At 38.1% G+C, this 72,089-nt stretch overlaps 1 protein-coding gene and 1 pseudogene across 1 annotated transcript; one reads left to right on the forward strand and one right to left on the reverse strand.

The window, feature by feature from the left end:
* Positions 1-35,500: 35,500 nt before the first annotated feature.
* LOC149206932 (uncharacterized) lies at positions 35,501-37,589 on the reverse strand (annotated as a pseudogene).
* Positions 37,590-37,616: 27 nt separating this feature from the next.
* LOC149206933 (vacuolar protein sorting-associated protein 28 homolog 1-like) lies at positions 37,617-38,791 on the forward strand. Its single transcript, XM_089395626.1, has one exon. It carries the CDS (start codon positions 37,980-37,982, stop codon positions 38,616-38,618), a length of 639 nt encoding a protein of 212 aa, XP_089251752.1. The 5' UTR covers positions 37,617-37,979; the 3' UTR covers positions 38,619-38,791.
* Positions 38,792-72,089: the final 33,298 nt, after the last annotated feature.

Raw genomic sequence — 72,089 nt, forward strand, 5'->3', positions numbered from 1 at the left:
TGGTGCCATTGTATGCAGGTAAGAGAGGAACCCTAATATTGTCAAACTTCCAACTTAAACTATATTCAAAACAAACCATCACGTTTCCAAAAAATAACATAACACATCATCCATAATAAGTAGGATAAGCAAATACAACAAAGAAAAGATGAATGAACATGTGTGCTAATGTAATACAAGAATTATTGATGAAAAAAATAACAAATGTATACCTAGTGGAAAGGGGACAATTTCATGCCTATGCTAAGTAATGACATAATACAATATTGTTTAGGAAAACATGAGACAAGCCTGGAATGATTAGATCCAATTTATAATAGCTAAGGAAACTTCAAATAGTCAATGGCCTTAGAAGCCATTGACTTACAACAAAACCAATATAAGCAAAACTATGAGTACACAGAGAAACAACGTGGATGAGGAAAAATGCCTAGATTATATTTAAAAGACACAATCTATTGATTACATGGGCACCATAACTATGGGAAGTGCTTCAAATTGACAACATATTGACATTTAGTGAGGATAGAATAACTAATACCCAAGCTAGGCACTAAGAAATAAAACTAAAAATGTGTTGGGCACATATGATATCCAACTATGGAGTTAGGGTAAGCAAGTCGAGCTAGGGCCATAACTTAGGTAAAATTTAGATAGTCACTAGGAGAAGAAAAAACAACCCTAGAATTTGTTAACTAATGGAAAATAATGATTAGAGAAAAAGGCCAAATAAAAGATTGTGCCTACTGTGTCTAAATGTAAGTGATCACATTGATAAAGATAACTAAGCTCAAAGTGTAGCCACAATTCAAATAGTGAACCCAATCCATAATTAATGCACTATCAACTAAGCCTACCTCTTAATGCTTCTAGTTTAGTTACAATGATTGGAGATGTAATGACCAAGGACTGGCTTAATGAATCATGCATAGTTAAGAAAAAACCAAATGCAAGAATGAGATTCGATGGAGGAGGTGGTTATGGCATTAATACGTCCACAATGACTATTTTATCTCAAGGAAGGGCCAAGACCAAACAAAAATACTAAGCACAATCCCATGGAATGTTAAATGTTGCTCATGATGGTTGGTATTACAATGGATAAACAATCCTTTCCAAAACAAAATAACCCCATGGCCAAATCTTGAGGATGGCAGGGCTTATCATTACTAATAATAAAATTGCAAAATCCATTTTCCATGGTTCGTAACAACTTTAAATATCCTCCATGAGGTTAATGAGGTCAATATTTTGTTAGGCAAGTTAAAACAACATCATGATTAGCTCATAGACGAAATCATAATCCTATCAACCTTTGAACCATTGCCATTTGCTAATCAAATTTCCAATAGATGTGGTACTATGAATTGAGGAGCCAACTAAATAACCAACATTATAGAACCAAGTCATGATGGAATAATACAACACATGCAAATACCAGATGCACATGCTAATGATAAGTGCCAAAGGTCCATGTAGCTACAAAAATCAAAATCAAGGCTAAAATCACTTTGTTATTAATTAGCACATGATAGCAAAAATAAGCTAATAATTAATACATGATGCGCATAACCAATAAAGCAGATAAAACATATACAATACATAGAATGATAAAACCAAAACCTCATTACCATCCTCTTCGTATGCAAATATATGTATGAAATTAATATTGTTTACATTGTGAAAGTAATCGCAAGATGTTATCAAAGTACCATGAGCCCACCTTGATAATCAAAACTACAAATATCTTAACAAGCTAACATAGTTCCTTCCCATGCCATGAATCAACATTCTCAAAATGTTGCCATCATACGATCATGGATACATAATGAAAATAATGTAAGCCATAATTATCATTATACAACGACACATCAATATAAAAGATGCATCTATGAAACACCACATTGATATTGCAAAATATGGAACATAATGAAATTGCATGGGATATGGCATCACTCCCTTTACGATTACACGATCTTACACCTCTCCACAAAAAGTGAAGTGGGACTAAGTCAAAACAAAAAGTGAAGAGGGATTTCAATGATAAGGAATACACAATATTGGTTTCAAACAACAAAGGATAAATCACAAGGATAAATCTCAAAATTTAGCAATATTTTGGCTCAAATCCACAATGCTTCTTATGATACTAACTAGGAAATTTGTCAATAATACGTTTCTTCATCCACACCAAAAATGCTATTTTTATTGAGGTCTTTCCACAAGCAATCATGCACTTACAATGGAGTTTGTAGGTAAAAGTTATGGCCTTGACAAGATAATGACCCAAATATAACATAATTTGAATATGGGGAATTAGTACTGTGTGAGAATTCATTAGGGACTTCTATAAACATCATGGAATTTCTAAAAAGGTTTTAAAACCCTAAACCTAAACCTAAATTTAACCATTAAAATACCTAATAGGAAGCAAAAGGGTTCACTTTTTTACTCACTACTAGTTGTTCCACCACATGAGTAAGAGCATGGAGGAAAAACATATTGTAAAGCACTATAGAAGAGTATATGTTCTCAAAGCTCCATAATAAGCTTAGTCAACTTTGCATGTTGTATTGATATCTACAATGCAAGAACACAAAAGGCATAATGCTTCATTAAATGTTGTTTTCCCGCATAGGCTTTCAAGGTAAATATTTGTGTTTCATTATATAGCTTTATATTGTAGTCTATTTTATATGTCATTTATTGTTAATTAATCTTAATGACATATTTTTTTGTTTTTTTGTTTTTTATTTTTTATTAAAACTTTGAAAATACAAAAAGATAGTCATGATATTACTTATTCAGTTTTGTTTTTCACTGCCTAATAGTTTGTCTTTGACCAAAAATTTATGCCACTTATCCATAGTTTAACCTTGGGAATTCATTTTTTTTTATTTTTTATCATTATTTAAATTGATTTATTTGTACCAAAAGTTTATGCCACTTATCCATAGTTTAACCTTGGGAATTCATTTTTTGTTATTTTTTTATCATTATTTAAATTGATTTATTTGTAAGGTGATTGGTTGCGGTCTTATTATGAACTATTTAGTAATTTCCATTTCTATTAGTTACTAATTTTTTGTTTTAGTTTTATTTCCTTTTTATTTAACCTTTTGATTGTTATTTTTTTTCCTATTTTTTATTATTCCCATTTTCATGAATTATAATTTTTTCTCCATATTTTCAATTTAAGATGACAAATTTTAAAGAGGAATTTTTTTTTTTTTTTTTATATTACTGTTTTTATCTTTTTGTATGATTTTTTTAAGATAACAAATTTTAAAGAAGAAAAAATTAAAAAAAATAATAATAATCTTTTTCCAATATATATTTTTTAAAGTTTTATTACTTTTTAATTTGACTTATACTTTTTTTTTGTCTTTTTCTATTTTCAATTCCAATTACATTAAGCATAATTTTTTTTTTCTATTTACACATAGCTTTTATAATTAATAACTATTAAGTAGTTATTAGTTTCTAGAATCTTGTGAGCATTTTTTTCCTAATTTTATTAAAAATGTTTTATTGATGTATAGGTGAGCATGTTTTCCAAAGGTTGTTGAATTTGTTTTATTTACGCATTGCTTTTATAATTTATGCCTCAAGTATATCAATAATTCAAGAAATTGATCTTATAACAAGAAATTGAATTCAAGAAATTAAGAAATTGATCTTCTTGAATTCAAGAATTGATGAACTCTTATATATATATATATATATATATATATATATCATTTCTTGTCTTGTGATTAATACTTCTTGTGCTGGGAGGTCAAAGGATGACTAAGATCCTACTTTGAACTTGCATATTCTACTTCAAGTCGGTAGAGATTGCTCGACATTTATTGAGAGATTAGCCTCAATTTCTCATATGTTTCAATTAGTTTGTTAAAGTTGTTTTATCATCTTTCCTGGAACTAAACATAGAAGATTGGTCTTAGTTACCATGCAAAAAGTTAATGTGTGAATTTTGTTAAAGTTGTTTAATCTGCTGCAACTTTATTCTTGATTTTATTGAAAGTGACAGTGTCAAATTCATCCATTTTAATACTAAATCACAAATCATACACAAAAATATAATATTTATAAAATATTTGAAAAGGGCTAATGATATATTTTATTTATTTTAAAATTTATTTATTTTTAATATTTTTTATTTTATTTTATTTTCACCATACTAAATATTTCATAACTAAATATTTTGATTAGAAACTAAGTGTTTTGATATCCATCTATAGTTACTGGTGATTTAATTTACATAACTTTACTAGTCATAATTTAGTTGTTAAATTAATAGTAGAACAATTGTTATTATGAATTATTCACAAATATTAATTAACTTGTCTCTACAATTTAATTTAAAAAATAATTTAATACTAAATCACAAATTATAGATCATCCCAACTCCAATTTGTCGTGCAAAATAAAGAACCCATGTTTAAAACAAGACACCATTTGAGAGAAAACATTAAAAGTTTTGTTCCATATTCTCATGCCTTTACTGTTACAAACACAACACAATTGCGTTCAACTCTATATCAATCATGTACAATTCCCATGAACTTTGTAGGAGACAACTGGTTGTGTAAAACAAGCTTTTTGGAATTGACATCTCATTGACTTGAAACTAAGTTTCTCCATATCAATTTGAACCAAACATTGCAAAAAAAAATAAAGTTATAAAGCTTCAGTACAACCAATAAAGTAAGGCGTTCACCAAAAATCAATTATTTAGCACAACATTTTCACTTTCATTTCTATTTTTTTATAAAAACTTTAATTGGTCTGTCAACATTTCATATACCAATTAGCTATATTTAAACTAAGCAACAAATACTAATTACTACATAGCAATGGTTATAATCATTTTAATATATATATATGAGAAAATCAACAATTAAAATATCTATAATAATTTACAACTCATATATTTATAATATTGTAGCACTTGTTATATTCATTTTTATTATATCCAAGAAAATCAACAATTAAAATATCTATAATAATTTCCTATTCATATATTTATAATATTATAATATGTAAAAATTAAAAAAAAAACACACACACACATTTTTGTTTTATTCATTAAATCACATTTATATTATATTCAAATTAATAAATTATTAATTTTAAATAATATTTTATTAATATTAATTTTATATCTATATATATATGCGTTTTAATAACAATAATAATTAAATTAAATGAAAAATGAAATTGCCATTAACATTGAACAACCTCAACTTTTGTAGCATGAAGGAATCTCCCATCCCCAAAAAGTGAGATAGAGTTGGGACTTTCCTTTTACCCAACTTCTTGTACTCTCTTAGTGGTGATAAAAATATAATAAAAAATTGAGCTTCTTGTTAGGTCGTAAGGCATTTTCCTTTGAAATGAACTCTCCTCTGATCCTCACTGTCATTGTTATACACCATCGGATTAAGTGTTAGATGATTAAAATGTTGCCATCCGTTGATCTCATAACCGACTCCTCCATACCCAACTCCTTACCCTCTGTTGATCTCGTAACCGACTCCTTTTCAGTTGCATCGTAACTACCCTCGCTTCATTATTATTGCTCATTCTCCCTTCATTTCTGTGTGTTCGAATCGAATTTGAATTCGTTGCAGCTGCTGCATAATTACCTTGCACACGCCAATCACATACTCCATTGCTACGGCCCATGACAACAACAGCGACGTCTCGATTGTGTCAATTTCCAACCGTGGAGACTCTTGAAGCGAGTCAAAGAATGGGAGGTAGAATTTGATTACATTTCAAGGCCTTGAAAATGAATTTTCAATGTTTGTTACTGCTCACCAGATTATCAACAAAGATCCAACTCAGGCTCTCAGCGCAGAACCTCTCTCTGAAGATTAGTGTGGTGATTGAAACTATTGTTGGTAATGTTCAAATCCACCTTTATGTTTTGTTTTTGCCATTACAATGTTCTATAGTTCATGACTTGTTGCAGGTTTTTCCATTAAATATACAACACAAATGTAGCTTGCAGTATGCCTTTCCATTCAAGGCTTTTGCTCATAGGAGTAACTACATCTGCATCTGCATCCTACCTGTCTTGAATGTTTTGATTGACCCAATTTCCAAATTCATTATCTCTTGCATTCATCTCTTTCATTTTTAGTTTTATGAGCCCCATTTGGCCTCTAAAGGGCTAATTGAATGAAGATTTTGATCTTGGTCTTGCTTTGTACAAACTGAACCCAAGTGACAAAAACCTTGTGAACCCTTAGGAGATTCTGTATCTTCATTTTGCAATGACACTTGTTACACTTGGGTTGTTGTTTTGCCCACTGTAAGCTGAGTTGTTTAAGAAAATCTTTTGCAGCTATGTTGTAGTGATTGGAATTTAATGCAACTTTGAACTCTTGGTTGTTTTTGTTTGTTCACATTCTTGTTTTTTAATATATGTATGTACTGATTATTCAGGAGGAGCTCAAAAGTTGAGTATTTTGGGTTTGGAATTGCAGGTACCACAAGTACTTCTAACCTTGCCTTACTCATTCTCTCAGTTGGGAATGGTGTCATGAGTCTTGTTTCAAGTTTTCTATGGGTTGATGGGAAGTTGGATTGTTTACCTTATCAACGTTCTCTATATTGAATACCGCACACGAAAATAGAAGGAGAACGTGAGCTTCAAGAATCATGTTAGTCAGGTGGATAGATACAGATGTTTATCTGAAATTTATTAAATGTATAAAAAATATTCATTAAAAATGCTCAATTTTTACAATTCTTGAGGTTTCTAAACAAAATATCGTATCCTACAGTGGCTTAATTATTCTGTCGGCAGTTACAGAAATCTATCCATTTTAGATTCAGGGGCCTAATTAGAATGTCAGCAATTACAGAACTCTGGGCACAAAGATTTCCTTGTATAATGTATTGTTCTTTTGTTTTGTTTGCAACGGTTTGAAGTGCTGGAAATTCTTTGAATTTAAGAGGGGAACAAATGAGATTATATAGAATATGTTTTGAACCTAGGGTTTATTCTCTGACATAGAAAGCAATGACTAGAAATGGAGGATGGAGTTGTCAAGCCTAAGGGAGGCTCACAAAATTCATACTCTGCACATCTACCATACCTGAAACTACTTGAAAGCTGACATGCGTACAATTATTTACAGGCAGCAAACGAGTTTATTAAGGGAATTGCATTGTAATTGTAATTTATACCTCTATGTGTCTGTCTTAGAGTTATTTTTGTCTATTGTACTGTACTTGGTTGTGGCTTTGGATTCAAAGGAATGGAAACAACAACAATAGTACTCAATTTATCTTGTCGTTAATGGAGACTAACAAACTACTTAAGTTTACTGCCACTGTTATGTAGCGCCTGTTATTCTTATTCACCCTCTGTTGTTCTCCCCAATTATTTTGTATCACCATCATGTACATTGTTTCCAACTTATGATTTTCTGGTTATATGAATGATTGATGGAAAAGAGTGTTCAGCCACCAAAATTGTTTACAATGGTTTCTCTTAAAATTTAAATGGTCGATGCTGCCTGTTGTGCAACTGGATTTATTAAGTCCACTCATTGCACTAACAAGTTTGGTGCCACTACTATGCAGAGCTACTTATTCTTTCTATCCTGTTCTCCTTGACAAACTGAACCCAAGTGACTAAAACCTTGTGAGCCTTTAGGAGATTATGTATCTTCATTTTGCAATGACAGTTGTTACACTTGGGTTGTTGTTTTGCCCACTGTAAGCTGAGTTGTTTAAGCAAATCTTTTGCAGCTATGTTGTAGTGACTGGAATTTGATGCAACTTTGAACTCTTGGTTGTTCTTGTTTGTTCACATTTTTGTTTTTTTAATATATGTATGTACTGATTATTCAGGAGGAGCTCAAAAGTTGAGTGTTTTGGGTTTGGAATTGTTGTATCCTACAGTGGCCTAATTAGTCTGTCGGAAGTTGCAAAAATCTATCCATTTTAGATTCAGGGGCCTAATTAGAATGTCAGCAATTACAGAACTCTGGGCACAAAGATTTCCTTGTATAATGTATTGCTCTTTTGTTTTGTTTGCAGTGGTTTGAAGTGCTGGAAATTCTCTGAATTTAAGAGGGGAACAATATGAGATTATATAGAATATGTTTTGAACCTAGGGTTTATTCTCTGACATAGAAAGCAATGACTAGCAATGGAGGATGGAGTTGTCAAGCCTAAGGGAGGCTCACAAAATTCATACTTTGCACATATACCATACCTGAAACTGCTTGAAAGGTGACATGCGTACAATTATTTACAGGCAACAAACGAGTTTATTAAGGGAATTGCATTGTAATTGTAATTTATACCTCTATGTGTCTGTCTTAGAGTTATTTTTGTCAACTATATTGTACTTGGTTGTGGGTTTGGATTCAAAGGAATGGAAACAACAACAATAGTACTCCATTTATCTTGTTGTTAATGGAGACTGACAAACTACTTAAGTTTACTGCCACTATTATGCAGTGCTTGTTATTCTTATTCACCCTCTGTTGTTCTCCCCAATTATTTTGTATCACCATCATGTACGTTGTTTCCAACTTATGATTTTCTGGTTATATGAATGCTTGATGGAAAAGAGTGTTCAGCCACCAAAATTGTTTACAATGGTTTCTCTTAAAATTTAAATGGTCGATGCTGCCTGTTGTGCAACTGGATTTATTAAGTCCACTCATTGCACTAACAAGTTTGGTGCCATTGCTATGCAAAGCTGCTTATTGTTTCCAGCCTGTTCTCCTTGACAAACTGAACCCAAGTGACAAAAACCTTGTGAGCCTTTAGGAGATTCTGTATCTTCATTTTGCAATGACACTTGTTACACTTGGGTTGTTGTTTTGCCCACTGTAAGCTGAGTTGTTTAAGCAAATCTTTTGCAGCTATGTTGTAGTGACTGGAATTTGATGCAACTTTGAACTCTTGGTTGTTCTTGTTTGTTCACATTTTTGTTTTTTTAATACATGTATGTACTGATTATTCAGGAAGAGCTCAAAAGTTGAGTGTTTTGGGTTTGGAATTGTCGTATCCTACAATGGCCTAATTAGTCTGTCGGCAGTTGCAAAAATCTATCCATTTTAGATTCAGGGGCCTAATTAGAATGTCAGCAATTACATAACTCTGGGCACAAAGATTTCCTTGTATAATGTATTGTTCTTTTGTTTTGTTTGCAATGGTTTGAAGTGCTGGAAATTCTCTGAATTTAAGAGGGGAACAATATGAGATTATATAGAATATGTTTTGAACCTAGGGTTTATTCTCTGACATAGAAAGCAATGACTAGCAATGGAGGATGGAGTTGTCAAGCCTGAGGGAGGCTCACAAAATTCATACTCTTCATACTTTGCACATATACCATACCTGAAACTGCGTGAAAGGTGACATGCGTACAATTATTTACAGGCAACAAACGAGTTTATTAAGGGAATTTCATTGTAATTGTAATTTATACCTCTATGGGTCTATCTTAGGGTTATTTTTGTCTATTGTACTGTACTTGGTTGTGGCTTTGGATTCAAAGGAATGGAAACAACAACAATAGTATTCCATTTATCTTGTTGTTAATGGAGACTAACAAACTACTTAAGTTTACTACCACTGCTATGCAGCACTTATTATTCTTATTCACCCTATGTTGTTCTCCCCAATTATTTTGTATCACCATCATGTACGTTGTTTCCAACTTATGATTTTCTAGTTAGATGAATGATTGATGGAAGAGAGTGTTCAACTACCAAACTTGTTTACAATGGTTTCTCTTAAAATTTAAATGGTCGATGCTACATGTTGTGCAACTGGATTTATTAAGTCCACTCATTGCACTAACAAGTTTGGTGCCACTGCTATGCAGAGCTGCTTATTCTTTCCAACCTGTTCTCCTCAATTATTTTTTAGCACAATCATGTACGTCGGTGCCTAAAGTTATGGTTATCTGGTTATGTCATGATTGAAGGAAAAAGTGTCAGTTAACTTTTTCGCCTCTTTAAAATAAATTTTCTCACAATGAGTGGTCTGTATTAAATTTAAATGGCTGTGAAAATTATCTTTTGATCATTGGAAATGTTTGGAAAAATATTTAATTGACCAAACTTTATATCTTAGATCTGGATTTATTAAGTGCACTCTGACTTATATTTTGAATTTGGATCTTTAAGTTTGAATATGATAAGTAGCATGCATCTTAGCTTGAAGTGCTAAGCGGATTTATTGATTGGGTTGCATTCGTCCTTGGAAGGATACCTATGTGTATAGTCATTAAAATGCCTGCTCAATATAACCTTTATGAACATGTTAGATCAGCATAATAATTTCACATGTACAAAAAAAATATACACCTTGTAAACATGTGATGCAACTTTACATTTGATGGTGTAACTTTACATTTCATTCTAGGTGGCAGTTTGATTAAAAATCAACTATTTTTATGGAAAGTTCACCTAGAGATTATGGTGGTAGTGGTAGGAATTGATGTTAGGTCCCTATAATACTAGTGATGCCCCCATTACTATTGTAGTTGTATCTCTTATTAATATTGTTGTGCCCTTATTGTCCCCATATTGTTATTACTGTGCCCCATAGAATCCCTCTATTGTTATTTTTGTGCCTTTATATTATTATTGTTATGTCGGCTTGGTTATATTGTGACCCCTTAGACTCCTATATATAGAAAGAAGGTTTTGTCATTTGTATCATCCAAGAATTGTTCATTTGTGTAATGTAAAGGAGGTTGCCCCCTCGAAGAGGCTGAATTCTAAGGTGTTCAACTATCTTTTCTATCTTTTTGTGAGCTGGTTTCATAACATTTGGTATCAGAGCTTTGGATTCTAGGGTTTCACTGCTCCAAATAGGTCATCGTGGAATTTTCACTATAACTTTTTTCTGCAATGTTTCTGAAGCAAAACAAAAAACACATTTGAGACAAAATCATGTTGAACGTCGAGTTCGAATTTCAAAGCTTTTTGCACTATATTTGTGGAGATATTATCTGAGGAAGTTGGCCTTTTTGTAGACTCTTGAATTACATTCCAAATAGGTGACCTTGGGAAAATCGTCATAACTTTTGTTTCAAGCATCAGATTGAAATTTCGTAAGAAGTTACAGAAAGAGGACGGACTGTAGTTTCTTGTATATATTTTTCAGATACTAAGGTCAAAACAGTGACACGTGGCACTTCATACAAGTTCGCTCTTCTGGAAAGGTCTATAATCAGGTCATCTTGGGAGATTGTGCATAACTCTGCCTTGGAGAATCTAAATTCGATCAGACTGGTGGCATTGGAAAGAGGACACAGAGGGCTACTACAGGTCGTAATTTCAGAACTGGATGATCTGAAATTACAGAGATACATCAGATTCAATATTGAGCTCCTACAAAGTGAAAAAAGGTGTGTAGTTTTTTTTTTAATTTTTGCATAAGCTTGGTTTGAAAAATTAGTTTGAAGGAATTCAAAGGGCATAGTAAAGCATTATTATCGGTAATTGATGCCCCGAGGAAAGAAAATGCAAACACCTAGTAAGCAACCTGAAAGTTCTAGCATGAATCATGAAGAAGAGGAAGAAATGCAACATGATATATCAAAATTACGAGACCAAGTGCAACAAATGTCACTTGCACAAAAAGTAACAGAATCTAAGATGGATGGTTTAAAGAAAGATGTAGAAGCTAAGATGGATGGTTTAAAGAAATGCGTAGAAGCTAAGATGGATTGTTTAAAGAAAGGCGTAGAAGCTAAGATGGATGGCATGGAAGCTAAGATGAATGGCATGGACGCTAAAATGGATGGCATGGATGATAAGATGGAAGAATTGAAGATAAATTTGAATAAGTTGCTACAAGAAATGGTCACTAATGGTGAAAGGGTAGTAAAAGAAACTCATGATGAGAATAAAAGAAATGTTAATCATGATTTCATAGACTCTAATGTTGGATCGAAGACCCACCATATTCCAAAAATCGATATGAGGAAGTTTGATGGCAAGGATCCCGCAACATGGATACTACAGATGGAGCAATTTTTTGATCTCAATAATGTGCAAAACACACAAAAGGTACGTATTGCAACTTTATATTTGGAACCAAAGCAGTTTGTATGGTATCAATGGCTTTGCTCTCGTAAAAAAATTATCACTTGGGGGCAATTTTATGGAAGAAATGACAACACATTATGAGGATACAAAAAGCAACATTTTTTTTAGCCAATTGATAAGTCTCAAACAAAAGGGTTCAATGATGGAGCACATTGAGGAGTTCCAAAAATTGAACATAAGGGTAAAAAATATTCCAGAGGAGCATAGGATTGATGTGTTCATAGGGACTTTAAAGATAATATCCAACATGATGTTCGCCTTTGGGAACCTGATTCATTAGAGAATGCATTTAGGTTAGCAAGAAAAATGGAAAGCAAAATTATGGCAACCAGGAAGCCTACCACTCACAACTATAAAGATGGAAGTGTTGTTGCCCCTAGCCTTCCACAACTTATAAGGTTGAAACCACAACAATTGGAAGAAAAAAGAGCAAAAGGGCTTTGTTACAGTTGTGATAGCAAATACACTAAAGGTCATAAGTGTGCTGAGAAAAAATTATTCTACATAGATTGTGAAGAGGAAGAAGAAAAGGAACATGAAAGGTCAAAAGAAGAGGATATACTCCAGGAACAAAGCCTAGATAAAGAAGAAATGAATCCGACCATATCTTGTAATGCATTGGCTGGAATTACCACTCCTCAAACCATCAAGATAAAAGGACATATCAAGAAGAAAAAGGTAATAGTGTTGATTGATTCAGGAAGTACCCACAATTTTATTCATTGTAAGATAGCAAAAGAATTGAATTGCTTCCTATATCCAGCACCAGAGTGTCAAGTGATGGTTGCAAATGGAGGAACGATAAATTGCTCTGGAAAGTGTCATAATATCAAGCTATCCATGGGAGAATATGTATTGAATAGCCCAATGCTTTCCATTCCAATGGGAGGCATTGATGTTGTACTAGAAGTCCAATGGCTACAATCCTTAGGTACAATAGCTTTTAACTTTCAAGAACTTTTCATGAAATTTTATGTCGATGGAAAGGAAGTTGAATTTAAGGGGTGTTGCAGGGAAACTTGGAAAGATAATAAGATCTAATGGTATGAAAAAGCTTCTAAAAAAGGAACAACGAGGTGTAATTGCACAATTATGTTCGGTAGATGTTTCCACATCGAAATCATCTATTTCTCTAGATCTCCAAAAAGTCTTGGACAATCATTCCAAGGTATTTGAGACTCCCAAAGGTCTCCCACCTATTCGTGATCATGATCATGCTATTCATTTGATTCCAGGAAGTGTTCCTCCAAACATCAGGCCGTACAGATATCCCTATGCCCAAAAGAGTGAAATTGAACGTATGGTTGCAGAAATGCTTGAGGCTGGTATAATTCAACCTAGCCAAAGTTCTTTCTCTGCTCCAATAGTATTGGTGCACAAGAAGGATGGATCATGGCGCATGTGTTCGGATTATAGGGAGCTCAACAAGCTCACTATTAAAGATAAGTTTCCCATTCTCGTCATTGATGAATTATTGGATGAATTGCATGGATCAATTTACTTCACCAAGTTAGATCTTCGTTCAGGATATCATCAAATCGGAATGAAGACTCAAGACATTCCGAAAACAACGTTTATAACTCATGAGGGTCACTATGAGTTTTTGGTCATGCCTTTTGGCCTTACCAATGCACCTTCTACATTTCAAGGTTTGATGAATTCCATTTTCAAACCCTTCCTTTGAAAATTTGTGTTAGTATTTTTTGATGATATACTAATCTACAGCAAGTCTTGGAAGGATCATGTTGAACACACTAACAGGGTGCTACAACTATTGGAGGAGAAACAATTATATGCAAAAAGATCCAAATGTTTCTTTGGAGTACAAGAGGTGGAATATCTGGGTCATATTGTATCTCATGAAGGAGTTAAGGTAGACCCTAGCAAAATTAAAGCCATTAAGGAATGGGAAATCCCCACATCCATAAAGCATTTGCGAGGATTTCTCAGGTTGACAGGGTATTATCGCAAGTTTGTTAAGAATTATGGGAAAATAGCAGCACCTCTAACAACATCGTTGCAGAAAGATGCATTTTCATGGACTCCAGAAGCAACAAAGGCCTTCGAACATCTTAAAGAGGCAATGTGCCAAGCACCGGTCTTAACTACACCAGACTTCACAAAAGCCTTTATTGTGGAAAGTGATGCTTCCGGAAATGGAATTGGTGTTGTTTTAATGCAAGATGAAAGACCCATTCCTTTCGAAAGTCATCCAATCAAGGGAAAGTATTTACACAAAGCTATTTATGAGAAGGAAATGTTGGCAATACTACATGCACTTAAGAAATGGCGACCCTACCTAATGGGAAGACACTTCAAGGTAAAAACGGATCATGATAGCCTTAAATACTTTTTAGAACAAAGATTATCCTTTGAAGAACAAAAAAAATGGGTTACAAAGATGTTGGGTTATGACTTTGAAATCATATACAAAAAAGGGAAGCAAAATGTTGTGGCAGATGCACTCTCAAGAAAGAATGAGGATGTGGAAACATTGTTGTGCGCCATTTCTATTATCCAACGAGATTGGATAAACGAAGCAAGGGAGGAATGGAAGAATGACGAAGAAGTGTGAGAACTTATTCGAAATTTACAACAAGATTCCACTACATCTGATACATTTAGCTGGAAAAATGATTCGTTATGCTACAAAGATTGCTTATACCTCTGTAAGAATTCCCAACTCAAACAAAAGATTCTTCTGGAATTGCACGCTTCTCCCTTAGGAGGGCACTCAGGATTTTTAAAAACTTACCACAGGGTTAAGAAGGAATTTTTTTGGGATGGTCTTAAATTGGATATTCAAAAGTTTGTAGCGGAATGTTTGGTATGCCAACAAAATAAAGTTGAAACTGTTAAGACACCAAGTCTATTACAACCTTTATCCATTCCAAGCCAACATTGGGAGGAGGTTTCAATGGATTTTATCAGAGGTTTACCCAAGTCTGAGGGAAAGAGTGTCATCATGGTGGTAGTTGACAGACTTACCAAGTATGCACACTTTTGTGCATTATCACATCTATTTAAAGCCAGTACAGTTTCTACGGCATTTATGGAAACAATTCAAAAGCTACATGGAAACCCAAAGATTATTGTAAGTGACAGAGATCCCATTTTTACTGGAAATTTTTGGACAGAATTATTTTCTTGTCTTGGTACTTAGTTAGCTCATAGCTCATCTTATCATCCTCAATCTGATGGGAAAACTGAGATAGTAAACAAATGTTTGGAAGGATATCTTCGTTGTTTTGTATCTGATAAACAGACACAATGGGTCAAATGGTTGCCTCTGGCTGAATGGTGGTATAACACTTCCTTTCATACTGCAACAAAAATGACCCCATTTATGGCACTTTATGGATATCAGCCACCATCCATCACATCATATTTAAGAGAAAATTCTAAGGTTCAAGCAGTGGAACATCACATCTAGCATCAACAACAAGTTCTCCAACTCTTAAAGGATAACCTCGTGTTGGCGCAAAATAGAATGAAATAACAGGGAGATCAACATCACAGCGAAAGAAGTTTTGATGTAGGTGACTAGGTATTCCTACAGCTACAACCATATAAACAAATGTCCCTCAAGCAAGCTAAGAAGGATAATAAATTGTCACCAAAGTATTATGATCCGTACAAGGTGTTGCAAAAGATTGGTACTATGGCATACAAATTGGAGCTTCCTGCAGCTTCTCAAGTGCACCCAGTTTTCCATGTTTCCTGTTTAAAGAAGGTTATAGGCGACAAGCTCCCAGTTCAAACAATATTGCCAGAACTTGACGAGGAAGGAAAAAGTATATTGGAACCGGAAGTAGTCATATAAACAAGAATTCGACAGCTACGAAATCGATCCATTTCAGAGTATCTCATCAAGTGGAAGAACTTATCTGCTAAAGATTCCACATGGGAGGATGATAATTTTTATACAAAAGCATCCAGAACTACTCAAGCGTTGACAACAACACTTTTTTGAAGGAGAGGGGCATGTTAGGTCCCTATAATACTAGTGATGCCCCCATTACTATTGTAGTTGTATCCCTTATTAATATTGTTGTGCCCCTATTGTCCTCATATTGTTATTATTGTGCCCCATAGAATCCCTCTATTGTTATTTTTGTGCCTTTATATTATTATTGTTAGGTCGGCTTGGTTATATTGTGACCCCTTAGACTCCTATATATAGAAAGGAGGTTTTGTCATTTGTATCATCCAAGAATTGTTCATTTGTGTAATGTAAAGGAGGTTTCCCCCTTGAAGAGGCTGAATTTTAAGGCGTTCAACTATCTTTTCTATCTTTTTGTGAGTTGGTTTCATAACAATTGACTTGACCCTGGGTCAGGCTAATAAAAGCCTGGTCTAGTTGCATCTTCACTTTTATAAGGAGAATCATATTTATCTTGAGATTTTTGAGCTGAGAGGCTCATTCTACAGCCCAGTATGAGGGGCTAATCAACTATTTTTATGGAAAGTTCACCTAGAGATTATGGTGGTAGCGGTAGGAATTGACTTGACCTTGGGTCAAGCTAATAAAAGCCTAGTCTAGTTGCATCTTCACGTTTATAAGGAGAATCATATTTATCCTGAGCTTTTTGAGCTGAGAGGCTCATTCTACAGCCCAGTATGAGGGGATGTATAAGTTTGTCAGTCCATCGAGTTGACACATGCCTCTTTAAAATAAAAACAAATTATGCTCTAAATAGAAAATTAATGTCCACTGTAATAAATGAATTATGTATATATCATGAAAGAAAAAAATTATTGTTAAAATGTTTATTTGGTCTTATATATACTCTTTTTTTTGTGTAAGTCAGCTTTTGATATTAACAAAATGAAAATATAGTACAAAACTTCTGCTTCAGCAGACTACGGGCCGCTAAACAGCAGGCCTTACCACAGGAGACCAGAAGAGAACAGAGTAACTGAAAACTAGAGAAGACAGAGTAACAGAAAACTGAAAGCCAGCACACCACGCAGGGCGGCAGAGGACTAGAACTAACAAAAAGACATAAACAGAGGAAACCTGGACAGTGAACATATCAACCCGCTGAGAAGAGGGAAGCGAGGATAGCAAGCCGCGAAACAAAAGAGAAGTCCACCGAGGACGAGGAGTCTGAGAGACTTCAGAGTCAGATACGTTTAAACATCTCCAGGACCGGTGCAGACCTTGACATGTTGACCTGTCCTGGCTTGGGAGGATTGCCCTGCTGATCTCCAGTCGGATCTCCCTTCTGCATGTCTGAAGGCTTGCTGTCTTGACCGATGACTTGTCGTAAAAGTTTAATCAGGACCGTGAGTTTCTTGTCAATTGTGTCGACCTGTTGGTGCAACGCACTCAGCTTGAATTCACTACTCTCCACGACCGCCATATGATCATGCGTCATGGCTTCTGTGAACTGCTGAAGCTTTCGCAGCTGCTCCGCGTGTTCACCCTGAATATCCATTGCTTTCGCAAGAAGGGTCTTCATACGCCAACTCTCAGCTTGAGTTCTGACAAATTGAGTGGTGCGAGTGCTGAGTGTTCCAGGGTCCTGGATCCAATCTACTTCTTTCCCAATTTGTTGGTCTGAAAGCTTGATTTCCTCTTCCTGGACTATGGCTTCTAAGTCGATAATCTTACGCTTGTTCCTTTGCGAGGTTCGCGTCTCATACATCTCTCTCGCTTGTTGAAGGTCATTGTTGGCAGAATTATTGCAACTGCCCTCCCCTGCCATTGTATTTCTAACTCTCCTAGCATTATCGTGAGCTCTATCTGTAGAGTGAGGAGGTTCTGTCTTGCTACACGCTGAAACAATGTTTTTCCTTTGGCCTTTGATAGTGGTTAAATAACGAATTCCGGGGAGAATACCGGTGTGTGATTGCTTATCTCTGTGCAACTTGCACGTCAGATCACCATAATTGCTGCGTGATGGAATTTTGGTTGGGTTATGGAATAATTGTATCCCCTTACAGTCACCGCTCCCTGCTTGCTCCATATTTTGCCAAGTGTCCCTCTTCCTTATTATGTTTCGGCGGCTCATATCACCACAGATCATGAAACTGCAAAAATCTTTGTCACCTGCTTCTGTCATAGTTGCCCTCATCCCGCTTGTCCTTCGAGGTCTGCTGGAAATTAATGGAGCGTGTCTAGTCAGCCTGTCTAATCAATTATGGTGCTGAGTTATTCGACCCTCCGGTCGGACTCCTTTGCCATCACCATATCTAACCCGGAGAGTTGCATGCACTTTTCTCTTAACTGTGGGTTGTCAATATGCTGCCAACAGCTGTCCCACATTGTGTTGGGGTGTTCAATCCCATGATTTGCCAGGTGGTCAGCAACCGAATTGGCATTTCGCCTTACCGCCTGAAAGATGAGGCCTTTCATTTCTCCTAACAGTTTGGCAATATTGTCTGTGACCTTGGACAGTCGCCAATGTTTTGTGACCCTGCTGGCTGGCGTTCCCCCGTAGATTTTCCTGGCCGCTGTTATGGCTACCTCTGAATCTCCTTCAACCACTGCGTTGCTTGTTTGGTTCATTCTGAGAATCCTTAGTCCTTTTTCCATGGCTGCAAATTCCATTTCATTATTGGTGCCTTCCCCTAGAGCTTTACTGTAAATGTGAAGAATTTCCCCTTCATGATTCCGGATGATTCCTCCAATGCCTGCCGGGCCAGGATTGCCTCTCGAGGCACCGTCAAAATTTAGCTTTAGAAACCCTTCCGGCGGACGACTCCAGCCCTTTGGCACAGTGTTTAGTTTTTGCTGGCGCTCAGTGGATCCCATGTTTTGTTCGTTGATCAGGTTGAAGGCGTTCATAATTCTCTGGTCCTCGGCCGAAGCTTGGTTGTCAGGATCGGCTCTGCATTTTACCAAGATTAATTGACGAATATTTTGGGTTAAGGTAATTTGCGAGTGCTCTATATTTCTGTGCTCATTTTGAAAAATTCTTCTATTTCTTTCTTTCCATATGGTCCAAGTTATGAAGCCGGGCAGGACTTTCCATATACTGTTGATTCTTAAGTTGTTAGAGTACTCGCTTGGCCAATTCATAATAGTATTTTGAATGGATTCCCTATCTCTGTTAGTTTGTTGCATTATAGTTTCCATCCCTCGCCAAAGGTGATCAGCCCATTCACAGGTGTTGAATAAATGGTTCATAGTTTCTTCAGCTTGATTGCACAGAGGGCATTTGGAAGGGCCCTCGAAACCTTTTTTGCGCAGGTTCTCCCAGGTGAGAGTTTTTCGCCGCATTAGGAGCCAGAGAAAGGTTTTTATTTTAGGCCAAAACATGGGATCCCAGACCTTGTTACTCCATTGCATAACCTCCACCTGCTCTGAATGTTCTAGCTGCTCTCTGGCCTCTTTGAGAGTGAAATTACCACTCCCTTTCATACCCCATCTCAGCATGTCGCTTTCTGTGGTCTTTCTGATTTTTCTTTTGTTTAGATGGTTTAGTAGATCCCTTGTATTATTGTTTTCCTCAATTGGGTTTTCAGTGTCATGGAGTGTCCATTCTCTCCATTCCTGGTCGCTGCTGCTATGACTCCAGTAGTGGTGGACGGTGAACTTTCCCCTGTTCTGGCATTCTCTTTTAAAATCTTCGAGCTCTGGTTTTTCCAGCTTTGGGAGTTGCTGCCAAGCATCTTCCCAGAAGAGGGCGGTTTCCCCATTGCGGATTTCCCAGAAACTATGGTCCTGAACTAAGTTGCGATTCCTTCTAGCTAAATTCCATATTGGAGAACCCTCAGGCACTTCCTGTAACCTTATTAAGTCCTGTTCGTTGCAGTCGGGAGTGTATTTCTCCTTCCAGTGTCTGGCCCAGGGCAGATTGGTTTCCTTCAGCCAACGCCACCACAGCTTGGCTCCGCATGTCATATTGATGGTGTAGGGATCTACTAAATTTAAGCCCCCTGCTGCTTTCGATTTGCATAATTTGTTCCAGGCCACCAGTGCCCATTTCTTTTTCTCAGCATTGCCACTCCACAGAAAGGATCTTTGAATAGCTCTAATTTTCTGTAGGATTCCACTAGGAGCCGGCATGATGGAAAGCAGATACTGCGGAATGGCTTGCAGTATTGCTTTAGTGAGGACCAATCTTCCAGCAAAATTAAGAGCCCTATGAGTCCAATGCTTACATCTTTTCTCCATTTTCGCTAAGATTTTTTCCCAATGAATTTTTTGCCAAGGTTTAGTCGTGAGCGGGGCTCCCAGATACTTAGAGGGTAGATTGCCTTTTCGAAAGCCGAGAATGTTGGATAGATGGTTCTGAATGGCTAGATGAGTATTAAAGAAGAAAATAGTAGATTTAGCATGGTTAATCTCCATACCTGAAGCTTTGCTGAAGAGGTTTAGAATGTTCTTGAAAGCCCTGGCTTCTTTCACAGTTGGAGTGCCATGCAGCATTGTGTCATCTACAAACTGCTGGTGCGTTGTTGCAGGTATGGAGGGGAGAGGATGTAAGCCTTTGATTTTTCCTTCCTCTCTTGCTTTGTGAATGAGCCTACTAAGCCCTTCCATAAGGATCACAAAAAGGAATGGGGAGAGAGGGTCTCCTTGCCTGATGCCTCGGGAGGGGGAGAAAGGTTCAGAGGGGGAGCCATTGACCAATATGGAAAAATTGGTGGATTTAATCAGAGCAAGGATCCATTTGGTCCATTGTTTGTCAAAGCCAAAAGCATTCAGAATGGCCTCCAGATAATTCCAGTTGACTTTGTCGAAAGCTTTGGAGAGATCTAGCTGCATCAGCATGCCTGGTAATTTCCTTGTCTGAAGGGTATGAACCATCTCCTGAGCTAAAAGGATGTTGTCTAAAATTTGTCTGCCCTCCACGTAGCCTGACTGCTCTTCCGAGATTAAGTCAGGAAGAATAGGCTTAAGTCTGTTGGCTATAACTTTAGATATGATTTTATATATCACATTACATAAAGCTATAGGTCTAAATTTTTCCGGGGAGTTGGCTTCTTCTTCCTTAGGAATTAGAGCTAGGAAGGTGGAGTTCAGGGATTTGAGAATGGAACCGGAGCGTCTGGAATCTTCGACAACTTCCCATACCTCTGTTTTAATAGTAGGCCAGCATGCTTTGTAGAAATTTATTGTAAAACCATCAGGCCCAGGTGCCTTATCATTCGGCATACTCTTGACAGCGTCTTCCACCTCCTCCATCGAAACCTCTCTTAGCAGAGCTGAGTTTTGCTCAGAAGTTATGATGTGGGGTATAGCTTGGGTTAGTTCCTCTATGGCCTCTGATCTTTTTTCTTGTGTTTCCTAAGCTATATGCTTGAAGTGCCTGGTGAGCAAAGTTGATATTTCCTTGTGATTTTGAAGAGTTTCCCCTGCTTCATTGTTTAGCCGAAGAATTTTGTTTTCCCCCCTGTAGTCCAGCATGGATCTATGGAAAAACTTGGTATTTTGTTCTCCCTCCTTTAGCCATTGGATCCTTGATTTTTGTTTCCAAAGTGTCTCTTCCTGCTGACAACGGAGTTGCCATTGTTGCATCAATGCCTTCTCCTGTTCCCTTGAGTCTTCACTGCAGTTCCCCAAAGCCCATTCTTTATGAATTTGATTTAACTTGCCTTCTATGATGGTTTTTTCCTGGAAGATGTTCCCAAATTCAGCTGCATTCCAATCTTTAATTCTGTTTTTGATGTGTTTTAATTTGCTTTGGAGCTTGAACATTCTGGTTCCTCTGATATCCAATGGTTCACACCACCATTTCTTCAGCAAATGTGCAAAGTTGGGGTGAGTTAACCAGAACTTTTCGAATCTGAAGGGCTTGTTTCTAGGGGTCCCTAGGAAGGCTGCCTCCAAAGAGATTGGCCAGTGATCTGATCCTCCACTGGGAAGAATGTCAGAATCCACTGTTATTCCTTCGAGTAAAATGCTTTCCGAGATCAGAAATCTATCCAGACGAGAGGCAATCAGCTTCTCTCCTCCTCTCCTGTTGTTCCAAGTGAAGGAACCATTTTTGGGAAGGATGTCTACTAGTTTGGCAGATTCAATGAATTTAGCAAAGAGTTCTGTATCTTTATTGAGCCTTTTGATTCCTCCTTTCTTCTCCAGGAGAGAGGTTATCATGTTAAAATCCCCTCCCATGATTATCTTTGAGGTGGGGTGTCTAAGCTTTAAAGTCATGAGAGAATTAAGAAAAGAAAATTTATCTTCTAATCTTTGCGGTCCATAAACATTTATGCATAGGTAAGTTTCAGAATTACCTATCATTTGAACTTCTGTGGCGACGAACGATCATGTAGCTTCCATTGAGAGGATGCCTACTACTCTGGTGTCCCAAAGAGTAACTATGCCTCCTTCCCATCCTTGACTGGCTACGTCTATAAATTCTATAGGTTTACCCAGCCTTTTGCTGATGTTCTCCATTTGATTAATGGCACATTTGGTTTCCTGTATGAACATAATATCTGGCTTTTCTTTTTGGAACTTTCTCTTAAGAAGTCTTTGTTTGGCTTGGCTATTGAGCCCTCTTGCATTCCATGAAATGATTTTCATTTATAACTAGATATATTATTGGTAAGACGGGAAGGCATTTAGGGCCTTCATTTTGCCTGAGTTTATCATTAGAATCCCCAAGTCGTGCAATACCTCCCCATTTGTTCTTCGGCCTCTTCTCTTTCTTTGCTTCCGACCTGTTGGATTAAGAGAGATGCTCTTTGAATGATTTCCTGTGCCTTTTGCTATTCCTAATCTCCTGTTTTGCCTGTCTAGTTCCGCCTTTTGTCTTGCGATGAAGAGATCACTGATCTTCCTTATTTCTTCTTCCGGAATATTTTCCAGTCCTTGAGTTCTCCAATTTTTTTCCATATCTGGGAGGTTCACCCCTTCCTTTTCTAGAACTTCATTGAGCTCCATCTCCTCACTACCCCCATCGCTGGTTAGCATATCAGTATCTTCATCACGCTCGTCTTCTAACTCTTGCATTTGGACTTCTGTTCTGATTATATTTTCCTCCCCGTCCTTTGTTTTGTGTCCTTGCTTGTCTTTTGGTTCTTCATTAAGTTTCGTTTCCCTGTTTGTTCCTTCTGAATCTGTATCAGTTTCCAGAATGCTGAAGGTGTTGTTGGTGATGCCTAGGACTACCTCTGCTCTGTACATTCTTTTCCTATTAGCTCTTTGTCTTGTTTTTGGCTTTGTGAAGGCTTCTTTGCTCTTTGCTGCTTGCTCTGGTTTGTGCTCTTCCCCTGTTCTGTTTAAAGGGCATTCTCTGACAAGGTGTCCGTGTTCATGACACCTTCTGCATCGGAAGGGGATTTGCTCATAATCGATGGCTTGATAATAGTCCTCATCTCTGAATTCCAGCCATAGGCCTTCATGCAGGGCTCCTGAGACATCCATCTCCACACAGATTCTTGCACAGGAAGTGTATCTTCGTTGCATCGTTGCTTCTGAAGCTTTGATGAAGGTTCCGAGATGGTCTCCTATTTGCTTAAGCGTCGCTAGTCCCCAATAGTCTATTGGAAGGGAGAATAGGCGGATCCACACAGGAACCTGTGTGAAGGTTTCTTTTTCGGGCACAAAGTTTGCTTTCCAGGGTCTCATATAGAGTCCTGCTGAGGCAAAGAAGTATGGACCTCCATCGAAGACTCTATCCTTGTCCTCTAAGTTCGTAAAAACAACAGTAAAAAAACCTTTTGCCCCAAGGTGTAGTTTAACATCACCTTTAGGTTTCCAATGTTGCTTGATCCATTGACAGAGCGCTCGTTCCGTTGGCCACAGTCCCATGAACTTGCATATTATTGCATGTTCCGTCATGTGGTCTCTATAAGCTTGAATGTCTGGATCTGAGAAGACCACTCGGAGGGTTTCGATTTTTTTCGGTTTGCATGCTCCTTGCGTTGCTTTGTTGGAGCTGGGGTTTGAGGCCTTTGCTTTCTCCTCTTCCTCTCGAGGGTGCTTCTCTGCCCCATGTTCCTCTTCGCCCTCTGTTTGGATAATTATTGGTACTGTGTCTCTTTGGCTTGCATCTGCTCTTTTGTCGTTATTCTCCTGTCCATTGTTTACTTTTTCTTTCATTTTTGGGTTGTTTCTTGTTTCTTTTTGCAACTGTTGTGTCCTTTCTTTGCTGGTTCCGTTGTTTTCCTTACGCTCTCCATAACCAGTGATTTTAAATCCTTCCTGCGCTTTCTGTTTCTGCATTACGACTTGCTTGAAGGATGGGGTCCCAGTGGACCCCCCGTTTACCATTTGTCGGGTCAGTCCTCGACCTCTGTAAAGTAGATCCACTAATCTGTCTCTATGTGCTTCCAGAACTGTTGCTGAGCCTGCAAGATTGCAGCACTAAACCCTAGACCTCGAAGCTCGCTCGCGTTGTTGGGTAACCTTTTCACAGTACTCCCATTAGATCGATCTAGTTCCCTAGTTCTGAGACTTCATCATCAGTATTCTTATATATACTCTATTTAGCATTCAAAAATACAATTTTAACAATGAAAAATTACACATTGTATTTGGACTTTAAAGAAGTTTTCATCAACTTTAAAGAAGTTTTGATCTCCTCTCCGCTCATGTTAGATGAAGTTTTGATCGACTTTAAAGAAGTTTTGATCTCCTCTCCGCTCATGTTAGATCAAGCGACTATTGAAATTAGTGGGAAACATTTGACTATTGGTCATTCAAATTGTATTTTTGAATGTAAAAAATTGATTCAGTCCTCTAAAAAATTCTTATCACATTTAGATTATAGAAACCCAATACAATTCCAAAGAAATTTAAATAAAATTGATTAGAAAATTAACCAAGAAAATTAAATATTTATTTATTAATCCATTATTGAAATTGGTAGAGTTTAAATATTTAACTATTGGTCTTTATGGCCATTCAAATTGTAAAATTAAATTTAGCCTTCTGAAAATTTATTCAAACATACATATTTACGTCATAAGGCTTTTCCATTTGAAATGAAGTCAATGAACTCTCCTCTGATCCTCGCTTTCCCTTTGAAATCCTTGCTTTCCATTTGAAATGAACTCAATGAAATCTCCTTTGATCCTCGCTGTCGTTGTTAGATCATTAAAATGTTGCCATCCGTTGATCTCATAACTGACTCCTTACCTGACTCCATAACCTTCGTTGATCTCATAACCGACTCCTTACCCTTCGTTGATCTCATAACCGACTCCTTACCCTCCATTGATCTCATAACCGACTCCTTTTCAATTGCGTCCTAACTACCCTCGCTTCATTATTATTGCTCATTCGCCCTTCATTTTTATGTGTTCGAATCGAATTTGAATTGGTTGCAGTTGATGCATAATTGCCTTGCACATGCCAATCACATACTCCATCGCTACAGCCCATCACAACGACAACGATGTCTCGACTGTGTCAATTTCCAGCCAGGGAGACTCTTGAAGCAAGTCAAAGAATGGAAGGTAGAATTTGATTACATCTTTCAAGGCCTTGAAAATGAATTTTCAATGTTTGTTACTGCTCACCAGATTATCAACAGAGATCCAACTCTGGCTCTCAGCGCAGAACCGCTCTCTGAAGATGAGGAGAGGATGGTGTTTGAAAGAAGACAAGGGTGCTCCTGTGGATATAGAGGGGTGTGCCAGGAATATTTCAGAGGAGTGTAAGGGTTTCCCTTTGGCAATAAGGTTAGTGGCCGCAGCAATGAGGGGCAAAAGCATAGTAGATGAATGGAACATTTCTTTGTCTTCCATCAAAAATGAAAGGCAACCTTCTTCATCTTATCCACATCCTATTGAGATGGTGTTATGATGCAAATAATTTAGCTAGAGGGTGTTACGATGTAAATAATTTAGCTTTATCTTCCAACTTTGCATGTGATTTTCTTTATTAATTCTTATTTTAAATTATCATTTACATGTCAAGATTGTTCCTCAATTTATGCCTTACGGCGTTTCCTTTGCAACATTTGGTGCAAATGCTAGTTATACTAGAGGTTGACAGTGGTTGGACGCACAATTTTATTGGTAATAATGGCCATATAAGTAAATAATTTGAATGGTTAAAGAATCCATAATATTTCCAAAATGGTGGACACACAAATCCATTGATGCATATGGAACTCAACTAAATGGTTTGATTCTGGTTTACATCATTTTTAAAGTTCAATTTTTATAAGCAAACAAGTCTGTAGGTGCACTCAAACATATTTGTGGACTTGTTCAATATGTTTGCAATCTTATAATTTCAATATGAATCATTAGGATGGTTGTCACTTTGATAACATATTTTTTTTAGTTGGATTCTCAAATTTTAGAACTTTTTATTGAAAACACTTTTTATTTAATAATAATAATAATAATTTAATTTAATTTTAACTAAAAATAATTATAAATAATAATTTAATTTTAATTAAAAAATAATTATAATTTAACAATAACTATTAATTTTTTATTTATAAGATAATAAACCTTTTTTTTAACCAATAATATACTTATATAAATTTATATAAATATATATCCTTTAATATTTTTAATTTAAATTTATATATGTAAAATTATTAAATTTATATATGTAAAATTAAATTGTTTTTGGGAAGCTTATTCATATATGTAATTTCAGTTATAAAAATATATTTACAAAGTTTACCAAAAAAAAATTGTTTTTAATTAATATACTTTATTTAAACATATATAAAACTAAATTAATTTTAATTAATTAATTTGTTGTAAATCACTCATGACTTTTCTATGTCTATTTTATATTTTATAGTTGAGTATGAGAGTGATGTGTAATTTTATTCGTTATCAATTCGGAGTTGATATGTGTACCTCTTAATATAATAATAAAATATTTTTTAAATATAAAAGCAATATGAGCTATAATAAAAAAACAAAATTGAATATGCATGTTTAATTAGTTTTAGTTAAAAGCATTATTATTATTATTATCTATTTTTAAGATAAGCTAGACACCAAATTGGTGTATGAGACCCCCTTGTTTGTGGGAAAGGGATCCACCTAGTCTAAGAAGGCATACACACTCTACCCACCTCTAGTTTTGACCAAATTGGTGTATGAGACCCCCTTGTTTGTGGGACAAGGGACCCACCTAGTCTACGAAGGCATACATACTCTACCCCCTCTAGTTTTGAACCTGTGATCTCTTAGGAGGAAACACATGCTTTTAACCATTAAGCCCACTCAAATTGTATCTCATCAATAAGCACAACCTCACTATAGTCACTCAATTTGTTGCTATATCACAACCCAAAATATTAATAATCACAACCTTTATATGGTCACTCAATTTGAGTGTGTAAAAATATTTTTCACTCACTCTTAGTGGTATGATTTCATATCAACTTTAAAAAAAAGTAATTAAAAGTAAAAAAAACGATTTGTTTTTAATAAATGTAGTAAAAATATTTCACTCACTTTCAATAATATAATTTTATATAAACTTAAAAAAAACGAAGCTGAACTATACACTTTTCAAAAATATAAATACATATTACATTAAAAAAAAATTACACATTGTATGTGGATTACACATAGTGCATGGATATATATATATATATATATATATATATATATATATATAGATATAGATATAGATATATATATAAAATCACTACCTATTAATTTGTATCTATCAAGTTTCAAATTTTACCTTGTAAAAGAGATTTGCAGTGTGAGCAGTGTGGTCAACAGTGAGAGCAACGAGCAGTGAACAGTGAGCAGTGTGAGAGCAGGGAGCTTTTATGTAGCAGAAGTATTGAGCAACGAGTAAGGAGCAGCAAATGCATTCAAACATGACAAATGAACAAGAAATTTCAGAACATGTGGAGACAAATGATTTAGGACAAGTGAAAATTGCCTCATCTGCCAAAGTTGGGAAGTGGGTTTGGGTCAATGCCAAACAATATCGAGGCATTTCAAAACAAAGAATAGCCCGTTTAAAATGGGAGAAAACAAGGAAGAAACGGTTTAAAAATAAAAGTACTCGGGCCCTTCACAAAAAACACTCAAACAAGTATCCTCTACAAGCATGTGGCAACAAGAAGTCGAGATGAAAAATCATTGATGATTCTACCTTTTATAGTCCCACATCCACACCTCTCACTTGGTCATCTGTTCTTTATGTGAGAGAATTATTAAATGAAAAACAAAGGTTGGAGGTTTTAGAAGCTAAAGGGTGGGAAAGAGATCATAAAATTCATATAATAACAACTGAGAACAAGGCTTTAGCAGAAAGTAATAAAGTTTTAAAAGAACAAGTGACACTGCTACAGGAAGCTCTCCTGATAGGGAAGACAGAATGGCAAAGCATGAAGGCAGATGTGCAAAACATAAAGAAATGCGTAGTGGAAAGTACAGAGGTGGTGAATGTGAAATCATCTCAGGATAAAGGGAAAATGATTGCCCAAATAAACAACCATGAAGAGAATGCAAGAGAAGAAACGAAAGGAGATTCCACCAAAGTTTCCAAAACTTGGGCTCAAGTTATTAGCAATTCCGCTAATAAGGCAGGAGAAACAAATATTCATGTTGATAACATGCAAGATAGTGAAGGTAAGGAAAGACAAAATAGGGCAGCAAACATAATTATTAAAGGGGTGAGAGACTATGGGAAAAATGAATGTACTCTTGACCTTGCAAGAGACTTCTTGAAAGACAAGTTGTTATGGCAAGGACAAATATGCCAAGCATGGAGGGTGGGTAAGTTTAACGGGGAGAGAGCCAGACCCATAAAAGTCATTATGCGGGGCCTGCATGATAAATATATCATTCTAAGCAAGAAACATCTCTTGAGGGGTTCTCGTTTTTCCTAGAAGAAGATTTAACTGTAAAACAACAGGAGGAAAGAAGGGAGGAAATTTTAAAGGTTAGGATATAAAGAGATGAAGGCAAGAGAGCATGGATTTATAAAGGCAAAGTTGTGATAGCGTGATTTGGACCTCCTTCCAAATAGAGCAGCAAGATGGTAATAAAGAAGAGAAAACAAACTCTTCAACAGGAAATCAGAAAGCTAGGTGAGTATGGGAAAGCAGGGACAAAGACTCAAATGTGAGTCTTGCATGCCAAAATAAATATCAATCAAGTCATACCCAGGTTTCCTTAAGATTAGTTTGTTGGAACTGCATAGGTTACCCATGGAGACGAGGACCTAGGTTAGGGCCTATTACAGAAGATAAAGACATAATTTGCCTCATAGAAACACATGAGCATGAAGGGTGCAAGACACCTCGGTTTGAAGGATACTGGAAGATGACAGTGTGGAACAAGGCAGCAGGGAATGGCAAAGGGCACGAGGGTATCATGGTTTTAGTAAGGGAGAAAGAAGGTCGTCTCATTCAGTTAGAAAAAGAAGACTCAAATAAGCAATTCATTTGGTTTAAAATATCAGAAAATGGAAACCACATCAGAATTGCAGCATGCTATTTTGCACTGCAAGTTTCAAAAATCTACAAAGGTAGAGGGCTTGACCACAAAGATCCATTTGCAGCCTTAAAAGTGGATATTGCAACATATTTGCAGCTAGGTGAAGTCCTTATAGTGGGTGATTTCAATGCTAGGACTGCAAGTGAGCAAGCTAGCATTCTTTGTTGTAAAGATGATTGTGACCCTATTTGGCTTACAGAAGAAAGTAATCATCAGTGGGAAAGAATTTCAAAGGACAAGGGCTACAATCTCTTTGGTGAACAATTGCTTACTCTATGTGGGGCCTTTGATTTAGTCATTTGTAATGGCTTGACTAGATGGGCAAAGTCCGATAATTTCACTTGCAATACTTACAATGGAGCAAGTGTGGTAGATTATGTAATTTTCTCGCATGGTTTGTGTGAGAACATGGAGGAAGTTTTGATTGGAGATCAGCTGTGGGACTTGAAATCAGATCACAAGCGAATTTATTTATGTTTCTCTTGGATTGAAAATAAACAATTAGAGTAAAAAATTCAGCGTGTCCAACAAAATCTCCCACAGGGCAAAATTCTTTTGACCCCAGAAAATTGTAATACCTTCAAAATGACGCTAGAGAGGCTCTTCGAGAAGGAGAAAATTACAATTCGCAACCTTCATAGTCATGAATTAACACATTAAATTCAATGCGCACTTGCAAAGTGCAAAAGAGCAAAAATTAAAAAGTCTGAAACAAATTACTTTATGGTTAATGTTTGGTTTGACGAGGAATGCAAAAAGGCAAGGAGAATGTGGAAAGAGTCAAACAAGGATAACATAAAGCTCAAAGCTTACAAGCAGTTATTAAGCAAGAAAAAGGTCGATTTCATGGTTTCAAGGAGGAAAGAACTAATATTCCTTGGGAAAAATAACCCCAAATTATTTTGGAAGGAGCTCCAACCGAAAAAAGATACAAATTGGAAATAATATTACAGCTTCTAAATGGTTTGACTATGCAAGACAACTCTATGCGTAGGTTCCCAAGGTTGACCCCCCCCCCCCCCCCCCTGGTCAACATTGATACTAAACTCTTCATGGTACAAGAGGTAGAGATGGGTATCAAGAAGTTGGGTGTTGGAAAAGCAAAAGACTTAGCTAAACTCCAAGCAAAATATCTAAAGTGGGGCTCAAAGATTCTTGCATCACACATTACAAAAATCTTCAACATCATACAACAAGGGCTCCCCACAGATTGGACAACTAATTTGGCAATACCTCTTTTCAAGAGCGGTGACGTCAATAATCCCTCCAATTATAGGACCATCATGATAAACCCTTTGTTTGCAAAGCTATTTGGAAGCATGCTAGAAAACAAAATTATCAAGTGGGCAGAAGAAAGAGATAAGCATGCTAAAGGGCAAGCAGGTTTTAGACCTAAACATTCCACATTTGATCATTGTATAACTTTAAGGCACATCTTTGAAAAGTTTGGGAGAAAAAGGAAGAAGTCTTTTGTTGCTTTGTTGATTTCAGAAAAGTGTTTGACTCAGTTCCTAGGGATAAGCTTTGGCATAGAATGGAGAAACTCGAGGTTCCTAAACATTTGAGAGTAGCTATGCATAGGTTGTATGAAGAGGTGAAAGTCAAGATTAGAACTATAACACGTATTTCTGAAAGTTTTAGAAGCAATATCAGGGTCAAGCAAGGTTGCCCACTGTCTCCTACCCTTTTTGGTTTATATATCGACAAGCTTGAGGAGTGGTTAAATTCGCAAGGGGGTGATGGTATCTATTTGGGCGAGTTTGTTACAAGGCTTCTTTTGTATGTAGATGACCTTATTCTGATTGCTAAATTGGCTCTTAGTTTGCAAGAGCACTTACTATCCCTTGAGCATTTTTGTAGAAGTGTGGGGATGCAAGTCAATATCAGCAAAACAAAAGTAGTGGTCTTCTCTGAGAAAAGAAAACATAAGCAACATAAGTTCTACTTTGAAGGCAACATTCTGGAAGAAGTTGCGGGTTACAAATACCTCAGAATTGACTTCAACAAAAATCTAAGCTGGAATGGTTGTAGAAAGAAAAGAACTTTGGAGGGTTGGAAAGCATTTTATGCTTTTCAAAATAGGTGTAGAGAGGCAGAGTTATAGGATTGGAAAACCACTCAAACTCTTTTTGGGCTTCTAGTGATTCCGATGATTCTCTATGGTTGTGAACTATGGGCCAACAGTACATTCGACATGTAGTGGAGACAAATTGAGAAAATTCAGAAGCGTTTGATTACAAACAAATTTAAGATTAAAAGTGCAGTTCCTTATGATATCTTGTTAAGTGAAACATGGACTGCTCCTATTGAAGCAATTACTATGGTGCGAGTCATAAGGTATTTAAAAAAACTAAGTAAATGGAAGAGGGTAGATGGCCTAAGGTTGTCTTTGATGATAGACTGTGCAAGAGCAAAAAAATTTGGATGCAACAAAAGAGCAAAAAAATTTGGATGCAACAAAATAACAAATGGTTTAGTAAATGGGGTATTGGCTTGAATGCGTGTCCCATAAACAATAAAGAGATAGAAGCTTTTGTTATGGAAAAGTTCCACAAACATACTTGGGATCAGGAGCTAGGAAGAAAGAAAAATTACTATATTGAAGTATTTAATCCCATTCATAGTCATCAACCAAAAGCATACATAGAGGTTGTTGGGTGAAACTATGTTCGTTTAATTCCGTTGTAGTACTTACCCAACTATTTAATTTGTCAATCCGAGGTCCGTAGACTTACGAGACACATGCACTATATATGCAGGACTGAAGTGGAACTAATCTAATCTAATCTAATCTAAATTACTGAAATCAAATTAATCTAAGAAGGCATTGAAACATTAACTATGAAAGCAAGAAGTTGCATAAAAGAAAAGCAATACAACATGTGAAAAAGTGAACGGCAAACAACAGATGTGAGCTCACAACAATAAAACTATGTTAAATTATATTACAATAACTAAATTACAAATCATGAAAGAATCAAAGTTAATCTCCATTCTCTATTATTCATTATTCATCATTCCAATGAAGAGAGAGCACTCTCTTATATACATGAGGAAGATAACCTTTCCATAATTACATATCCAATATTCTCTCAAGCACTCTCAACTAGTTTCCCGTTATTACAAGATATCATCGCACAAATCTCTCAAACATGATCCCACAAATCTCTCACATATCTTGGATAAGATATGTCTCCATGATTTTCTCCTTAGGATAAGATATGCCTCCATGATTTTCTCCTTAGAAAAAGATATGCCTCCATGATTTTCTCCTTAGGATAAGATATGCCTCCATGATTTTCTCCTTAGAAAAAGATATGCATAATTATCTCCTTGATATGGTGGAGGAGATATTAATTCTTCACATATTTCCTACATCACAAAACTCACATATTCTTGAGATATATATAAAAATATGTACATTTTCTAATAATTAATCATAAATTCACTTATAATACAAAAATGAATAAAATGGAAAATAAGAAGGTGAAACCCAAGTGTATGTAGGAAAGTGATATGATAACAGGTTAATGGGATGATGAAATGTAAGGAAAAAGGTGGATGAAAATATGACATTTCTGAGTCCCAACATCCTCCCCAACTGAACTTGTTGCATGTCCTCATGCAACCATGCATGGGTATCTTTTAAGAACATTTGGCATATTGAACTTTGGCTTTACATGATGATGTCTTAAATGTTTCCAGGATATGTGAGAGACATTAGTAACAATTTACATTTTCTTATGGTTGGTTCTTGTGTGACAACCATGAATATGGTTGGTTCTTGTGTGACAACCATGAATACAAAGAATGTTGGTTCTTGTGTTAACAACATTCATTTCATTTTCTGTTCTCTTTTCTTCAATAATGTAAATACTCACTGGAAATCATAATGTGCATAAGAAAGCCCTTTTGTAATATTAATGAAGCATGCCAATATTGCGTATGAAACAAAGTGCAACAAAGTATCATTGGAAAATAAATGTTGGTGAATGGTAAATGGAGTGATAGTGGTGAAGAAATGGAATCATGGAAGTGAATATGTAGTGAATGTAGCTCTCCCCCCCTCAACTGAATTGGTTGCATGTCCGCATGCAACTTAACATGGCGCATGAAAGGAAATGTAGCATGGTGAGGGAATTTTCCAAAATATTCAAGTTAGCATATAAGGAATTGCATGATTAAAGATTAGAAAACAACATACCTCTACTTACCCAAGAATGATGAAGTATGAAATAGGAATGTAGCTGCTGCTGCTGCTGGATCGGGAAAATGTGACTGATGTAACTGGATCCTGGAGAATGAAGGAATCTGAACTGCTGATGCTGAATCATGGAAAAGATAAAAGCTGAAAGTGGTACTGTGGTACTCTCATATATCAGAATGCATACTGCTATAACTGTTGAGGAAAAAAAAGTGTATAGTCTTCACCCGCTACAAACCTGATGGTACAATTCTAAACATGCGAATGAATGTGTCGATGTCGAGCATGAATAGAAATCATTGGATTACCGGCCATTGATGTATGCCGTTAACCAATGCGAGGCAACTCACCATTGATGTCAATGAGTGCCAAGGTACTGGAGTACATCTTGCGAAGTGCGAATGAATGTGTCGAGGTCGAGCCACTTGCAAGATTTGAAGATCAAGGGACATTGATGTATTCCCAAGATCGCCAGCGAGAGAGCTTGCCATTAAGGCATGCAAGCCTCTAGGTACTCAAAATGAACTCTAGTCTATTCCCAGATAAGGTGCTGATGTCGATGGGGCAAGACTTGTTGAAAGGTGGGCCTTAAGGAATCCCACATCAGTCAACGCGAGTTTGTACAAAAAGATTTAGTAGGACTATAAATGGAAAGAACCCACGGACAAGCAGTGTGGATCAACATGGATAGGAAATCAAGGCAATGTAATCATGGAAAGGGAATGAGTTTTATTCAGAAGACAAACTAGAAGGCAAAAAGGATAAAGGGATGTATGCGATTCAGAAAAATAGGCGTGCATGAAGTCGTGAAAGATAAGGAAATGGAAGATGGGCTGCAACACAAGGATGGTCTAGGTATGTGGAAGGAAAAAGGGAAGTAATCATGACGCGAAAGGTGTGTAGTGGAAAATGTCATGATATGTGCAGTGAAGAATTTGTTCCTTCAAGCGTCCAATGATGCATGTTTCATTGTGATTTCGAAGAATCACTTTGCATACTCTGAAAAACTTAGCACCATTCCTGCATAAAAATTGTCATCTTCGTGTGCCATCTCCATCGATCATTCCTGTATGAAGTGACTCAAAAACAAATTAGCGCATTTTCAAGAATTTACAAAATGTCCATTTTTTTAATTATTTTCTGAAATAACTCTAATTGTGGATGAAAAAGGTGTCGCATCGTAATGTTGAGCTTTCTGCATAAGCTTCTCATTGTCCTACACATAACACCAATCTCATTTCACTTGTTAGTGTATGCATTCTAACTTTTGCCCACAAATTCACAAAAAAAATTCAACATACTTTGATTCCCCCCCAACTAGAAATATTGCATGTCCCCATGCAATGTATTCATTGATTGTGCAATACTTTTTCAAAATGTTTTTATTGGTTTGCAGGAAAATTGATTTAAAACATTTGAAAAAGCTTTTGTATCTTTTTGGGGAAGTAGTTGGTGTTATGAAGTTTGATGTAAATGAATGAGGGCAATTTTTTTTTTTATTGGAAATATGTCAAGTTTATGAGGAAAAATACTGTACAAAATTTACAACCGTAGCATGCACAGATTGCAACTGGCTCCATAGTATATAATATCAGAAAATGTGCATATCCAATAACATCGCAGATGACAGAACCTTCTATCTTCCAAATTTGAATGCATGTTATAACAACATTTTGGCTGGAAACAACAACAAAAAATTAAATCAAAAGAGACCTTCCTCCGAGATAATTATAAGAATGCACTACTTTGAAAGATGCCTTGCATAGTTCATCTGTAACCAGCATATCGATAATGTTAGAAGTGGCAGTCACTAGTAAATGCCAAAAAGGATTAGCACTCCAAAACAATATAGAGATCACCAATTCGTTCGAGAAGCACTTTTAAATTGCCTAGAAGAAAAGAGAAAACATATTTTAGCGAGAAACATTGGATGGCAAAATGCAGTGGCAACCATTCTACCCTCTTTGTTAAGAAAATTGAAAGTCGATGCTGCATACCATGAATCAACAGTTTCCAAGTTGATGCCATTGGATCGAAGGAAATTTCTAATGCTTGGATCCACTAGCTCAGTTCACTTTCGACATCCAAGCACCAGTATCTCTGCAACAGGCCGTATAAGCTGGAAGATTGACAAACTGTCAGGAGTTACCTTACCAAATTGTTTAGGACGCCATGAAAGAATCAAATTGCTTACACAAATCAATGAGCCTTCGTACTCAACTCCATTGGCAATAAATCCTGTGACAGTGCACCTCTCGATGCGAATCTGGTCTTCTGGTACACCAGTTTAAAACATTGATCTGATCATAAAGAGAAAATGCCCGTCTGAGAGAAGGCAGAGGTTGTTTAAAATGGCCCGATGCTCTGATGCGGAAGGCTTGCATGAGTAAGGGGAGGGCTGTTGTTTTTCGCCATGTGTCCTAAAACTTGCGCGGCAACGGCGCCAAAATGTTGGGTGAAACTATGTTCGTTTAATTCCGTTGTAGTACTTACCCAACTATTTAATTTATCAATCCGAGGTCCGTAGACTTACGAGACACATGCACTATATATGCAGGACTGAAGTGGAACTAATCTAATCTAATCTAATCTAATCTAATCTAATCTAAATTACTGAAATCAAATTAATATACGAAGGCATTGAAACATTAACTATGAAAGCAAGAAGTTGCATAAAAGAAAAGCAATACAACATGTGAAGAAGGGAATGGCAAACAACAGATGTGAGCTCACAACAATAAAACTATGTTAAATTATATTACAATAACTAAATTACAAATCATGAAAGAATCAAAGTTAATCTCCATTCTCTATTATTCATTATTCATCATTCCAATGAAGAAAGAGCACTCTCTTATATACATGAGGAAGATAACCTTTCCATAATTACATATCCAATATTCTCTCAAGCACTCTCAATTAGTTTCCCCTTATTACAAGATATCATCGCACAAATCTCTCAAACATGATCCCACAAATCTCTCACATATCTTGGATAAGATATGTCTCCATGATTTTCTCCTTAGGATAAGATATGCCTCCATGATTTTCTCCTTAGAAAAAGATATGCATAATTATCTCCTTGATATGGTGGAGGAGATATTAATTCTTCACATATTTCCTACATCACAAAACTCACATATTCTTGAGATATATATAAAAATATGTACATTTTCTAATAATTAATCATAAATTCACTTATAATACAAAAATGAATAAAATGGAAAATAAGAAGGTGAAACCCAAGTGTATGTAGGAAAGTGATATGATAACAGGTTAATGGGATGATGATTAATGTAAGGAAAAAGGTGGATGAAAATATGACATTTCTGAGTCCCAACAGAGGCCAATATCTCTTGGAGAGCCAAAATTCTTATTGCTCAGTTAAGGACTAATTCTCATCAACTCCGTTGTGAAACAGGGTGCTGGAAAATGCCAAAGGAAGCGTGGGAGGAAAGAGTATGCATTTTTTGTTCTTCCAGAAAAGTGGACACAAAAAAACATTTCATTTTAGAATGTGAGGCCTTCAAAGGCAATGGGGAAAGTTATGCAGATATGGTGGCAGCTAGCTCTTGGGAGCATTTATTTTGAAACTTCACAGAGAAATGACCGAATATCAAATAGATGAGAAAGCAATCTGTCCCATAAACTATCTTTAATCTCATAGACGTTAAAAATAATTTCTTTCTTTATTTCTTTTCCCTCCGAGCGTGAATTACAAATCGACTCTCTGAATATATATAAAATCACTACATAAAATCACTACCTATTAATTTGATAGAAGTATCTATCAAGTTTCAAATTTTACCTTGTAAAAGAGATTTGCATCTATTCATCCCTCCAGGCCCATTAGTGCTTAGGATCAATGTTATGAAGTTTCAAATTTTACCTTAGGATCAATGTTATGAAGTTTCAAATTTTACCTGAGATTTGCACCCATTCATCCCTCGAGGCGCATTCTAGATTCGTGCTTAAGATCAATGTTAATTAATCCACTGATGATGCGCTGCTGTAAGCCACCCATGACTTCAGTACCACGCATCCTCTATGTAGGCGAATGCTTAAAACCCTCCTCAACCATAACAACGCTGGAAAAACTAGCACTTCAACCGTAGACCATCGGCAGGCTTGTACCACATCCTCGCACCAAGCGATTGCCAAACCCTACCTAGCTGTTACAACCTGACTGACGGATCAACGCTAGATTCTACCCTGCAACCTCTCTGTATAGCACATTGTGACACTTTATAAACCCAAATGAAACCCTATTAGACGCACAGAGCATCAAAATTCGCGGGGATTTCACTGTTATTTAAAGACTTTCAGTTAAAATTATGGCGGCTGATATGGCGAGGGAGGTAAAATTATGGAACGATAAACGCGAGCGTGAAATGTATGATAATTTCGCAGACCTCTTTGCAATCATAAGAACTATGGAGAAACTGGAGAAGGCGTATGTCCGTGACGTAATTTCCTCAAAAGATTACGAACCGGAATGCACAAAGCTGATTGCCCAATTTAAAACCCTAACAACTTCTCTGAAAGATACAGTCCCAAGCGTTGAGAGATTCATGGAAACCTACAAGATGGATTGCCCTGCTGCTGTGAATCGCTTACTTGTTTCCGGGATTCCGGCCACCGTTGAACACAGGGCCTCATCATCAGACTTGGGCACAGCCGCTGCTGTCGCCGAATGCGTACAGCATTTTATTACCTCAATGGATTCTCTGAAGCTTAATATGGTGGCGGTGGATCAGTTATACCCCGCGCTTTCGGATCTTTTGTCGGCCCTGAGTAGGGTTCCTCAGCTTCCACCGGACTTTGAGGGTAAAGTGAAAGCCAGAGAATGGATTTCGAGGTTGAAGAACATGGGGGCATCGGAGGAGTTAACCGAACAGCAGGCCCGTCAGTTGTTATTTGATCTGGATTCTTCTTATAACGCTTTCATCAATTCATTGCCTAAATCGGCTTAACATTGCAGGGGGGGCGCAACTTCTGGATGCCACCGGCATCGGATTTGTACGTGGTTTGATCTCTAGAGGTTTTGTAGGTCTATCCGTGACTTTATATTTGTGAAAATATGTAAAATTCAAAGATTCAGAGCAAAATCTCTTGTTTATAATTTTATATTAAAGTGATATTTTCATTCGCTTTCCAGAAAAGCAGAATTGGTTTCAATCTTGTTGCAATTATCAGTTTTAATATAGCAGATCGAGGCGAGATTGATAAAAATGGTTACATGATCTGTTTTTTTGGTTGAATACTTAATTTCAAGATGTCCAAAAGCTATGGTTCTCTTCCTAGATGAGAAATAAAACCCTATTCGTTCATTAATTGTGGCAATCGATATTGTCGAGCTTTGAGCCACACTCTTCCCTCATCCATTGCTTCAGACTGATCGTGGCATCCTTCATGCTACATAGCTCCTCATTTTCGTCCCTTTTATTGCAGATACGACGTTTATTCTCTTGATATGGGAACGCCCGAGGATCCACCAACTCCCATTATCCCATAACCTATCAACAGTGATTTCCCTCGGTCCTCACTCTCGTCCACTAAATGAAAAACCCTGCATCAGATTCGCCAGTTTTTGCACCCAAACAGCAGCCCCATTCACAACTAAACCAGACAGGGGTGTTGTCACAGAATTTCTGATCAACAAATGCGGTTTAACAGACGAAGATATCACAAAAGCCTTTAGACATGATAGTTACAAGTACTATCTTCGTGCAAAATCGACTCAGAATTTAGAAGAAAATTTGGAGTTGCTAAATGGCTGTGGTTTGACTATCCCTTCCCAGATTCGAAAGGTGGTCCTTTCCAACCCTTCCTTTCTCTTTGCTAAATCCGAAGGAAACATAAAGTCTAAACTCAGCCTCCTCCGGACTTTCATGAAGGAAGATGATCTATTTAAAGTACTTATCCACGAGGCACAGATATTTACTTACCAAGAGAATAAATTTAAATCTGCAATTTCAATTTTTCAAAGATTGGGTGTGAAGATCGAGCGCTACCAGAATTAGTGGCCCTTTACACGCGTTCGCTTGCGTGTCCAGAGGAAAGAATTATCAAGTCATTGTAAATGGGCGAGCATCTGGGGTTCAAGAAGGGATCTAAGATGTTTGTAAATGCTATGCATGCTTTGTTGTGTGTACCAAAAGAAACCATAGATATAAGACTTCAGTGTTTGAGCAGTTCTGGGTTCTCAGATAAACAAATTTTGCAATTATTGCCATGGATTGTGGGTTATACAGAGGAAAAATTGAAGCGTAATATAGATTTCTGGTCAATTATGTTGGACTTTCTTGGGATGATTTTGTAAAGATTCCAATGCTGTTTACATACAGCTTGGAGAGGAGGATACTTTCTTAATACAGAGTACTGGAGGCAATAAAATCCATGCTGGGGTTGAAAACAGAGATTTGTTTCCGAAATATTGTTGCGTTGCCAGATAAACGTTTCTTGGAGAAATTTGTTAATTCCAACCGTGAATGTCCCTCTATTCTGCGGGATATTTACCATGGTGGGAAAGCTGGCAAGTGAACGATTGACAAGGATTCATACAAGTGTGTTTCTCAGTAACCAAGATTCACCAACATTGTGAGACTAAGCCAGAAGCTTCAATGCGACTTTTGCTGTGCTCTATTTTTCTTTTTAATGTTCTTTTCTTCAACTAGAGAACAGGAAACTGCACTTTTTCACAGTTAGATGGCTTACTTGGCACAATAGGACACCAAAAAGGGTGCTTGCGACATGAAAATCCTACTGCTTCCAATGTACAGCATTGCTTCATTATTTTCAATTCAAGGTACAGCTAACCTTCCTTCCTGTCCTGCATTGCATTTAAACGTGTAGTTAGACATCTAATATTTGCACAGGGAAGGTAAATAACTAACATTGATTGTTAGCAACAGTAGACCTTTAGTTGTCTATTATGAACTCTTGCATTTATGTAGGTAACTTGCTATTTCACTTCAGAGATCAGGTGGCCTCTGAATTCATAGTTGTATTATCTTTGCAAAAAATCACTAAAGTTCATCCACTCTTATCCTTGAAGAATATTGTCGATCCTTCGTTCTTGAAATATTTATGGATTTTTATTCACAGTGTTAAATGAGTGGTCCAGTTGTAGTCAACAATTCCTGCTTCATTCTTTTGATGTGATGGATGACTATCCTTAACAATATATGTATTTTGGATAGGGAACAGAGTACTTGATCCATTCTAGAGCTTTTGGGTGGTTTCGTCACCTTCGTACACATTTTCTTCCTCTATATATGGGCACAATGAAATTTAAATTTCTTATTAGCAAGACTCAAACCGAAGTAAAGTAATTCACATGATTATAATGTTTTAAAGTTTAATATCCTAAAGAGATTTTTTGGCCCTAGGGTTTCTTAGCCTAACTAGGGTTTCCAATTAATTTGACATATTATATGACTACAGTACATATTCATTAATTTAACAGAGATAACACTGATTAGCATAACGGTGTTCAACAGCAATAAATATCTTCAATAACAATATGATCCCTCAATAACACAATAAGATGAGGGTAACTGTCCAGAAACAATAAACCACCCGAGCTGCAATCACGATATTCAGTAAATCAGTATTCCAATAATATCATCCAATCCTCTGTACTATTATACTATGTTAAAGTACTATCTAATGCTGGACTGATCTTACAGCAATAGGAAACTGAGTTTCCCTGGGAATAACTTGCAGATCCTGAAATGTAATTTCATGAAGGCCTCAATTATGTAATCTGCTGTCCTCAAACACCTCAGATTCGACCCTGCAGCCCAGATCACTTCGCTGTTCCTTAAATATTGATGTCTGCCCAGACCAGTTTCTGAACCTCCAGCAGCTGATTCCTTGAACTAGGTTAGGCCATGCTGAACTCAGAAGGACTTTGCTGCTTGATCAGCAATCCGGTGGCCACAAAACTTCATCCAGGTAGCCTTTGCTGCTTGTGAAGAGAGAAAACTTGGTGGCCACAGTGAGAAGATAGCCCTTGCTGCCTTGCCTGAACTTGTTGACCAGTGAATAGCCTTAAGCCTCTTCTTGCCTGCCAGAACAAAACTGAGCTGCTTAAAGAGAATATGCTGCCAGAACAAGGAAAAAGGGGTGTCTAGGTAGGGCGGGATCGGCTCCACCGAAACTAGACAAAGGATTAGCTAGGGTGGGATCACCCTCACCAAAACTAATCAGGAAGGAGGAGTCTTAAAACCCTCAAAGCCTCAGGCTCAAGAAAATCAGAGATATTCCAATCCAAATTGATGATCCAAAATGATTCCAACTCCCCTCTATTTATAGATTTTCTCATGGGGTTCACTCTAATGTGAGGGGTTGCAAGTGCAACTCCCAGTTTGGGCTTTTTGCCTTAGCCGACCCAAAATTCACCCATTGTTGCCCCAAACATTGGATGATTGGGTTTTCCCCTTTTATCAAGACTATAGCCTACGGGTTGGATATCTCGTAGGCAATTAATTCATAGGGGACATTATAGTCCTCCCTTCCCAACATTGCTTGTCCTCAAGCAATGGCCAAACTGGGTGTTGTAAAATCTGCCCTTCTATCTTCAAAAATGAGAACTCCTCTTCAATCTCCACAACATCCTTCTTTAGTTTTTGCAGCCCAATAGCTAACATGCTGGAGAGGAATGCCACCCTGCAATAATCACTCCCTTCATTTACCGATTCATGGATCCATCTTGAGCCAAAAGTACAAATATATGCTACTATTGAGGTAGATTCTGTTCTTCGTCCTGCATCTTCCACTTCCATTTTTCTTGTTCCAACAGTTTCTTCACTATTGCATTCTCCACCAATCAGTTGGTTTTCATATTCCTCTTGCCGGTTTAGGGTCTTTAATGCTTCTTGCCTAGTAGCGTCTACACCAGGGTATTGATCCTGCAATCTCCATAAACCAATGTTCATGGTCCCCAACTTTTCCTTAATGACCTGCACATTCTCTTCTGTTTGAGAGATCTGCATCTTCAGGGAAATCAATCCTTGATACAAGGTTTTTTTATGCTCTTGAATTTGTACACATGACACTTTCATATCACTCAGCAACATTTTTCCTTCCTGTAAAGATATACTCTCGTGCTTAATTCTGTTTTGTATCTGACATACTTTCTCATCAATTTCTTTTAATCTTCGTCTTGGTCTAATATGATTTACTGTGGTAGCAGTATCGCCTTTGGGCTGTGTGGAGTCTGGACAGTCTGGACCGATCTTTCTTGTCTCCCAATACAATCTTTCCAAGGATTCTGTAGTCTGGTGCATCATTTTATTTTCATCCAAGGATTTGCCTGGAGCTGTGGTTGTAGGCACTGTATTTGGTGATTCATTAGATTTTCTGTACTTCCAATGCAAGTCAGAACTTCCTTCAGGTTTCCTCGTATGTGATTTAGGCTCCAAATAGTGTCCTTGGCCTCATGCTCATAGCTGATTGACCAAGATCAGAATTTGGTGTTGCAGCCATTTCCAATTCGGCTACTCCATCATAGCTAGGTCTGGTGTGTCCTCAGAATTTTTCAGAACGTCCCTAGTATTATGTTACTCATAGTTGTCAATCATGGCCTCTGAAAGGCTCCCATGTCGTTGAACCAACCAGCCTGCTAGTCTCATCATGTCTTTCTCCTCTTGTGTTTGTTTACAAGCATATTCCGTTGAGGCTTTATTTGGAAAACTCTTTTGTAATGAAGGCTTGATATCTGTGTCGTGCTTGATGCTTCCTCCTGACCCATATCTTTCTGAGGGCTGATTTCCTCTGTTTGCCATCTCAGAATGGTCACAAATTGCTTCATTACTCAGTGTTGATATAGTTGGTTTATGTAAAGAGGGTTGCCCATCTAGTGACAACCATTCAGGCTATACTTTTCTAGCTAGCCACCCTTCAATTAGATTGTTTTTGTTGGACGAGGAAAACGACACTTCTTGCCTTCGACCTTGGTTGATTGGGATTGACGTATTTTGAAAACAATTGGCATTGATTCCAATTGTGGCTGGGGTTTTGCCTGGTTCCAAATCCTTTGTTAATGCATGAGAACAGGAAGGGGTATTTGCCAGCACAAAAGGACTGAGAAGGCTTCTTTGCCCATTCACCATTTTTCCGGTATACGAGACAGGTCCATCATCTCCTTTATAAAGATCACAATCATAGTCAACATCACTGACAGCTTCCGAGATCATCTTTATAGAACATTCCTCCAGTGCATCCTCTGGTTCTTTAGGCTTCCGAATGACAGTTGCAATAGTAGTAAGCTTGCAGACACCCTTGGAGACACTTTGCGAATTGCTACAATATAATGAACCTTATCAATCTGAATATTTAACACAGGGACACCATTCTCCTTGGGAATTTTTAGCCCCCTCATGTTGATACATACCTTAGCCAACTGTATAAATTCTTTTAACATCACCATTACTTCCTTATCAGGATGACCAAATCCACGAGCCATTCTCAGTATTCTCGACTCAGCCATGAACTTGGGATTCAAACTATCGAGCCTTTTATTAGTCACAAAATCCATCACTGTTATAAACCCTCTAATACACACCTAGCTTTCCTTTTCCTTGCCCTTGGGTACCAGTTTGTGATTGAATCCAAGGATCATGGAAAACATTTCACCAGTAGATCCCATTTGAAGAATGTTATGGGACTGCTCATGCATAATTCTAAATGTGAATTTGCCTTGAGACAATTTCTGTAAAAGACCCAATTCTTCTTCCACAGATACAACTTCCTGAATTTTATTCCTGAAACCAGACAAATCTGCCATGCCCAGACCTTGTCCTGGCAATATTTCTGCTCTATCATATTCATACAATGTTACCTTACAAGGAAAATCATTTACTAGTATTGGGAATTGAGTAGCATACCTTGAAATATGTAATGGTTTCTCCATTTATTGCTCCTACTTTTGTTTGAACTAGCTCCCAAAAATAGCATGATATGGCTCTTGACTTTGAACATGAAATCATTGCTCCCATATCTTTCTGGGCATCAAGGTTGTAAGCGTTAAATCCCTTGGTCTTAATACTGATAGGTATTACAACCCTGTCAGTGATGGCCTTCACTTGTTTGGATCCTAGAACCTCCTGTAATAGGGTTTCGTTTCATCTTCTACAGTTGTTGCTTCTTCAAATCAAAAGCTCCACTTAATTCTTCGTCTGATGAACAATCATACTGCACTTGTAGCATCTACAACTTCTCTTTATCTTCTGCAACTTCATCTATTAGGCTTCTTGTTGTTTTCTTCTTTTTTTTTTTCTCTTAATTTTTTGCTGCAACGATTGTATTTTTTTTTTCTCTAGGTGCTTGTATATGCTAACGAGTAGATTATTGGTCAAAATAAGGATCATTTTGGGATTCAGAACATAACATAAAGTTATCAGAAGGGGGTTATGGATTTGAGAGGGAATAATTTGTCACCACACTACCATGGGAAAGTTGGTAAATTTGATTTTGGAGAGAATGTCCTCTATAGAGTGCCCTATTAGGGGTAGTAGCAAGTTGAGATTGTAAAGACTCAGTAGAAGAGGAATAAGAAAGCATTTTTATACAGAGAAAATCTTGTTTGTAGTTAGAGGAGGAACAAGAAATAGGAGAAGAGGGTTGTTCAGGAGACTCTGAATCAACATCAGAGGGAAGTGTAATGGAATATATAATATCAGGATTGTCATCAGAGCAACTATTCCAGTAAGTCAAATGTAGATTAGTGTTAGACTGAGTCCCTATACAATCACAAAGCCCGAGACCATATTGTCATGAGTTGTAATCCTTATCTTCACCCTTGTTTGCTTGTGTGTCCAGAGGAAATAATTATGGAGTCATGTAAACTGGTTGAGCATCTTGGGATCAAGAAGGGATCTAAGATGGTTGCAGTTGTTATGCGTGCATTTTTGGGTGTACCAAAAGAAACCATAGATATAAGACTTCAGTGTTTGAGTAGTTCTGGGTTCTCAGGGAAACAAATTTTGCGATTATTGCCATGGATTGTGGGCTATACAGAGGAAAAATTGAAGAGTAATATACATTTTTTGGTCAAATATGTTGGACTTTCTTTGGATGATTTTGTTAAGATTCCAATGCTGTTTACATATAGCTTGGGGAAGAGTATAATTCCCCGGTACATAGTACTAGAGGCATTAATGTCCATGCAGGGGTTGAAAACAAAGATGAGTTTTCGAAATGTTGTTGTGTTCCCAGAGAAACATTTATTGGAGAATTATTTTAATTCCAACCGCGAATCTTTCTCAATTCTCAAAATATCTACCATGGTGGGAAAACTGGCAAGTGGATGATTGAGAAGGATTCATACAAGTGTGTTTCTCAGTAACCAAGATTCACCAACATTGTGAGACTAACCCAGAAGCTTCAATGTGACTTTACTGTGTGCTATTTTTCTTTTTAAAATTATTTTCTTCAGCCAGAGAACAAGAAACTCCACTTTTTAACAGTTAGATGGCTTTCTTGGGTACAAGAGGACACCAAAAAGGGTGCTTGCGACATGAAATCATACTGCTTCCAGTCTACAATTTTGAGAAGCTGATCTTAAATAGGAGCAATTAAACAACATTACTTCATTATTTTCAATTCAAGGTACAATTGACCTTCCTTCCTGTTCTACATTGCATTTAAATGTGTAGTTAGACATCTAGTATTTACGCAGGGAAGGGAATTAACTTATACTGATTGTTAGCAACAACAGACCTTTTGTTCCCCAAGGGTTAGCTCAACTGGTCGAGTCCCTGTTGTTAAGTGCCTCGCCGATCGGGAGGTCACAGGGTCAATTCTCCTTGACGCCCTTGGGGTTAGGCCCTGCTAGTCTGGCCGGCGGGATTTATTCCCTTTGGGGTTGATCTGCTTGGATTTTCCCGTGGATGTAGTGGCCACCCAGTGTCCGTGAACCACATTTAAAACAAAACAACAGACTTTTTGTTGTCTATTGTGAACTCTTGCATTTATGTAGGTAACTTGCCATTTCACTTCACAGATCAGGTGGCCTCTGAATTCGTAGTTGTCTTATCTTTGTAAAAAATTACCCGAGTTAATCCACTCTTATCATTGAAAGATATTGTCGATCCTTTGTGCGTGATGTATTTATGAATTTAAAAATTTTATTCAGGGTGTGAAATAAGTGGTCCAATTGTAGTTGAGAATTCCTACTTCATTTGTTTGATGTGATGGTTGAATATCTTTATCAATATATGTATTTTGGATAGGAAACAGAGTGCCTGATCCATACTAGTACTTTTGGGTAGTTTCTTGTACAGATTTCCTTCCTCTATGTATGGGCACAACGAAATTTGAGTTTCATATTAGCAGGACACAAACCCAAGTAAAGTAATTCACATGATTAGAATCTTTTAAAGCTCATTTGTGTATCTTTGTTCTGATCTTATTGCGTCTTAGGATTGCAAGGGGTCATGTTGTGCAGGCCTTTTGTTCCTTGCAAGCTTGCATGTCTCTTTCAATGAACTATTCATAGGCAGTAACCAGCTATAGGCTGTGTATCACCAAATTCCCTCTTTTTCTAGCAGTCATAGTCTTAGGATTGCAAGTGGTCATGTTGTGCAGGCCTTTTGTTCCTTGCAAGCCTACATGTCTCTTTCAATGAACTATTCATAGGCAGTAAACAGCCATAGGCTGTGTATCATCAAATTCCCTCTTTTTCTAGCAGTCATAGCTACTGTTGCTTGGTCTTTTGAATTCTCTGCTTTTGCCAAGATGTGGTTCTCTACTCAGTTCAGTTTGCAATCTCTTTGTGTTGACATTCTTATGATTTTGTTGATAACTAGCATATGTTTTACATCACCATTTGAAGAATCCATGACCTCTACCTATTCCTTTGATTGTTGTGACATTTCCATTGAATTCTCTGCCTTCTCGTTGATGCATCTTCCACCTTTTGTCTGGAATTATGATCTTTGTGTCTGCTTCTTGCACCTTGTTCTGGAATCTGGATCACAATTTCTTTTAAAAAAGTTCCAAACTAATTTCTCCTTTGTTTTTAACATAACTGATATGCCTTTACTGAGTGCAGCTCATTTAAACTTATCTCATCCTATTGCAAATTTCAATCTATTAACATACACAAGGACACCCGATGTTTTGTCCCACTTGTGTTCAACGTGTGTCAATATTTTATAGAACTTCTGTGTTCTCCTCTACACTTTGTTCTTTCTGTCTTCACTTTTGTCATTGCTTGAATAATTTTTCTTGTGGTGTATTGGTAAAAACTTTTCTCTAAGATTTATGACCATCTTGCTCCAACTCATCCTTTCTTCACCCTTTCGAATTTGGTTATGCTGCATAAAGTCCCACCAAATGGCAGTGTGCCCCCTCAACTTGGTACTAGAAAATTTCATTCTCCAAGGTCTTCCATCATTTAGAACCTAAAATACCTCTCCAAACCAATGAGCCGATCATCAATTGGAAAAATGACATCTTACAGGTGATGTAGCCACATCCTGACCATGTCAAATAATTCATATTAAAAAAATAAATGCATTATGAAGATTTCATTTAGGTCATTGTTTGAACTACTAGATTAAATCAAGATGTGCTGTACCAAAATGTACAATAAACAGAAAACTGACACATTAACTGCTAGAGTCTGTTAAGAAATAGTGTCTCGAAAGTCCAGATTACATTATAATGCACATCAATAATAAAGTGGAATAAATAAAACTCTAGTAAAAGTCAGAATAATTATAATATGTCTCAAACTGTAGAAGCTTGTAATATGTATCTTCTCGAGTGCGTGGAGTTCAGTAAAGGTATCAGAAACTGCTCGTGGAAAAACAATTGTGCTATTAATATTCTACTTCCTGACAAATCCATGCTTCTTCCACTTGAAGTCTGCAAAATTTTTGGAAACACATAAAGAAGAGGCCAAAGAGAGTCTTTGAGAATTTCCTTAAGAAATACTGGCCTGAACGAAATGAAACCGACGGTTTCTCTCAGTCCAGAATGTTTAAATTTGCTGTTCCTGCGACCATGACGCCTACCATTTCGTCTCACTAGGGTTTTAAAGTTTTGCGCTCACTAACCAATTAACACCCTATTCTTCAAGGCTAACCAAAGATATTTCCTCGACTTCTTTGGGCCTTAATAATTTGCAGATCTTCTTCCACCACCAACTGTTCACTTGTGTGTTTGATACATACAGAGATGCATAGCCCAATTGTGCAGTGTAATAGCCACTAGTTTTATTGGAATCCCAAGCTAGTGTGTCATCATCCCAAAGTCTTACGTCTCCCCTTTTGAATTTTTCTACATAAGAATCCCACCGCCTTGCACGATCTTCAACAAATTATAATTTTTGAGCTTTGAGTCCATAAATTAGTGTCATTTGGAGCTCTCACCTGATTCAGCTTCATGAAGCCATTTTTCTATAAAATCTCAATCATATTAGCAGGAAAAGTCAATCTCTCTCCACATTCCAGGATTCCATCATTCTCTATCCTCGCCTTTCACTTCTTCCAACCTTCCATGCGAGATGTTGCCTTATCACTAGGAAGGAGCACACCAATGCTTTCCATTGGTTTGACACATTTCTTGTATTGATAATCTTACTTCATAAACTATCATATATGATGGCCCTCCATATTGTTTTAGATGCAATCATCAACCCTTGTACATTCAAGTTTTGTTCTATAACCTGGAACTCCAATCTTTGTTATTCTTACTCTTCAACAACCTCACAATTTACTCTTATGATATCAAATTCCTCTTCTTTTGGTTTTGGTCCGTTCCCTTCCACTTTTAGATTTTTTGTCAGTTTCACAACTACCGTATCCTTCTACTGGCTCATTTTATTCTCTATTAATCAATGTTGATAACGTTGTTGATTTTTCAACGATGTGCTGAAGAATTGTGATTTTTTCGGTTAGTCGATTATCCAACTATTTTTTTTCTTCGAGTTTTATCGATTTTGAAGAAATGGACATATTTATTTTTAAATGTTTGCTGCAGTTTGTTGATCTTTGCCGCTGTTTTTGAGAAGATATTTTCTGGACCCTTAATGAATTTTTACCAGTGCCAATGTTTTCAACACTGCTATTAATTGTTGTTCTATTGGCTTCTTTTCACTATTTTTTCATGCGAATGAATTTTGTTATCTTGTCTAAATGCTTTCTTTTGCTTAGCCCTCTCTTATAGAACTTTAATCTTACTTTGATACCAAATGATGATGAGAGGAAATGGTGTCCCAAATATCACCAATTTTGACATGCAATGGGTTGCAACTTAGTGGTCTTACATAACATCACCAATTAACTTACATTTTAAATTCAGTCACATATAGCAATACAAAACTAGATTACTCAATTTTGGCAATGGTTTATTGACTCTCAGTCATTTGTTAAAGCACATAAAAATACATATTACAAACTTCGCGCATTCCCTCCTACTTGGGTTGTTGTTTGATTTCTTAATTGACTCCTTTATCAACATTCATACGATGTTTGACTAGCTCTTTTAAGAATAGGTTCACTTAAGAATAGGTGTGAACCTTACTCTCTCAATTCTGGTTAACTTACATTTTAAATTCAGTCACATATAGCAATACAAAACTAGATTACTCAATTTTGGCAATGGTTTATTGACTCTCAGTCATTTGTTAAAGCACATAAAAATACATATTACAAACTTCGCGCATTCCCTCCTACTTGGGTGGTTGTTTGATTTCTTAATTGACTCCTTTATCAACATTCATACGATGTTTGACTAGCTCTTTTAAGAATAGGTTCACTTAAGAATAGGTGTGAACCTTACTCTCTCAATTCTGTAGATGACTTTGATTTTTTTGCCATGTTGCATGAGGACTTGCCCGCCCTCCCCACACCCCCCCCAACCAAAAAAAAACCAACATACGTTGTGTTCCAGTGTTTTGGGGACTTAAGGATCCTTAAGGAATGTCCCCAAAATTATGAGGACTTCATCAGGGAATCAAGGAGTTGCTAGCCATCTCCAAGATGTGAGGCATATTTTTGGGATGTTTCAAATATATTTCAAGGATTTTTTGGGCAGATTTCAAGGATACTCTGTTAAATTTCCATAGAATTTTGCAACTACTTAGTGAATAACTGAAAAATAAGGCAACCAATACCGAAACCTACTTTAACCTTCACCAAGATACAAAGTTCTTTAACTGATAAGCAACATAATATGCTGAGATAAAACATAGTCACACAATTAACACAATTATTTTTCTTGGGAAACCCAATTGGGAAAACCCTCTCCTTGTCGTGGTATTTTATTGATTGAGCAAATAGATCAAATACAAAGCAATCTGTCTCTTGAGAACAAAGTCGTTCTCCTATTGATCTAGCCTAAACATTTCCTGAAAAACCTTGATCACAACTCCTAATCCTGTGCTCACAACCAAGGCCAATTCCTTGTGCACTAGCTTCTCTCCTTGTGCACAAAATCTCCTATTTTGCAGCGCATTGGGCTCCTATATTCATGTGCACAGGGCCTCCTACTTTGTAGCGCAAATTTCCACAATTTATGCGCACTTGTCACTCAAGGCTATGCACACCACAAACAAGGAGCTCACACACAATTCTGTGCACTCAATAATAATTACAATTGTGCCTTCGTCCTTTTATCAATTCAGTGCATGCTAAATCTGGCAAATACATATTTAGAACAACAATTGTGATTGACTTGTTAACTGAGTTTAACTGACTCTCTAACTCACCCTTTCATCATTTAGAAATTGAAGCTCCCAACTCTTCTTCTTCTAAACTCATACTGCCACTCGATCCTGTAGTTAACTGAGGTAGGCTCCATGTGATTGAAGTTCCATCACTACGCATGGACTTGTTATCTCAATGAACTGCTCCATGGTTAAAGGAAGACAAATAGTTGTCTTCCCGGCTAAGGCATGAGCCAGAGAAGACCTTCCTTCGCTACCATTTTCAGCAATCCCTCTTAGCGATGAAGGGATTCTGTACAACTCTCAACTTGTCTTTAAAATATTAAAAAAATGCTTCTTGCCAATGCCTTGGTCAAGATATCTGTTGTTTGCTTTTCTATTGGAATGTACGGTAGCTTCATTATCCCTTTCTGTACATAATCTTTGAGATGATGATACTTGATCTCGATATGCTTGGAGCGATCATGAAACACTGGGTTCTTATAGAGCTTGATGCAACTCTGATTATCATATTGTATCACATTAGGCTCCATCCCTTGTCTGAAAAGTCCCACAAGCAACTTCCTTATCCAAATAACCTCACATGTTGCCACGCTGGCAACCATGTACTCAACCTTTGATGAACTGAATGCAATTGATCTCTGCTAAACAACTGCTGACCTAATGCTGAAGACGACACATGGAGTACTCTTTCAATCTGTGGCGCTGCTTGCCCACTCTGCATCTATGAAGCGCTCAACTCACTCCATCAACCTGTCTGTACCTTAATCCATAATTTGTTGTGCTTATGAGATACCTCAAAACATGTTTTGCAACAACCCAATGAACTATGGTAGGCTCCATCATGAATTGACTCAGCTGGTTCATTGCAAAAAAAATATCAGGTTGTGTGTTGACCAAACACATCAACAACTCGATGAGATGCTTGTAGCATCTACTTGTTCTGCTCTGATAACATCCACCTTCCTCCAGTTTGTGACTCGAGGCGTGGCCATGGGCTTGCAATCCTACATATGAAATCTATGGAGAATCTATGTAGTGTACTTTGCTTGACCCACAATGATCTCACCATCACCCTACCAAACCTCCAATCCAAGGAAACAGTGCATAAGCTCCATATCCTTCATGTCAAACTCCCTTGCAAGGTCCTCCTTGCGATCCTGGATCAAGCTATCTGGTCCAGTCAATGTAAGGTCATCAACATAGAGCATTAGAATGAGCTGAAACCCTCCAACCATGATGTAGTGTACATTGGCATTTGCCTCACTCTTAGTGAAGCCCAATCCTCGAAGGTAGCTATAAATACAAGTGTACCATGCTCTTGAAGCCTACTTAAGCCTATAAAGAGCTCTCTTCAGCCTACACACATACATGTCTTTGTTGAACTGCTCAAACGCCTATGGCTACTCCATATAAATCTCCTCCTTAACCACTTCATTGAGAAATGTTGTCTTCATGTCCATTTGGTGGATCTTCCACCACATTTGTGTTGCAAACGCCTGAATCATCCTAATGGATGAATACCGTGCTACCGGGGCAAAGGTATCACCATAGTCTATGCCTTCAGTTTGTGAGAAGCCCTTGGCCACAAACTTGGCCTTGTATTTCTCCACACTCCCATCTTCTCCATGCTTCAACTTGTACACCCAGTGTGAGCCTACTATTGATTTTTCCTCTGGTCGTGGCACAATCTCCCAGACATTGTTTTTCATGATGGAGGAATATTCCTCCACCATGTCATCTTGCCAAACCTGCTGAGAGGCTGCCTCCTTATAACAAGAAGGTTTAATGTCCACCAAACCTGTCATAGGTGCCATATATCCTGTGTACCTCTGTGGTTTCCTTGTTCTATTTGAACATGGTGCTAGGAGCCTCAACTTGTTCTCGGGCCTCCTGCATTAACCTATGAATCCACTTGGCTCTCTTCCTCCTTGTACTGGGAGTTTGTGACTGAGTAGTTGCTTGCTCTCGTCTTGGTCTCCTCCTCATCCTTATGTTGGTTATCCTGCTGTGTGACCCTTTTGCCACCAGGCTGGGAATCAATCTGTGATCCTGGCTGTGACTTCTCTTTGGGAGTGAGTAGCTCCTCCTTAGGTACTCCAACTGTTGGCATTATGACACAGGGATGATACAGGTGTTGTACTTGATGGCAACTCACTCAGATGACAGATCATAGTGCAGCAGGACAATAGCAAAGAATTACAGTTCAGGCCACATAGAATGAAGAAAGAAAGGTATACGCAGGTTCACCTTGACCAACCCGCGTATACACACAGGTTCATTGAACAAAAGGAGCGTATACGTACACACGCACTTTCACGGAAGGAAAGGCGCGTACATGTTGGAAAACTATGTTTTGGTCCGTGGTATTTGATCCATGGTATTTCGGTATTGATCCATGTTATTTGGTACGAAGTGTTGACCCCAGGTTTTTGGTCCAAGGTATTGGTTCTAAGTGGTTTTGGTCCATGGTATTGAGAGAGGCCTAAACCTATATAAGGAGAAGAAGATCATTAGGCCAAAGTGCAAGTGTGCAAGTGATGAATATCTGATGAAGTGTGAGATCTAGTATGCAGGTTATGGGTATGTGATGCTTTGCTAAGGATGGACCTATACGGCGAATGAAGGATGATAGACTGGGATCATGAAGACTAAAACGCATTATCATTATATGGTATGATCATGAATAGTTCAGATCTGAATACTGACGCATGTCTTATCCTTTATATTTGTTGATCTGAATATATCTGAAGTAGAAAATTGCAGCGAAGGTATAAGTAGTTATTTTCAGATCTGTACGCTGATTCCCTTTGGGGAAAGTGCGTATACACGCTGTTTCGACACAACCAAGTAGCGTATACATTATGAGTTTTGATATTTGAGGTCGCTGTTAGTTCTAGAGGTTGTTGCAGGGTTCTAGGTTCTGCTATGTGTTCTGGGGATTGTGTTTTGATAACAGGGTTTCAGTGATTCAGTGTTGGGTGATTCAGAGATTGATGATGCAGATATAGTTGATGGTTGTAATGCAGTGGTGATTGTTTTGTATTGATGGATCCAGTATGAAAATTTATGAAACGTGGTTTCTGGAAGAAAATAGAAGGTCGTAGCCTTCTGTAGGCCGGCGCCTATGTACTAGTAAACATATCGGCTAGTACAAAAAGCAGGGGGTTGTAGCTCCCTTCCAGTAGTAGCTGGAGAACGAGAGAAGGTTGTAGCTTTCAGCAGGTGGGTGCTTGCGTACTGGTATGAGTCTGCGCCAGTGCAAGATTGTAAATAGGTTTTTCTTATCTTAAAGAAAACAACAGCAGGTGGTTTTTGTCCCGCATTGGGTTTCCACCTTATATCATGGTGTTCATGTGTGTTTCTTATGTGTGATGATCTGTTCTGTTTTACTGCACCTATTTATTGTTTATATGGTCAATGAAGTTCTGATGCACTGATTAAAGATCAACATATAATGGATTAACTGAATCATAAGTTTACTGGATATACACTAGTTGCATTAAACACAGTTGCGTGTACACGCGGGTTTCCTTAACTGAAGTAGCGTATATGAATCAGGGTATGAAATGAAAAAGTTTTATTGATTTGCTAATACTGATTCAGCCCCCCTCTCAGTGTTATTTCCAACAATTGGTATCAGAACAAGGCTTTCAGAAGAAGCTTGATCGCTTGAAGGAAGATCCATTATCATGGGTAATCAAGAAAGAGAGGGATCCATCAGACCACCAATCTTCAATGGGAGCAATTTTGTTTACTGGAAGATAAGAACCACAACCTATTTACAATCGCTTGGAACGAATATTTGGGAAATCGTGGAAAGAGGATATACATTTCCATCAGCGATTCCTACAAATACGACAGGTAGAAAACAATATGAAATCAATGCCAAAGTTGTTACTATCTTATTGGAAAGTTTGTCAAAATCAGAGTTTGTCAAGGTCATGCAGCTCAAATCAGCGAAATAAATATGGGACAAGATCGTTCTAAGTTATGAAGGAGACGCTCAGGTAAAACGTGCTAAGCTTCAAACTCTCAAAATTCAGTATGAAACTCTTAAGATGCATAGTGATGAAAGCATATCTAATTACTTCCTGCGCATAGATGAGATTGTTAATTGTATGAAGAATCTGGGTGAAGAAATTAAGGAAGTTGTCTTAGTTGAGAAAGTTTTGAGATCCTTGTCTGCTAAATTTGAACCCAAAGTGTCTGCCATAGAAGAAAAACAGGATGTGCAGAATATCACTATGACGCAGCTTCACGGAATCTTAACTGCTTTTGAAATGAGAAAAGGAGGACCATCAGATAGGAGAGAAGCCGCATTTAAAGTATCAACAAAGGGAAAAGAAAAACTCAATGAATCAGGATACATTTCAGAAGAAGAATATGAGGTAAATTTTGTCAAGAATCTTCAACGGGATCTGGAAGGTTCAAAGGTAAGCTACCTTTCAAATGTTTCTCGTGTGGTAGAGTTGGTCATTACGCTGCTAGATGCCCTCATAACAAAGGAAAGATGTCTGAAGAAGGTAATAGAAGCTATTATACTCATGATGATAGTGATGGCTTGTCCAATAGTGATGAAGATAATCAAGAAATTAAACTTCTCATGGCATATGAAAATAAAGACGTAGAAACAGAAGAAGTTACCAGATTAAAAGATCAGCTGGAGACAGTAACCAGAGTAAGGGAGCAGCTGCAGGATGTAGTAAAAGATCAAAGCATAACAATCCAGAGACTTGAATCTAAGATCCTCTCTCTAAAAGAAGATCTTGAAGAATCAAAGAAGCAGAATGAAGAAGCTCTTGAAGAACAAGAACATGAAGTGCTCGAATTAAGGCAACAAGTGGAAGAAGGAAGAAAAGCTGAAGAAAACATAAAGAAGCAATATCTGGAAAAGGAAGAACAACATCAGGTTGAGGTAAATATCTTAAAAGGTAAATTAGAAGAAAATGATAAATTGTTACGATTTCAAGACAATACTAAGATTTTGGATGATATTCTTAGTAGTCAAAGATCCCTTGCTATCAAAATTGGTCTTGGTTTTTATGAAATTGTTGAAGGTGAATCTAGCTCACAGGGTGAGGCAAGGAACTCTAATGCAAAACCTGAAATGCTCAACAAAGAGTTAAGAAGTCAATCCCAACAACAACCAAGGAAAGAATTTCTTCAAAGAAAATCTTTTGCTCCTAACAGTGGAAGTGATAGACGGTTATTTCCTCCGATGAATAATGTTGAATGTTATGAATGTCATAAATTTGGACACGTTGCAGCATGATGCAGAAGTAGAATGGTTCAAGACCATCACACAGAAAGATCATCACGTTCTAGGTAATTTAAGGGATATTGTTTTGCTTGCAATATGTTTGGTCACAAAGCTATTGATTGCAATAAAAGGAATATGAAACATGTAAGATGTTATGCATGTAACAAGTTTGGACATAAAGTAAAGGAATGCAGGAGCAAAATTCGGACACCAAAGCAAAAGGAACATACATCATCTCAATCCCAGGAGACAGATTTAGTGCCAGAAAAATGTGGCATAACTCAGTTAGCAGACATAACAGACCCAGGGGAACTGAAAGTGTAAACCTTCAGTATTCCATTTTGCATACGCAGATATTATGAAGAGAAGTCGCGTATATACGTGAGTTAAAGGCTGCAGAGTCGCGTATATGGAGCTCTGAAGAAAAAGCAGTAGAACAGACTCAGGAAAAGAAGTCTGATATGGTTCGGTCATGGTATATGTTGGTTGGCACAGGTTCAGGGGGAGCATATGCTTCAAATAATGCATTGTTGGCATTATGGTTAGAAGTCCTTGGTGATGATGCTTATGTTGCTAAATGATACATCTTGCTACTTATTGTTGGTTGGCCAAGAGAGTGGTATTTCCGCTGGTGACAGATGCTTATGGTGCAGATCATATATGGTGTACGATAGTTGCTAATGACTATCATGACTTGGCATGTGCTCAGGGGGAGCATGGACGGATTGATACATCTTAGCATGTACAAAGGGGGAGCTCAATCAGAGATTTCAGCATGTACTCAGGGGGAGTATGGACAACAAAATGTATATCAAGGGAGAGAATATCTTGGTTCGCCCTTTGCCCTTGATGTGAAAGGGGGAGAGTGACTTGGTGTGGTTGTTGCCATCAAGTCCAAAGGGGGAGATTGTTGACATTATGATACAGGCATGATACAGGTGTTGTACTTGATGGCAACTCACTCAGATGACAGATCATAGTGCAGTAGGACAATAGCAAAGAATTACAGTTCAGGCCACAGAATGAAGAAAGAAAGGTATACGCAGGTTCACCTTGACCAACCCGCGTATACACGCAGGTTCATTGAACAAAAGGAGCGTATACGTACACACGCACTTTCACGGAAGGAAAGACACGTACATGTTGGAAAACTATGTTTTGTTCCGTGGTATTTGATCCATGGTATTTGGTACGAAGTGTTGACCCCAGGTTTTCAGTCCAAGGTATTGGTTCTAAGTGGTTTTGGTCCATGGTATTGAGAGAGGCCTAAACCTATATAAGGAGAAGAAGATCATTAGGCCAAAGTGCAAGTGATGAATATCTGATGAAGTGTGAGATCTAGTATGCAGGTTATGGGTATGTGATGCTTTGCTAAGGATGCACCTATGCGGCGAATGAAGGATGATGGACGGGGATCATGAAGACTAAAATGCATTATCATTATATGGTATGATCATGAATAGTTCAGATCTGAATACTGACGCATGTCTTATCCTTTATGTCTGTTGATATGAGTATATCTGAAGTAGAAAATTGCAGCGAAGGTATAAGTAGTTATTTTCAGATTTGTACGCTGGTTCCCTTTGGGGAAAGTGCGTATACACACTCTTTCGACACAACCAAGTAGCGTATACATTATGATATTTGATATTTGAGGTTGCTGTTAGTTCTAGAGGTTGTTGCAGGGTTCTGGGTTCTGCTATGTGTTCTGGTGATTGTGTTTTGATAACAGGGTTTTAGTGATTCAGAGATTGATGATGCAGATATAGTTGATGGTTGTAATGCAGTGGTGACTGTTTTGTATTGATGGATCCAGTATGAAAATTTATGAAACGTGGTCCCTAGAAGAAAAGAGAAGGTCGTAGCCCTCTGTAGGCCGACGCTTACATACTAGTAAACATATCAGCTAGTACAAGAACTAGGGGGTTGTATCTCCCTTCCAGTAGTAGCTAGAGAACGAGAGAAGGTTTCAGCAGGTGGGTGCCTGCGTACTAGTATGAGTCTGCGCCAGTACAAGATTGTAAACAGGTTTTTCTTATCTTAAAAAAAAGGTTTCAGCAGGTGGGTGCCTGCGTACTAGTATGAGTCTGCGCCAGTACAAGATTGTAAACAGGTTTTTCTTATCTTAAAAAAAACAGCGGCAGGTGGTTTTTGTCCCACATTGGGTTTCCACCTTATATCATGGTGTTCATGTGTGTTTCTTATGTGTGATGATCTGTTTTGTTTTACTGCACTTTTTTATTGTTTATATGGTCAATGAAGTTCTGATGCGTTGATTAAAGATCAACATATAATGGATTAACTGAATCATAAGTTTACTGGATATATGCTAGTTGCATTAAACACAGTTGCGTGTACACGCGAGTTCCCTTAACTAAAGTAGCGTATATGAATCAGAGTGAAATGAAAAAGTTTTATTGATTTGCTAATACTGATTCACCCCCCCCTCTCAGTATTATTTCCAACACCAACCTGCTCACACTCCAAGGATTCCCTTAGAGCCTTATCCTCCTGGAACCTCACATCCCGCCTGATAACTATCTTCTTGAACCTTGGTAGATATTTATCTCACTATATCCCACGAAAATTCTCTTTTCTGTTGTGGGCTCCAACTTCTTCCTGCTATATTTGGACACATGGCAATAAACTTTTGTGCCAAAGATACAAAAGTGTCAAACATCAAGCTTCTTACCTGCGAAAGCCTCCCTCGGTGTAACTTGTCCAAGTTCCCTTTGTGGACTCCTGTTTTGCAGAAACACTGCAGTGTTGCATGCCTTTGCCCACAAGAACACATGCAATTGATGATCATGTAACATGGCCTTGGCGGCTCCAACAATACATCGATTCTTCCTCTCAACCACTCCATTCTGCTAAGGATTATGTGGTGCTATCAACTCTCACCTAATGCCCTCCTTCGCACATAAATCCTTAAAGGCATTTGAGACATATTCTCTGCCATTGTCACTCAATGCGTTGATCTTTTTGGTCTGGTTTCTACCAAGGCCTTATACTCCATGAACTTGGAGAAGGCCTCATCCTTTTTCATAAAGAATATTTAAGTTTTACGAGAATAATAATTTATGAAAGTGATATAATACCTGTCTCTCATAAGAGATGGGGAAGAGAAGGGCCCACATATGTATGAATGCACCAATTTAAAAATCCCTTTGGCTCTACGGTCTCAACCCTGAAAAGAAGTCTTGGCATGCTTGCCAAGTGTGCACCCCCCTTTGTCTCTACGGTCTCGTCCCTGAAAAGAAGTCTTGGCATACTTGCCAATTGTGCACCCCCCTTTGGCTCTACGGTCTCAGCCCTGAGAAGAAGTCTTGGCATACTTGCAAAGTGTGCACCCCTTGCAAACATCATGCTGATCAAAATGACATGCTTGTAATCCTGTGGCTATCTATCGAAGAATCTTTAGTGCCCTATGATGCAAGTGCCCCATGCACATGTGCCAAAGTTCTCCAACATCTCTACTCTGCTCACCACTTGCCTTGCTACTTAAGACTGCACATGTTTCAACCTGCAACCTATAAATGTTCTTCATCCTCACACCTATCTGCTTCAATGATCCAAAAGCTAAATGCTTGAGGTAAGCCTTACCTTTGTTACAGATGACATCATATCCCTTGTCCTCAAGGGTAGCTACTAAAACAAGGTTCTTCTTAAAGCCTGGAACACCGAGGACCTCATTGAGATGGAGAGGGCTGCTAGACTCCCTCTCAATGCTGACAATACCAACTCCCCTAGATGCGTACTTTCCATTATCTCCTAGCTCGATCTAAAACTGCATGCCCTTCTCCTTTAGTTGGTTGAAAAACTCTGTTCCCGGTCATGTGGAAGGACAGTCTGGAATCAATATACCATGTGCTGCTCCCTACTGAGCTTGCCATGCAAGCTATCAGTGAGAAATCTTTCTCAAATTGAGAAGCAAACCCATCTACCTCAGTGGATGTAGCCATATGATCCTTGTTGGATCTCTTCTTCCTGTTAGGACACTTAGTAGCATAGTGCCCAAACTCGTGGCAATGAAAGCAATTGATCTTGCATATATCCTTCTTCTTCTTCTCGCCCTTTTGATTTGACTCGACCTTCTCTTTGCCTTTCTTTCCTTTGGCTTTTCCTTCTAGGGAAAAGTTCTCGTCCCCTGTCTTTGTTGATCTACCATGTCAGGTCTCTCTTTGGATTTCTTCTTAAATGCAATCACTCCATAACGTTTCACAACTAGAAACATTTTCTCTGCCACTGATTGCATCCTAGAAGCTATACCAAGACTTATGAAGTCCTAGTAGTGCAAGAATTACAAGGTCACTTTATGGTACAGTCACACCCACACCACCAAGTTCATCTCGAACTTGAGTGAACTTTGAAAGATATTTGACGATGAGCTCTCCTTTTTCTCATTCGAATACTCCTTAGCTTCTCCTTGAGAGCAAGCTTCCTAACATCGCTGGAACCCAGATACATAACTAAGACAACTTTGAACATCTCACACACAATCTCCTTCTCATGGAGATGAGGAATAATATGATCTTTGACCCCCTCTAGAATGATCCTCCTTGCCTTGGTGTCATTCTTAGTATACTGGGCCAACTGTTGGGGATCTTGAGGTGGTGCTATAGCTTGCTTGATAAACTCTCCCACCCCATTATCTTCCAACACTACTGTGATTCACTCCTTCCATGCACAGAAATTCGAAGCTCCCTCTAAACTGTGATTTGACCTTAGTCCTTGGAACGCCATATTGTTATCCAAATAACTGCTATGATACCATGTTAAATTTCCACAAAACTTTGCAACTGCTTAGTGAATAACTGAAAAATAAGGCAACCAATATTGAAACCTACTTTAACCTTCTTCAAGATACAAAGTTCTTTAATTGATAAGTAGCGGAATTTAGTGTAAAGATAAAAAAACAATGACACAATTAACATGATAACTTTACAATTAAAAGTATGCAAGACCTATTGAGAATAGAATGCCTTTTATGTTTTATCATAATAATTGTTAACATGAAATATGAGGATTAAAAGTTGTTGTACAGATAGTTCTCTGTCTCGTAGACCCTCCCGAACCTCATTGCAATTTGAAAATAGTTACACTTAAGTTTTCTAAAGCCAAATTGCTTTTTGATCATGTCTAGAGGTCAATAATGGAATGCCACTCAACCTTTTTTAAATTGCTTGAGCTTTAATTGGAAAGTATAAGGGACGTGCATAATAGTAAATAGTATAAATTATTATGCTTACAAGTTTGAAGGAACTAGAAATGTTTCATTGTGAATTTTGAATACACACACACACATATATATTACTGCCATCCCCAACTTGCTATCGCTTGAAAATTTTGGGGGTGTGCTCTAGTCATCTTGGGGATGAATCTCCCCATCTCGAAAACTAGTGATACTTAGGCTTTTTGGGTAGTGGCATTGCCCTAAGGGCTATGAACTAAGATTTTTAGATCATTGTTCTATTAGGGTTTTTTTCTTGGGGTTCTAGAAGAATAAACCCTATACAGTCTCGAAAGACTCTTCTAGGGTTCCCTTGGGTAATCCTAAGGTCATTCACCCTTTTGAGGCCAACACCTCATTTTTCCTAAGCTTGCTTAAGGGTTTTGGGTTTTATAAAAGGTATTATTAGACCTAGTGGATATATCTTAAAATAAACATTTGGTTGTGGACTCTCCATATTGGTCCTTCTCCACATCACTGGAATGGATTGTTGACTCTAAAGCTACTAGGCATTGGACTAGGAATCAACACATTTTGTTTGATTATCGTCAACAACATACTGGCGAGAAGGTGATTATTAGTGATAACTTAGTCCTATCAATGTCATGATGTGGTAATGTCATTATTGACACCACCAAGTTTGTAGAAGTTCTCTATGTTCTAGGAGTTGGCTCCAAGCTTCTTTTTATAAACCACATTACTACACTAACAAAACACTGGAACTTTGGCAATATTTGAAGGTGTAATAAAACACATAAATGATGGTTTTAAAGTTGTCTTAGGACACCATGATAAATTTGATCATATTTACAAGTTGGTGAAGCATATCCCTTCCTCAACATGAAAAGGATTTGTTGCCATGGTGGCTAATGTTGAAAACACTAGTAGTATACATTAATTTTGGGTCATACAAATGTTGGGACCTTGTGACATGTTAGTCATTTGTATGTTCGTTATGATTTCCATAGATTGAACCACCCAGTGGTGCCCATGAAGGGTGTATGCAAGAGGAACACCATCGAGAGTCATTTCTCAATGTTGGGATAATTGGCTTAGCTCCTTTTGGTGGTTCATAATGACATTTGCAGGGTTACGATCACATTCTTGGGAAGCTAAGTACTTCCTTACATTTATTAATGATATTTCTAGTCTTCCCTGGGTTTATACTACTAATCTAAGGATGAAGTTTTATGGACAATTCAAGGAATTTAAACTCTTATTCAAGAATTAAATTGAAACAAGATCTGAAATTTAACACTATTGTCCATAATGAGTGACTAAGATGTGCAAATAAAAATTGTAGATTCCGTGATAAAGTAGGAAAAATATTTGCACGATTTCTTTATGTCCTAGAAGGTCATAGGTTTTCCATGCCTCATCTAATTAGCTCTAATTTGATGCAAGGAGAATCATCTTTAAAGGGTAACCTTAAACAAGTATCAAAGATCCTCATAGCAAGTTCAAATTGACAAAGGAAAATTTCATGAACCTTTATCTTTATGGTTAAAATTATTCTTTGTGATGCTGATGTTGAACATTGCTTGATGAAAATTGATGTATATTGTTTTTAGCAATCATTCTCTGAAAGACGAAAGGTATTGGTAAATGAGACATTGTTAACTTTTGTTGGACAATTGGCATTGTTTGAATGGATGGCGGCACTTGGTATGTTGGTATTTATGTCAACCAGACTAGCATTGAGGTCAGAGACAACAAATGTTGGCATTGATGAACATGTTGTTTAGGGAGAGTCCCATGGTTGCTACAATGTTCTGTAGAGAATCATCATAGTACCAGGCTTAGTGGAGAAGCCATAAAAATATGCCTATGATGGAAGGGGAGTCTCATACTTTGGAGGAGATTATGTCTTAAGAGATCAACTCAGTTTCTCCTGAAAGTGTAATAGTTGGAAAGTGCCTAGAAAGATCTTTCCAACGGCATGTGGAAGTCAGCTGTCACACACGCCTATCCTAACTACTAATTACATCATAGTAAATTAATTTTTTTATATGAAACGCTGACTTCACACATAGCAATAGTTTAACAAGTTAAATATTTTGTCATGAAACAAATCATGTTCACATAATTTCTTTATATGATACATAGGATGTCTCTATAGAAACTACGTTATAATGTTAATGCTGGTCATATGGTTTATTTCAAATCACAAATAAAGAAAATTGTGATGGTTTGGAAGCGTTTGAAAATAGAGTTAGCCTTGTCCACTTGGCAGTATTTGCTTGGGATCTGCACCTTGATCTACGACTTACTTGTGTTGGGCTGATCAAACGACAAAGAATTAGTGGGGCAGAAGAGCAAGTAACTAACTCACCGTCACTCCTCTTTGTCGAGCATTTTTTCGTGTTGGAGCTCCCACTTGCAAGAGGGTTTGCTATCTTAGGGTTTGTATGTCTGCGACCACATATGGCGTTTCACCCAGGTTCCGGAGCTCAATTGCATCGACTGTCGGGGGTGCGACTTCATACACTGAGTGTGCCAAAGTTTCCAAGGTAAGGGTTTCTTCCAGAGTTAGGTAGCATTTTTTTCCTCGTGTCTGCAATTTTCGTTACGTTTATTAATCGTCAATCTTCTTAGTGTAGAGGCCTACATTTCCGCAGTGGAATTGGGTTCGAAGGTTTCGTCAAATCTTCCAAAGCCGTGAATGATTTACCCCTTTTCTCCACAGGCGAGTTTATGTTGTTCACAAGTTTATAATTTCTCCTAAGAAGAAATTCCGTGATCGACACTCCTTTCCTCTGTAGATTCATTTTCGCGGAGCAGGTTTTCTTTTCGCTCAACTTCCTCGTCCAGGGATTTATTTGCATGGACGTGCCCACAATTTATCTATACTTGAGTTTAGTCCCCATTTTCACTAATTAGTGTGCTCGTTTGGTTTACACAGGTATGCATGGTCTTTCTGGAGCGATACTTGCTCAATATCTTGCTCTTTTGCTGGAATTAAACAAGGGTTTCCTTTTTAACCTTCCAGGTGTGTTGTTCTCTCGATTTAGCTCTCATATTTCTAAAGGCTCTATGGTTCTTCCTGAGAGCATATGTGGTTTCATAGTGAACCAGACGATCTTTGGACTATTGGTGCTTGGGTCGACTCAAGTCATACCTGTTTCCTTTAATTTTCTACTGTGATAAGGGGGTTCTGTGCCGTTCTGAGGCCTTATTATTTCAATGTTGGTTAACAATTAGAGAGTCGGTTCACAGATCTTTAGCTTGTCTGGGAGGACTATTACTATCTCTGTATTTGTGTTATGTTTTCCTTTTCTGTGTATATAAACTTTTTTACAATGCTTCGGTAATTATATAAAGGATACCCATTACGGTTTTGGGATTATATGAAGAATACCCATTTACGAGTTTTTACTTTGGACCATTATGTCTTATGGGAGCAACTATTTACTGGAAATTATGCCAATAATAATTTCATTGTTTTGTCAATTTAAAAGAAAAATATATGTGGTTTATTTATATCAATATTATTCCTTGTCATATTCTCATGATGATATCAGAATTTGTATAGCATTAACATGGGCTACTTAAATCCTTATTTCTTTCATTGGTAAATCCTTTCTCTGTTACGATTCCATCCGAGTATTAAGGGATTGCTCCAGGTCTGTTAGTCCCTTGGCACCATTTGGAGCTAACCTTCTCTCTACCGATGATTACTTTGTGTCCATGGCCCTATTCTGGATATTTTCGAATCTACAGGATTGATGTCCTATAATAATGCCTTATTTATGGTCTCTGTTGGTAGAGTTTGTACCATCATTCCTGGCTTATGCTTGTAACATTTATAACAACTATTTATTGTTTCCACAATTGCATTGTTAGAGTCATTACACTTAATCTATTTACCATCCAGTTTCTTGAACCTTAATCAACCTAAAATATAACATTATTCTTCCCTAACACAAATACTCAATGTACTGTAATTTAAATCATAATATTGTGTTATTCTAAACACAGTAAATACACTGAGTTAGTATAGTACTTCATAAAGGAAAAAGATTCAATACTTTTCTCAGATACTTATTGAATTCTTTAAGTTATTACATAAAATTTCCAGCTAAGGTTAGAGAAATATGTTCCTTTATAAGCGTTTATTCTAGCAGTAACTCTGCATCTTAGTTGTCTGGCTCAGATATTTGACTTAGATTTCCTAGCGCATTGACATTTTGTTGCCCTCTGAATCGTTAGAAGTTCCAAGTTTCGCTTCTTCTGTTTATCATTAATATCGTTTGTATTGTATAATTATGAAATTCTACACTACCAATTTTAATTGGGTAGTCTTGCATACTAATTCTATAGGTAATGGCACTGGTTTACCTTAGTATCATCTACATCTTAGTTTTTCTACCTTCAACAAGTATACACTGTTTATAATGCTTGTAAGGATATTAACTTGTTTCCCTTATGTTATAGTTTTTTTTCAATTCCTTACAATGCTCTAGTACGTGGACCCCTGTAATTCCACCTTCAATATATTCCCATTGTTTGATCTTTTCTAATTTCATAACCAATTATTTTTGCATACATTTTAGTCCCTTTTTATGTTAACAATTTCTTAACAGACATGCTCTGTACCCGAAGGAGTAAACCTCTATAGGTATAAATGCCACAAATTTCACTAAACAACTTCTCTCTCTCTTGCTCATTCCTATGTTCATAATATTTACCCTCGTAGGTTCATCCTCTTATCGTAGTTTACAAATTCATATCATCTAATATACACACATCAGAATTTAACATTCTCATACATGAGATTTCTTCAATTTATAGAATATATATCTTCCCTTAATAGCATTATACATTCGATCACATGCATTAAAAAGCGAAATCCCAAATTCTATAAGTATTAGAATCAACCATAGAATCCATATGCCCCATATGTAAAACGACTTTGGAATCCAAAGTCATCAATAGTCATTGCAAAATTTATATATGATATTGAAACGCTGAAAGAAACAATGGTGGGGGTCCAAGTGGACATGGCAGGTGGCCACCAATATCCACCTAGATCATTCCTCCCCCTTTAGGAAGCAATGATCCCCATTGCGTTGAGTTCCTCCATGAGATGAGGAAACTTCTGCTGAACTTGGTCCTTGGTGGAGTTGGCATGCTTTGACAACTCGGTATAGTTGGATATTCTGTTGGTGAGTTTGCTTGATCTCTGTGTCCATGATCCGATTAGTTGCAGCTTGTTCCATGCAATCTGGATTTAACTCTGTGGGTGTGAGCTGTTCTGCAATGTCGGATGTGTCTAGTAATGGTGGAAAGTATGGTCGAAAGCGGTCCACATTGAACACTGGGTGCAGGCCAAGGAATGGGGGAATGCTGAGTTCAAATGCATTGTCTCCCACAACCTTGGTAATGGTGTAAGGACCATATCAGAGTGGTCTGAGTTTCTGATAGGCTCCGTTAAGACGTTCCTTTTGCAAATTTAATCAGACTTTGTCGCCCACCTGAACTTGTGTAGCACCCGATGTTGATCATGTCGCTGCTTGTACTTGGCATTTGATTTCTCCAGAATGTCAAGGACCTGCTGGTGAATATGTTGGATGTGCTCAATGAAGTTGTTTGCCTTATCTGTTTCGGACTGGACATGAGCCGAATCTGCGTGAGTAGCTGCAAATGGCATGCAACATCAATGGGACATAGTGGCTGGAATCCCAAGCCCACCTGAAAAGGGCTGTGGCCAGTGGAGCTGTGGAGAGCCCGATTGTAGCTGCGCTGAACATAGGGGAGGCTCTCGTCCCATGTGCGTGGATTTTTTGAGTTGTACATGCACAAAATGTGTATGATCATCCTGTTGACAACCTTTGTCTGATCATCAGTTTGAGGATGGAAGGCTGTGGACTTAGTGAGTTTGGTGTCCAGCATCGACCAAAGACTGGACTAAAATGTATTGAGGAACTTGCTATCCCGATCTGAGATGATAGACTGTGGGATCCCATAGTGTACCCACACTCGTTCAAAGAAGAGTTTAGCAATGGCTTCTGCGGTGATATTCTTCTTGCAGGCCGCCATAATGGCCATCTTCGAGAACCTGTCGACGACCACAAAAACACAGTCATTTCCATGCTTAGTGGAAGGAAGGCCTGACATGTAATCCATGGATATGGATTCCCAAGGTCGACTAGGGGTAGGCAGTGGGGTATAGAGGCCTTGCTTCTTGATGGTCGGTTTGGCAATGGCGTAGGCAGTGCATGATCTGATGTACTTCCCGACATCTTGTCGAAGATTCAGCCAATAGAAATACTTCTGCAGTACTACCACCGTTTTCTCGACCCCGAAATGCCCAACAACCCGACTGTAGTGTGCTTCCCAAATCATCTTGGCACGCTCACTTGAAGGAACACAAAGGTGACCCAAGTGGCATAACAGGGCATCCTAGAGGTGAAAATCTGGAACATGCTGACCCTCCAAGAGTGTTTGGTATGTGTGGCTGAATTCTGGGTCACTTTTGTAGAAGTGGCCAATCAGAAGTCTCGTGTCCACAAGAGTTGAGCACGGTGGTTAACGCCATGATTGGTGGTCGACTGAGGCAATCTGCAATATTATTGGTGTTGCCCTTCTTATACTTGATATTCAAATGGAACTGTTGCAGGTATGTGGACCACTTATGATGGCGATCATTCTGCAATTTCCCTTGGGTTTGTATGAACTGCAGGGGTCGGTGGTCTGTGTGGATGACCGTTTCCTTCCCCAAAATGTAATGTTTCCATTGTCGGCAGATCTGCACAATGGAATACTTCTCTTTGTCATAAGTGGCATACTTTCAGACTGTGTTTGAAAGTGTCTCACTGTGATATGCCACTGGATGCCCGTGTTGAGTAAGGACTGCCCCAATAGCATAGTCAGAGGCATCTGTCTCGACCTCAAATGGTTGTTGCAAGTCTGGTAATGTGAGCACTGGTGCCGTGCAAAGGCGATCTTTCAACTCTGTGAATGCCTTCTGTTGAGATTCAGACCAAAAGAATTTTGCTTTCGCTCCTCCCTTGGTGATTTGACTCAAGGGCCAAGTGATATGAGAAAATCCCAACACGAACCTGCGGTAGAAGTTGGCAAGACCTAGAAAGCTGCGGAGCTCTATCATAGTGGTTGGAGATGGCCAATCCCGAATGACTTGGATTTTGGTTGGATCCACATGCACCCCTTGTTCATCAATAATGTATCCCAGATACTCTGTTCATCAATAATGTATCCTAGACACTGAACTTGGGTCATGCCAAAAGTGCATTTCTCCAAATTGACACATAACTTGTGTTGCCGCAGTGTTTGGAGAACCTGTCGGATGTGGTGGAGGTGCTCTTCCCAACTCTAGTTGAAGATCAGGATGCCATTCAAGTATACCACTACAAATGAGTTGGTGAATGGCCGCAAGATGTCATCCATTAGCCTCATGAAGGTTGTAGGAGCATTCGTCAATCCGAAAGGCATAACCAAGCATTCAAAAAGGCCCTCCTTGGCTTTGAAGGCAGTCTTCCACACATCGGAGGGTTCGATTGGTACTTGGTGATATCCTGACTTCAAATCGATTTTGCTGAAATATTTTACCCCCTTTAGTTGGTCCAGGAGGTCATCAATCCATGGGATTGGGTACCTATTACGGATAGTGATCTTGTTCATCGCCCGATAATTAATATAATCTCCAAGTCCCATCCTTCTTCTGTACCAACACGATTGGGTTCCCACAGGGCGATGAACTCAGACAGATGTGACCTTTCTACAGCAGCTCCTGAATTTGCCTCTTGATTTCATCGTTCTCCAGAACAGAGCGCTGATAGATTGGTCCATTGGGCAATGGCGCACCTGGGGTCAGATTGATGGAGTGCTTGATCTGACAGTGCAGAGGAACCCCTGCAGGGGAGGTGAAGATGTCCTTGTACTCCTCCACGACCTTGTCCATCTGTAGTTGTCGTGCGGAGAGGCCCCGTCTAGAGGTCGTGGCCACCGTCTTCTTCTTTCATGTGGTGGAGGTGCTCTTCCCAACTCTGGTTGAAGATCAAGATGTCATCCAAGTATACAACTACAAATGAGTTGGTGAATGGCCGCAAGATGTCATCCATTAGCCTCATGAAGGTTGTAGGAGCATTTGTCAATCCGAAAGGCATAACCAAGCATTCGAAAAGGCCCTCCTTGGCTTTGAAGGCAGTCTTCAACACATCGGAGGGTTCGATTGGTACCTGGTGATATCCTGACTTCAAAGCGATCTTGCTGAAATATTTTGCCCCCTTTAGTTGGCCCAGGAGGTCATCAATCCGTGCGATTGGGTACCTATTACGGACAGTGATCTTGTTCAGCGCCCGATAGTTAATACAGAGTCTCCAAGTCCCATCCTTCTTTTGTACCAACACGATTGGGCTCCCACAAGGCGATGAACTCGGACGGATGTGACCTTTCTGCGGCAACTCCTGAATTTGCCTCTTGATTTCATCGTTCTCCAGAACGGAACGCTAATAGATTGGTCCATTGGGCAGCGACAGTTGGGGTCAGATTGATGGAGTGCTTGACTTGATAGTGCAGAGGAACCCCTGCGGGGGAGGTGAAGATGTCTTTGTACTCCTCCACGACCTTGTCCATCTGTAGTTGTCGTGCGGAGGGGCCCTGTCTGGAGGTCGTGGCCACCGTCTTCTTCTTTCCTTGAGGGCGTATCATCAAGAAAACAAATTTCCCGGTTTTGGAAATGAGCTTACTGCATTGTTTTGCAGTAACCAAAGAGATGGCAGTGGGCGGTGCTACCTCCAATATCCTGTACAACTTATTTCCCAAAGTAACAATAACAACACGTGGACTTGATTCATACACAACATGTCGCTTCCACAAGTATGGTTGTCCTAATAATACATCACAAACTTCAAGGGGAGCAATGTCAACCTCATCTGTGAAGGGCTTGATGTTGTATGGAAGACGACATTGTTGGCTCATGCGAAGATCCCGTCCTTGGTGAAGCCACCCGATGGTGTACGGTTGTGGATGTGCTGTGGTTGGTAAGCCTAATCGCTTCACGACCTCTGCTGAAATGAGGTTCTTTTGGCTCCCGTTGTCGACAATGAACTGTAGCGGGGAGCCCTTTACCCACATTTGGGAGTGGAAGATACGCTCCTCCTCCTCTGGATCTTCGGGTTCCTGCTTCTGAATCTTCGTGGTGGCAATGATGGCGTTGGGCTTTGCATCGATAATCTGCTTCCCTTTGTCAATCCCCTTGTCGAGTTCTGACTCAGAGTCGGAACATGCATCTGATTCTGAAACCTTTAGCTTGGCCACCAATGAGTGCTTGGCTCGATACTCACTTGCGTTGTGAGTGGAGCTCTTATGGAACTCACACCACTTCGTGTCCTTTTTCGGCTTCACGGTGCTGTTCTTTGCTTGCAGCTTTGGCAGGTGGGTCGCCCCCCTTGGCTTTGTCCTTTGTTCTGCGGTTTGGCGACACCTTTCCCTTGCTTCGGATTCGTAGATCCAAAGTCTTGCTTCTTCTGTTTAAACTTTTGCTCGACCTTGACGGCATATCGGTATGCCGTGTCGAGCGAGGGGATGTTCAGGACTTATATTTCTTCTTGGATGTACTTGTGCAGACAGCCGTAGTATTTGAGTACCAAATGCTGCTCCGAATCCTTGATACCCAACTTTGTGCGAAGGGTATGGAAAATATTGGTAAACTCTGACACTTCTTGGTCCCTTCCCTGCCGTAGAGTGGTCCACTTTATGTATTGATCCTCATAGCTTCTGACAGTGTAGTACTGCTCCTTGATGGCATCCTGGAATGAATCCCAAGTGGGTGCGGCTGAAAATAATGAGTGTGTACTTTCATCTTTCTGCTCACAGTAGGTTTCGCACCAGTCCTTGACGTGGGGGGCTGCTTTGAGAAGAGCGAAAATAATATTTTCCTCACTGGAAAATCATGAACAGAAAAATAACCCTCTAGCAAATTTAACCATTTATCGACAACATCTGCGTCTATCTGACCCTCGAATATGGGGATTTCAAAATTAACTTGTACCTTAAACAGTGTGGCGTTTCCAGAGTAGCTGTTGGAAGCCGATGCGTCGCCCCTGGGTAGCCGCTGAAGGATCTGGACAAAGCTGTCCATCATCGCGTTCCTTTGTCACTCGAGGGCTTCTTCGAGCAAGATTTTGATAGGATCTCCTGCCCCTCCTCTTTCTTTTCATCTGCCATGGGAGGCCATTGGGATTTGCGACGCTGGTCTTGCAAAGGTTCGACCAGTTTAAGCCCTAACTCCTTATATCTCGACCTCGTTG

Source organism: Pinus tabuliformis, chromosome 1_2, assembly GCF_031772625.1.
Source record: "Pinus tabuliformis cultivar Carrire ecotype Pingquan chromosome 1_2, CPIR1, whole genome shotgun sequence".
Lineage (NCBI taxonomy): Eukaryota > Viridiplantae > Streptophyta > Pinopsida > Pinales > Pinaceae > Pinus > Pinus tabuliformis.

What these genes read in the sequence shown, in the direction of transcription:
- LOC149206933 (XM_089395626.1), top strand. Translation starts at nt 37,980, where the DNA reads ATGGCGGCTGATATGGCGAGGGAGGTAAAATTATGGAACGATAAACGC.